At 37.4% G+C, this 72,089-nt stretch overlaps 4 protein-coding genes across 5 annotated transcripts; 1 reads left to right on the top strand and 3 right to left on the bottom strand.

Moving 5' to 3' along the window:
- Window positions 1–18,870: 18,870 nt before the first annotated feature.
- Window positions 18,871–23,202, top strand: LOC145000426 (phosphomevalonate kinase, peroxisomal-like). Of its 2 annotated transcripts, none has more exons than XM_078959653.1 (11): window positions 18,871–19,007; window positions 19,371–19,404; window positions 19,494–19,644; window positions 19,749–19,843; window positions 19,964–20,073; window positions 20,164–20,216; window positions 20,440–20,805; window positions 21,412–21,516; window positions 21,615–21,842; window positions 21,923–22,045; window positions 22,779–23,202. In XM_078959653.1, the coding sequence occupies exons 2-11, from the start codon at window positions 19,397–19,399 to the stop codon at window positions 23,043–23,045; spliced, it is 1,506 nt and encodes a 501-aa protein (XP_078815779.1). In that variant the 5' UTR covers window positions 18,871–19,007; window positions 19,371–19,396; the 3' UTR covers window positions 23,046–23,202. The 2 variants fall into 2 exon arrangements, with proteins under 2 accessions (XP_078815779.1, XP_078815780.1); XM_078959654.1 differs by having other exon boundaries at window positions 18,872–19,007; window positions 19,376–19,404.
- Window positions 23,203–23,447: 245 nt separating this feature from the next.
- On the bottom strand, window positions 23,448–25,531 carry LOC145001783 (Tetratricopeptide repeat (TPR)-like superfamily protein). The gene has a single exon (XM_078961129.1). It carries the CDS (start codon window positions 25,374–25,376, stop codon window positions 23,556–23,558), a length of 1,821 nt encoding a protein of 606 aa, XP_078817255.1. The 5' UTR covers window positions 25,377–25,531; the 3' UTR covers window positions 23,448–23,555.
- Window positions 25,532–32,179: 6,648 nt separating this feature from the next.
- On the bottom strand, window positions 32,180–33,917 carry LOC145001555 (diphthamide synthesis DPH2 family protein). Its single transcript, XM_078960926.1, has one exon. It carries the CDS (start codon window positions 33,764–33,766, stop codon window positions 32,414–32,416), a length of 1,353 nt encoding a protein of 450 aa, XP_078817052.1. The 5' UTR covers window positions 33,767–33,917; the 3' UTR covers window positions 32,180–32,413.
- A 5,025-nt stretch (window positions 33,918–38,942) lies between these two features.
- On the bottom strand, window positions 38,943–42,985 carry LOC145000926 (26S proteasome non-ATPase regulatory subunit 13 homolog A-like). The gene is made up of 6 exons (XM_078960228.1): window positions 42,683–42,985; window positions 41,546–41,992; window positions 41,352–41,432; window positions 40,324–40,520; window positions 40,136–40,235; window positions 38,943–39,269 (listed from the first exon to the last, which is right to left on the bottom strand). Exons 1-6 carry the CDS (start codon window positions 42,830–42,832, stop codon window positions 39,084–39,086), a joined length of 1,161 nt encoding a protein of 386 aa, XP_078816354.1. The 5' UTR covers window positions 42,833–42,985; the 3' UTR covers window positions 38,943–39,083.
- Between the last annotated feature and the right edge of the window lie 29,104 nt (window positions 42,986–72,089).

The raw sequence follows: 72,089 nt of genomic DNA, 5'->3' as shown, positions 1-72,089 counted from the left end.
AACTCAAGGGACTGGAACTGTAATTATAAGATAATTGCATTTGGGCTATGGATTACTTAATAAGATATAAGTTGGATGAATTCTATGGGGAAGCCCATTAGAAATCGTCCAAGGGATATACCAAAGGAGTCCATGGGCTGCTTAGGGCTTAAGCAGTCAGATTAGGGTTTCCTAGTTTAAAACCCTAATAGCCTACATGTATATATAGTACCCTTAAGCCCCAAAAACGTGGATAAGAGTTTCCTTAGGGTTTCCACAGCTTTTTTGGGTGCCTCCTCTCTTATCATTCTTCATCCTCTTGCTCTTGGTGTTTGTGAGCCATTAGAGGAGTGACACTTGTAACTCTAAGCTTTCTAAAGCCATTACAAGGAGGATTTGAGTTGTTATTACTATATAACAGCAAAAGGTATGTATTATAATCTTCTTGGTGAATTTTGAAAATAGCATGCCTCATTAGGGTTTTATTATGTGTTCATAATGTTGTGTAACTAATAGTGAAAACATAGATCCAACTCTAGGGTTGCATGCACACATAGGATTATTTGTATAAAATCCATCAAGTTTCATAGACCAAACTGACATAGTTCAGTTATCAGATAGAATCATAGAAATAGAGTAGAAAAACACAAAACTTCAGACTTTCTCACAAAGTGTGTAGCTGCCAATATTACTGGTATTAATGATGTAAAATGAATTCAGGAAAAGCGACCTAACAGTAGGTCTTACATCACATCATAAGGGAAAATGTTGTCAGCCTAGAGGCGTGATTAGAGTAACTTCAAAGTTAGGAACGTTTACAGACAAGTGCTCTACCGAGCATAGAAATAGAAAGGCTATTCCTTAAACAAAAGGGAAAGATAAGTAGATATCTTCTACTGGCGACGGGTACTCATTGAGCGAACCCTAAGATCAACCAGTTGGTGAACAACTTCCTGAAGGTGTCTTTCCTGAACCCTCTGATGTGCTCGGAGTTCCCTAACTTCGGCTCGGGATGCAGGTAGTTGTTGCTGTAGAGCCTCATTTGTCCTCCTATTCCTATTCATGGCTTCTTCCAGTTTGCGGATACGGACAATGTTAAGGATAGAGTTGGAATCAATTTCTACAACTCTGCCAATGGCTGCTTGACCATGTTCGGTGTTCCTGGCAATCCTACGGACCGTGATGGGCAAGAATCGGTCCGCTGATCCTCCTTCTCTTATGTTGTAGAAGCTTCGGTCTATGTTGAAAGGTACAAGCTGACCCTGCTCATCGCTCCATCGGTTCAAGGTTATTGCCCACATGGGGGTGGGACCTTGAAACGTCGGACGGGGATTAGGGTTTGGAGCTACTGGGGGCAGGTTGTTGACTTTTGGTTTGGAGTCGGAGCTATCCAAAAAGCCTTCAGCATGGTGATCATCCAAAGGGATCGGGTGATCATCTTCTGGATCCTCATCGAGCCATCCTCCATTACCTTGGTTCGGATAATACGGATCGCCGGGAAGGTGGAAGCCAACCATGCTATCTACGCGATAATGGGAAAGAAAGGTTAATATACGTACTAATCTAGGATACTTATAAGATGATCGTTATTAGTCGACCCAATACTTGCATAGTGCATACCAATTACATGTAACCGAAGCACGATAGACCTTCGAATAAGTGACCCTAACTCTAAATCCCCAATCAAACAAGAACATGAAATAAAGCAAACGTCACAGATTCTAAGTCTATAGCGCCCTAGTCACATGTAATTGTGGTGTATCCACTTAGCAACTATTGCCCTACAAATAACGACCCTTTTAGTTATCACATATGTAATTAGTAGAATGCAGAATACTCCTATAGTATTCTTGTTCTAACGTTCTTGTGGTAGTGTTGGTAAGTTTTTAGACTTGTTGCAACATCACAATCACTCTTAGGCACATGCTAGTCACTTCTAGGAAAATGTAGTTGATCAGGCTACATCCACCCAGATGTGACTATATGTCTCTAAGCCTAATTGTGTTGTTCAACAATCTTAATACTTTTGTTCTGTTCTAGTATGATACTGACCCTTTGTATTTATGAATGTATATATCTACTTAATTAAATATTTTAGTATTTAAAAGTATATATTCTTGGTTAGAGTGTTTTAGTCCCGAAGTGTTTATAGTTCGTGTATCTTTTATGGGTTGATATACTTGATTCACTATAAACAATGCTCTGATACCAATCTGTCACACCCCAAAACCAATAACGGTGGAATACGTTCTGGGGTGGAGGACGTCATGTACAATATCAAAATAATTGCATAATAGTAAAAACAAGGGACAACAACCATTGCATTAATATAGTAATTGTAAATACAAGCGTGTTCTGTACAGTTTGATAAACACCAAAAGTATAAACCAAAAATAAAAGATGGTCTTGTATTTGCTCCATCTTCTCAAAAGCTGCACCAGTACCTGTCTATTTTTGACCTGAGAATACAAGTTATTTTGAAAACGAGTATCAGCATAAAGCTGGTGAGTTCATAAGAATTTAGTATCGTTGCTTGTATAAAAGTGTTTACAATCATGTAATATAAAAGATGTGATTAATGTTTGAAATAGTAAAAATCCCTAGAAAATCCTATATTTTCCAGATTTGAGCATTTGTAAGTTTGATCCTTCGAATGTGTAAAAGTATTCCCATTGAAACTTTCAGTTATAAAAATAAGGTAATAGATTTCGTTCAAATAAAGTAGATAAGGAAAGATATTGTCGGCTGGTTGTAGTAGTGTAGCAAACTTCAATTAGTAATATATATTTATTTACTTCGAGAAGTTAGTTTAACCTTTAATTCTTAGTGTGTTAATTTGGATATAGATATGATCTCTCATGTAACCAAACTGAGTGATAATAGAGAGTCCGATGACCTTCCCGGTCATACGTAGGGTAGCGATGTTTTGTCACCCCTGGGCCTAGTCGGCTCAGACTGTAGTTAGCAGTAGCAGTCGGGATGTAATAATGTCTGTCCTGTATAGATCTATACATGTAGTGTTGCTTTCCTTCCGGGAAGCTCTAGTTACATAGTATTCGTGCAGTATAGTGCCGTATAGAGGGATAGTGCATCGCATTCTGGATTAATGTATTCTCTTGTATTATAGTTTAGTGAAATTTTAGTATAGTATATAGAGTGTTCTCTTTAACATGTATTAACTTGTAATAGTAGTAGTTATAGTGAGTATCATAGTAATAGAGGTAATGAGAGTAGTCTTAACTATACCTATTATAGTTAAATAAAGTGTAGGAGTGCACACCTTTGATTTACAATGGTATTGAATATATATGATATATAACTAAGAATTCAACGACAGTCGGACAGATAACAGTATACCCTAAGACCACAATCAAACAAGTATAGGAAGTAAGGCGAGCTATCCGTCCTAAGTCCTTCAAGTCTTACTTATATAAATATATTTGTGTAGATATAGTTTAAAAGAAAAGTAGTTTAAAAACAGTTTAATAACAATTTAACATAGAAAATGCGTTTCATAATTATTTAAAACAGTTTTGTTGATAAGTAGCTAAAAGTATAGAAAATCCTTTTTGATTGCAAGTTATAAATCACATGTGATTGATACTATACCCTGTTGTATTCAACTTGTATCCCCCCATAAAAATATTTAAAATCATTTGAAAGGTTAATTAAGGGGTATGAACTCACCTGTAGTGAGTGGATCGGGTGGAAGTGTCGGATGAGTGCTTGGTGTCAAGTGAAGACTTGAACACACTTTATGACCCTAGTAACATATGAAGACATATGTTTACATATAATTAGTGATTAAAACACTAATTAAACACGTAATGACATCCTAATGTGAAGAAAAACTCTTTGGTCAGGTGCTAGGAGGCTATTGGGTTGCAAGGAAGGAGTGTAAGGCCTCAATATGGAGTTTACTCCTCAAATACTCACCTTAGGTGAGTTTGTGGTTGAGGGAACAATTACCCCATGACTTTATGGCCATAAACTCATGGGAGGAGTGTATTTGTGTGCCTTAAAGTCTCTTGTATCACTAGGAAGGGTCCTAAGGTCAATTCCAAGGCCTGAGGGGTGTTTAGGGTTGAAAAGGGGTACTCCCTTGGAGTTTGCGGTCCTTGGACCACTCCTTGGGAGTTTACGGTCGTGAACCCCATGGTTTATGGCCATAAACCCTTGGAAACCCCTTATCCTTCATTTTTGAGCTCCCTAGCTCACTCATACAAGTTTCTAAGTTAAGGTCCAAGGCTAAATAGGGGGTTTAGGGCTCAATTTGCATTATTTGAGGGAGTTTACGGCCTAAGAGTGTTCCTGGGCTGTAAACCCTCTTTCAAGCCTCCAAAATTAATGTTTAATGTCTAAAACACTTCAAGGGTAAGTTCTAAGTTAGCCTCTAAGCCTAAGGAAGAGTTTTGGGGGCATTTTGGCACCCTTTTAGGGATTTACAGCCTAAGAGGGTTCTTGGGCCGTAAAATCCTTATTCTTGACCTTCTTGGATGATTTTCAAGCTATATAGACATGTTATGAGCTTTAGAACAATCTAGGGTAAGAGAACTTACAGTTTGGGAGCGAAAACTTGCGGATTTTTGGAAGAATCGGGCCTTGAAGCGAGAGAGTAGAGAGAGAGAGAGAGTGAGTGACTAGAGTGGTAAAAATCTTAAGTTGGTGACCACTCAACCCTTGTATAGGGTTTGAGTTTGTGGCCAGGTGAAAATCTACTCGATACCAACGTTAAACGGGGCATATGGTCGTACCCGATTAAATGGTCATAATTTGACTTGTTTATAACTAGAACTTTTTAAGGGAATTTTGAGGGTGTTTCACGTGTTTCTAATTTGTTCTGACCCTTATGAAGTCATAAAAAAAGTTCTAGTTTAATTTTCCTGATCCCAAATGTTAACGAAAAAGTTTAATAAGAACAAGTTCTATTAACGGAAACGGGTTTCAGTGACGGAATAAATTTCAGGTTGTCACAGATTTGACATCCCAAAAATTTCAACAAATTTAAACTTTTCAGAGAAAATCATTTATTAACAAAAGTGTTTACAAAAACATTGTTTCCAGAACATGATTTATTACCAGAGTCTCCCAAGATCGAATTTGGTGTAAAACCGAGGATGTGTACGGTCATGCCTTCACCTTGCCACAAATCATTTAAAGAACCTGAAACAATAAATAAAATTGTAAGCACAATGCTTAGTGAGTTCCCTTAAAGTACCAACACACAAGCAAATCACATATACAAATAACAACATGTACTTGGTCCATAACTAATAGACTGGGTTACCCATTATGATTCTAGCTTGAGTCTAGCTTGCCTAATGGGCCCACAGCTCTTATATGGCCTGCTCTTGATCCCACAACATAAGTTTGGCTTGCCCCTAGGGCCCACAACTTATGTTTGGCTTGCTCCAACCTAGTTAGTCATCATATTGGAATTCTAATGTTCAGCCCTCAGTACAAATCTGGCATACCAATCGGGTCCTTAACTCGTATCTGGAATGCTTCTGAGCCCTTAGTATGAGTCTGGCATGCCCCATCCAACCCTCAGCTCATATCTGCATTGCTCCAATACCCTGAAGCCCTTAGTACAAGTCTAGCATACCAACCAGGTCCTCAACTCGTATCTGATTTTAAAATTATATGTCACACCCCAAAACCGATAACAGCGGAATACGTTTTGGGGTGGAGGACGTCATGTACAGTATCATCACGATTGCATAATAGTAAAAACAAGAAACATACAACCATTTCATTTACATAGTGAGTTTAGCTACAAGTGTGTTTCGTAATGTTCAACAAACACCAAAAGTAATACAAAAATAAGAGATGGATCTTGTATGCTCCACCTTCTCCAAAATGTTGCACCTGTACCTGTCTATCTTTGACCTGAGGATACAAGTTATTTTGAAAACGAATATCAGCATAAAGCTGGTGAGTTCATAAGAGTTTAGTGTGAGTTTTTGTATCAAAAAGCATTAGAACCGATAGTGTGAAAAGTTGTAGTTCACAGTCATAAGTAGTAGTAAAACCTAGAAAATCTTATATTTTCCAGAAATACATTGTAAGTGAAAACCTTTAAGAAACATGTCATTTTTCTTCTTTGAAAACCATTTATCGTAAGAGTATAATAATGACTCTCCAATAAGTAATACAATATGGTATGTTATGCTTGAAGTCAATAATAGTGGTACCAACTTCCTTTAGTGCTAGATACTTGGTTACTTCGGGATATTAACTTAACCTTTAGTTTAGTATTTTAGTGCGGTTATAGTGTATTCCTTGTATGTTTCCGATAGTGTGAGCAATAGAGGACCCCATGACCTTCCCGGTCATACATAGTGTAGTGAAGTAGTGGCACCCCTAGGCCTGCACGGCTTGGACTGAAGTTAACAGTCGGGATGTTAAATTGTACTTTAGTTTAGTATTTTAGTGTGGATATAGTGTATTCCTTGTATGTTACCGAGAGTGTGAGCAATAGAGAACCCCATGACCTTCCCGGTCATACACAGTGTAGTGAAGTAGTGGCATCCCTGGGCCTGCAAGGATCAGACTGAAGTTAACAGTCGGGATGTTATAGTGTCTGCCCCGTATAGATCTATACATGTAGTGTTGTCTTCCGGTTGGAAAAACTCTGGGCATGGTGTGTAGCGAATAGAGTATCTCGTAGTGAGTTAGTGTGTTATCTTCTGTTTAGTGCCTTTTCTTGTATTATAGTGTAGTAGTCTTTTTGTATAGTTCGGAGTGTGTTCTCTTATTAGTGTATCGTCTCGTAGTAGTGTGTATTATAGTGTGTGGAGTAGTAGTTATAGCGAGTAGTAATGGTCTTAACTATACCTATTATAGTTAACTTAGTGTGTATAGTTCTTACCAAATTTAGTGGTATAAGCGCCCGATGAAATGAAAATGCTCGTATCCAAAACTAATATACATAATATATAACTAAGAAATCAATGACATTCGGATGGATAACAACTACCCTAATCCCACAATCAAACAAGAACAGGAAATAAGGCGAGCTATCGGTCCTAAGTCCTTCAAGCCTTACTTATATAAATATATTAGTGTGGTTACATTTTATAAGAAAATTTATTTAAGAAAAATTTTATCAAAAGGGAACATTTAAAAAGTTGTTTGTTTATTCAAAATAGTTTTGAAAACGTAAAATCCTTTTATAAGGCGTAGTGGTAAATCACATGTGATTCGAACTACGGATAGTAAATCGCATGTGATTAATTTCCATAAACATGTATAATTGACTTGTATCCCCCCCCCCCTAAAACATATAAAAACGATTGAAAGGTTCATTAAAGGGGTATGAACTCACCTGTAGTGAGTGGTTCTGATGACAAAGTTGGATTTAATGATAGGTGTCAAGTGGTGACTTGAGTACACACGCGAAGCCTAATTAGCATATAATGGCACATATATGGATATAATTAGTGTTATGAACAACTAATTGATGATTTTGGGACTATCATAGGGACTAGTAAACACTTATAATGAAGTGTTATAATCATATATGACTGTATGAGGGTTTATAAGTCTATACAAGAGGGTGTATGGCCAAAATACACACTATATGTGTGTGTGTGTGGCCAGGTGTGCGGCTTAGTGTGCTGCCGGCACTTGTGTGCGGCCCTATGTGCGGCCATGTGTGTGTGTGCGGCCGTACACTCCTCTTGTGAGTCCAAATGAAGTGTTTTCTCTTCACATTAAGGAGTTTTGAATGTGTGCTGCTCCCTCATGAAGGTGTGCGGTCGTTCACCTTCAAGGGTCCATGAATATGATGAACATGATGAGTTCTAAGGCTTGGGACTCAAGTGTTTACCTCTAATAAGCTTGAAGATGTACTAGATCACACATATGAGGTCTTCAAGGTGTTCTTGGTTCGAAATTTTAGAGAGAGAAAGTAGGGAGAGAGTAAGGAGTATCCAAATGAATGAATGAAGAAGGTACCCAGCTATATATATGTTTGAGTGTGAGGTTGTAGGGTGTGCGGTTGGGTGTGTGGCCGCACACATGGGTGTGTGGTCGTTCACACAAAAGTGTGGCTGCACACACCTCTTTTGGTGTGTTTAATTCGATTTCATGATGCAAAACACTTTCCAACACCTCCCAAGACCCATAACTAGACTATATTGTGTCCAAAACGCATTCGGAACCACAAGGTTTCCAAAGGGGTGATGAATTCAAGATTTAAAGACAATACGCGGACCAATTACATAGGATGAAAGTTTCGGGTTGTCACATTATCCCCCCGTTAGAGGGAATTTCGTCCCGAAATTTAGAATTTCGTCCCGAAATTTAGAATTTCTATAGAGAGTAGCTACAAAACTATTAGGTAAAAAGATGGGGATATTTGAGTTTCATTTGATCCTCGCGTTCGCAAGTGAATTTCGGCTCGTGCTTGGCGTTCCAGCGAACCTTCACAATAGGGATACGGCTTTGTTTCGTCTGCTTGACCTCACGGTCCATGACTTCTACGGGTTCTTCCACGAAATTGAGGCTCTCGTTGATCTCGATCTCGTCGAGTGGAATCACGGGAGTCTCGTCGAACAGGCATTTCTTCAAGTTTGAGACGTGGAAGGTAGGATGTATGTTACTTAGCTCGTGGGGTAAGTTAAGTTTGTAAGCTACGGGGCCGATTCTGGCGAGAATCTCGAAAGGCCCTATGTACCTTGGGTTCAGCTTTCCATGCTTTCCGAAGCGTATCGTGCCCTTCCAGGGCGAGACCTTCAAAAGAACTCGGTCTCCCACCCGGAATTCCAAGGGTTTTCTTCGTTTGTCGGCGTAGCTTTTCTGTCGATCCCTAGCGGCTTTTAATCGTTCACGAATCTGTACAATCTTCTCGGTCGTTTCTCGAATGATCTCCGGACCAGTGAGAGTGCTGTCAGGAACTCGTCCTTTAGCTAACTGAGTGTCACCCACCTCAGACCACCACAGAGGGGATCTGCACTTCCGGCCGTAGAGGGCTTCGAATGGAGCTGCCTTGATGCTCGTATGATAACTATTGTTGTAGGAAAACTCCACAAGAGGTAAGTGTGTATCCCACGATTTACCGAAGTCGATCACGCAAGCTCGCAGCATATCTTCTAGAGTTTGGATCGTCCTCTCACTTTGTCCGTCAGTTTGCGGATGGTAGGCTGTACTCATATCCAGCCTCGTCCCTAGCCCCTTTTGTAGTGATTGCCAAAACCTTGAGGTAAACCTACTATCTCTATCTGAGATAATAGATATAGGAACACCATGTAGCCGTACTATTTCCTTAATGTATGTTCTTGTGAGTTTCTCCATCTTGTCTGTTTCCTTGATGGGTAGGAAGTGTGCAGACTTGGTCAATCTGTCTACGATGACCCAAATGGTATCCAAGCCACCCGCTGTCTTGGGTAGTTTGGTTATAAAGTCCATTGTAAACCGCTCCCACTTCCATTCCGGTATCTCTGGTTGTTGGAGGAGTCCTGATGGCTTTTGATATTCGACCTTGACCTTCGCGCAAGTTAGGCACTTACTCACAAAGGTAGCGATCTCTGCTTTCATGTTAGGCCACCAGTATAGCTTTTTGAGATCCAAATACATCTTATCTGAACCTGGGTGGACGGAGTATCGAGTGTTGTGTGCTTCCTTCATGACCAGATTCCTGAAACCTCCATGGCGCGGAGTCCAGATTCGACCCATGAGATAGTAGGCTCCGTCACCCTTGACCTCCAAACTCTTATCCATTCCGCGTAGGGATTCTCCCGTCACGTTCTCAGGCTTCAAGGCCTCAAGCTGAGCCTCCTTGATCTGTGATGACAGATGCGAATGGATAGTCATTGTTAGCGATTTGGTTCTTCGACCAGAATGCTCTTTCCTACTCAGGGCGTCTGCTACCACGTTGGCTTTTCCCGGGTCATATCGAATTTCACAATCGTAATCGTTAAGTAGCTCGACCCATCGACGTTGTCTCATGTTGAGCTCCTTCTGGTTTAGTATGTGTTGGAGGCTCTTGTGATCAGTGTACACCACGCTCTTCGTCCCATACAAGTAGTGTCTCCAGATTTTTAGTGCGAAGACGACCGCTCCTAACTCGAGGTCGTGAGTAGTGTAGTTCACCTCATGCGTCTTTAGCTGTCTTGAGGCATAGGCGATGACCTTACCTCGTTGCATCAAGACACAACCGAGCCCCTGATTCGATGCATCGCAGTATACAACAAAATCTTCAACTCCTTCGGGCAGGGATAATACTGGTGCGGTGCATAAGGCTTATTTCAGGGTCTAAAATGCCTTCTCCTGTTTCTCTTCCCAGTCGAATGATACACCCTTCTGTGTCAGCATAGTGAGAGGCTTCGCAATCCGAGAGAAGTTTTGGATGAATCTGCGGTAGTAGCCAGCGAGGCCTAGAAATTGTCAAATTTCCGTAGGCGTCTTCGGTGCTGACCAGTTCTCAATAGCTTTAATTTTGGAGGGATCCACGTGGATTCCTTCTTCACTAACCACGTGACCTAAGAACTCAACTCTTCGGATCCAAAACTCGCACTTAGAGAACTTCACATATAACTTTTTGGATCGCAACGTTTCCAGGACTCGTCGTAAATGATCCCTGTGCTCTAGCTCGCTCCGAGAATAGACGAGTATATCATCAATAAAGACGATGACAAACTGATCTAAGTATGGACGACACACCCTGTTCATCAAGTCCATGAATACCGCAGGTGCGTTGGTCAGTCCAAAGGGCATCACCACGAATTCGTAGTGCCCGTAACGGGTTTGGAAGGCTGTTTTCAAAACATGTTCCTCAAGAACCCGTAACTGGTGATACCCGGACCTAAGATCAATCTTGGAGAAGTAACTCGCTCCTTGTAGTTGGTCGAATAGATCGTCGATACGAGGGAGAGGGTAGCGATTTTTGACCGTGAGTTTGTTGAGTTCTCTATAATCGATGCACATACAGAACGATTCGTCCTTCTTCTTCACGAATAAGGCCGGAGCTCCCCAAGGTGAGAAGCTTGGTCTTATAAAGCCCTTGCTAAGCAGTTCGTTAAGTTGACCGGATAGTTCTTGCATCTCGGCAGGCGCTAGACGATAGGGAGACTTTGCTACGGGAGTAGCTCCTGGAACTAGGTCGATTCTGAACTCAACCTGACGTTTGGGAGGTAAACCTGGAAGGTCCTCCGGGAAGACATCAGGGAAATCACATACGACGGGGATGTCCTTTGGGTTCTTTGATTTCTGGCTTGTGTCGACGACGTGAGCAAGGAAGGCGCGGTATTCCTTACGTAAGTATCTCTGAGCCTGAATGTTGGAGATGATACGAAGACTCATACCGGGTTTATCTCCATAAATCAATAGGGTTTCACGATTCGAAAGATTTAGGCGAATGGCTTTATCAAAGCATAAGATATCGGCACGATAGAGACTCAACCATTCCATACCAACAATGACATCGAAACTCTTGATGGAGACTGGTATGAGATCGATTGGAAATGAGTGATTGTCTAACGTGAGGGTACAACCTACGTAGATTTCGTTAGAGCTTTCGGTCTTCCCGTTAGCCATTTCTACGACGAATGTTTCTTTTAGTGGTTGAGGGGTTTGTTTGAGTAAGTGTTTAAAGGTTTGGTTTACGAAGCTTCTTTCTGCACCACTATCGAATAAGACACAGGCATAAGAGTTGTTGAGAAGAAACATACCCGTGACTACTGTGGGATCCGCCACCGCTTCATTGTAACTAATAGCGAGTAGTCTTCCGGTTCCCCCAGCATTTGCCACCTTCGGATAGTTTTTCTTGAAGTGACCAGCTTCCCCGCAGCCGTAACACGTCGGGGTCATTCCCGAACCGGGAACTTGCGAAATAGGTTTAGGATGGGCTTTGCAGAATCGCACCGTATGGCCCTTCCGACCACAATTAGAACACTGCAATTCACGGCAGGGGCCGTTATGGTGGTAAGGACACTTTGGACATTTGGGCAGATTCCCACTATAAGGCTTTGGCGGTGCAGGAGCTGCTGGAGTAGTGGCAGCATGGACCGCCACAATTTGCTGGTCCCTAGAGGAGGTTTGAGTCTTCTTGCCCTTCTTTTTATCCCGTCGCTTCCTCTTTCTATCAGAAGAATCGGGTGGTGCAGTGGTAGTTGTGGTTGTCGTTGCTGGAGTGGAAGAGATTTCATGGTTGATCAGACTCTGGGCCAATTCCTTGACGCTGTCGAAGGAGGTAGGGTGTGAGGCTAGAACATTTACTCGATACGGGGGCACTAAACCCCAGATGTACCGTTCAATCTTTTTGCTTTCGGACGGTATCATATTGGGACACATAGCCGCCAAGTCATTGAACCTAGCCGTATACGCTATTATGTCGGTACCTTTCATCTTGAGGTTCCAGAGTTCCTTCTCAAGTTTCTGGATTTTGCCCCTAGGGCAGTACTCCTTTCTCATGAGGTCCTTTAGGGTGTCCCAGCCCGTGGCATTGGCTGTAACCAAGGAGAGTGCACTGACATGGCCGTTCCACCATGTCAAGGCCCTGTTGGTGAGGGTGGCAGTTGCGAACTTGATTTTGCTCTCTTCAGGGCAAGAGCACATTTCAAAGACAGATTCGGTTCTTTCGAACCATTGGGACAGTGCCAGAATTCCTCCGGTACCATCGAAGAAGGTAGGTTTACAGTTCATGAAGTCCTTATAAGTGCATCCCTGCACTCTTTGATGGACTTCGCCAAATCTAGAGTTGCCACCGCTCGCATCACCGAAGTTCACTTGAGCCATGGCTATTGTCACAACTGCAGTCACAGCCGTTTGGAACAGCACTGGATCGAACTGCGGGGGAGGAGGTGGTGGAGGAGGGGTTTGAGTTGCTGGTCTTCCTCCGTTTGAACGCCTTCGTGGAGGCATCTTTCACTGGGAGACCATAGGAATGATAGCAATAGTAAGAGTCTATTGTGAGTATGAATAGAGTGTTTCATGGATTGAATCACATAATTCAATATCAGCATGAGATTCATAGCAATAGATTAGTTAACTGCCTATACACTGGTATTAATGATGTAACACAAGTTCATGAAAACCGACCTAACAGTAGGTCTCACATCAAACCATAGAGAAAATGTTGGCAGTTTAGAGGTCTAGTTAGAGTACTTTTAAGCTAGGAATGTTTACAGACGAGAGATCTACGGAACATAGAGAGGAAAGGCTAGTCCTTTAAACAAAAGAGTGGGGTACTAGACGTCTTCTACTGGCGACGGTTACTTGTTGGGCGAACCCTCAAATCCGCTAGCTGACTCATAACTTCTTGAAGGTGTAGATCATGAATCCTTTGATGTGCTTGGAGTTCCCTAACTTCGGCTCGAGATGCAGCTAGCTGATGCTGCAGAGCCTTGTTATTCCTCCTTGTCTTGTCCACAGTTTCTTCGAGTTGGCGGATGCGAACCGTGTTGAGGTTCGAGTTGGCATCCACTTCCACAACTCGACCAATAGCAGCTTGACCCTGCTCGACATTCCTGGCAATCCTTCGGATCATGATGGGTAGAACCCGATCCGCTGATCCTCCTTCGTTTATGTTGTAGAAGCTTCGATCTCCATTGTAAGGCAAGGGCTGGCCCTGCTCCTCGCTCCATCGGTGCAAGGATATGGCCCACATAGGAGTGGAACCCTGAAATGCCGGACGGGGGTTAGGGTTCGGAACTCCGGGAGGTAGGTTATTAACTTCTGGCTCGGAGTCAGAGTTATCCGAAAAGCCTTCTGCTCGGTGGTCATCCAGAGGGATTGGGTGATTGTCCTCCGACTCTTCACTGAGCCATCCTTCATTGCCCTGGTTTGGGTAGTACGGGTCGCCTGGAAGGTGGAAGCCAGCCATGATATCTATGCGAGAAAAGGGGAAAAGAAGATTAATAGGCGCCCTAACCTAAATTACTTATAAGATGATCGTCATGAGTTAGAACAATACTTGCATAATGCATACTAATTACATGCGACTAGGGCAGGATAGTCCGTCGAATAAGTGACCCTAACTCTAAATCCACAACCAAACAAGGAACAGGAAGTAAAGCAAAGATCACAGATTCTAAGTCTATAACGCCCTAGTCACATGTAACCAGAAAGTATCCATTTAGCAACTATTGCTCTATCAGTAACGACCCTTTTTAGTTCTCACACATGTATGTTTTAGAGGTACAGAATACTCCTATAGTATTCCTATGCTAACGTTATTGTGGTAGTGTTGGTAAGTTTTAGACTTGTTGCAACACCACAACCAAGCTTAGGCACATGCTAGTCACTCCCAGGAAAACATAGTTGATCAGGCTACATCCCCTAAATGTGACCATATGTCTCTAAGTCCAATTATGCTATCCAACAATCTTAATACTTTTGCTCTGTTCTAGTGCGATACTGACTTCTGTATTTTGTAGTGGTGTGTGTATATATATACTTAGTTAAATCTTTTAGATACTTAACATTATATATTCTTGGTCAGAGTGTTTTAGTCCCGAAGTGTTTATAGTTCGTATATCTTTTATAGGTTGATATACTTGATTCACTATAAACAATGCTCTGATACCAATCTGTCACACCCCAAAACCGATAACGGCGAAATACGTTTCGGGGTGGAGGACGTCATGTACAGTATCATCACGATTGCATAATAGTAAAAACAAGAAACATACAACCATTTCATTTACATAGTGAGTTTAGCTACAAGTGTGTTCGTAATGTTCAACAAACACCAAAAGTAATACAAAAATAAGAAATGGATCTTGTATGCTCCACCTTCTCCAAATGGCTGCACCTGTACCTGTCTATCTTTGACCTGAGGATACAAGTTATTTTGAAAACGAATATCAGCATAAAGCTGGTGAGTTCATAGGAGTTTAGTGTGAGTTCTTGTATCAAAAAGCATTAGAACCGATAGTGTGAAGAGTTGTAGTTCACAGTCATAAGTAGTAGTAAAACCTAGAAAATCCTATATTTTCCAGAAATACATTGTAAGTGAAAACCTTTAAGAAACATGTCATTTTTCTTCTTTGAAAACCATTTATCGTAAGAGTATAATAGTGACTCTCCAATAAGTAATACAATATGGTAAGTTATGCCTGAAGTCAATAATAGTGGTACTAACTTCCTTTAGTGCTAGATACTTGGTTACTTCGGGATATTAACTTAACCTTTAGTTTAGTATTTTAGTGCGGTTATATTGTATTCCTTGTGTGTTTCCGATAGTGTGAGCAATAGAGGACCCCATGACCTTCCCGATCATACATAGTGTAGTGAAGTAGTGGCATCCCTGGGCCTGCACGGCTCGGACTGAAGTTAACAGTCGGGATGTTAAATTGTACTTTAGTTTAGTATTTTAGTGTGGATATAGTGTATTCCTTGTATGTTACCGATAATGTGAGCAATAGAGAACCCCATGACCTTCCCGGCCATACACAGTGTAGTGAAGTAGTGGCATCCCTGGGCCTGCACGGCTCGGACTGAAGTTAACAGTCGGGATGTTATAGTGTCTGCCCCGTATAGGTCTATACATGTAGTGTCGTCTTCCGGTCGGAAAAACTCTGGGCATGGTGTGTAGCGAATAGAGTATCTCGTAGTGAGTTAGTGTGTTATCTTCTGTTTAGTGCCTTTTCTTGTATTATAGTGTAGTAGTCTTTTTGTATAGTTCGGAGTGTGTTCTCTTATTAGTGTATCGTCTCGTAGTAGTGTGTATTATAGTGTGTGGAGTAGTAGTTATAGCGAGTAGTAATGGTCTTAACTATACCTATTATAGTTAACTTAGTGTGTATAGTTCTTACCAAATTTAGTGGTATAAGCGCCCGATGAAATGAAAATGCTCGTATCCAAAACTAATATACATAATATATAACTAAGAAATCAATGACATTCGGATGGATAACAACTACCCTAATCCCACAATCAAACAAGAACAGGAAATAAGGCGAGCTATCGGTCCTAAGTCCTTCAAGCCTTACTTATATAAATATATTAGTGTGGTTACATTTTATAAGAAAATTTATTTAAGAAAAATTTTATCAAAAGGGAACATTTAAAAAGTTGTTTGTTTATTCAAAATAGTTTTGAAAACGTAAAATCCTTTTATAAGGCGTAGTGGTAAATCACATGTGATTCGAACTACGGATAGTAAATCGCATGTGATTAATTTCCATAAACATGTATAATTGACTTGTATCCCCCCCCCCTAAAACATATAAAAACGATTGAAAGGTTCATTAAAGGGGTATGAACTCACCTGTAGTGAGTGGTTCTGATGACAAAGTTGGATTTAATGCTAGGTGTCAAGTGGTGACTTGAGTACACACGCGAAGCCTAATTAGCATATAATGGCACATATATGGATATAATTAGTGTTATGAACAACTAATTGATGATTTTGGGACTATCATAGGGACTAGTAAACACTTATAATGAAGTGTTATAATCATATATGACTGTATGAGGGTTTATAAGTCTATACAAGAGGGTGTATGGCCAAAATACACACTATATGTGTGTGTGCGGCCAGGTGTGCGGCCTAGTGTGATGCCGGCACTTGTGTGCGGCCATGTGTGTGTGTGTGCGGCCATGTGTGTGTGTGTGCGGCTGCACACAAGTGTGTGCGGCCGTACACTCCTCTTGTGAGTCCAAATGAAGTGTTTTCTCTTCACATTAAGGAGTTTTGAATGTGTGCTGCTCCCTCATGAAGGTGTGCAGCCGTTCACCTTCAAGGATCCATGAATATGATGAACATTATGAGTTCTAAGGCTTGGGACTCAAGTGTTTACCTCTAATAAGCTTGAAGATGTACTAGATCACAAATATGAGGTCTTCAAGGTGTTCTTGGTTCGAGATTTTAGAGAGAGAAAGTAGGGAGAGAGTAAGGAGTATCCAAATGAATGAATGAAGAAGGTACCCAACTATATATGTGTTTGAGTGTGAGGCTGGAGGGTGTGCGGTTGGGTGTGCGGCCGCACACATGGGTGTGTGGTCGTTCACACAAAAGTGTGGCTGCACACACCTCTTTTGGTGTGTTTAATTCGATTTCATGATGCAAAACACTTTCCAACACCTCCCAAGACCCATAACTAGACTATATTGTGTCCAAAACGCATTCGGAACCACAAGATTTCCAAAGGGGTGATGAATTCAAGATTTAAAGACAATACGCGGACCAATTACATAGGATGAAAGTTTCGGGTTGTCACATTATATACAAAAGAGAAGAGTTGTTTTAAATTTTATAAACTCAAGTTTTATAAAATATAAACTTTGTCTCTTGAGTAAAAGACAAAAGGGTTTCAACTAATCCATAAAGTTGTACACAATTTATTAATTCATACAATATGAATTATGTAATATTACTTGCTAATGAAAATTATTATTTTCATGAAATAAATAATTTCCAATTTAGTTTTAATAGTTTTATTGAATATTTATTAAAATCAATTTCTAATAAATAATCAATTATATGAAGTTGTTAATGTGACCCATTAATATCATATGTTAATTAGCAATATCACTTAAATATAATTCTTGAGCATACTAGACCTTTCATGGTGTTACTCTGGTTCTCAGTAGTGTGCGGTGTTACCCTCATTAGGATTCTACTTGTTGTTGCTTTGATTTTCTTTTTGACCTGGTCCGATATGATGGAGAGATGGAGATAACATCATTTGTTGACCTTCTTGTTATGTTTTTGATACTAATGGCAAAAAGGTCTAGAGTCTTTTCTCTTTGATTTTCTTTTTGACCTAGAAGTACTTAATGAAATCTAATCAGAACAGAACAAGCAACTCTGATATGTAATGGCAAAAAGGTCTAGAGTCTTCCTACAAAGAAACTTGTTCCAGATGATATTGTGGAGCTTCATGTAGTTTGTGAATGGCAAAAAGGTATCGAGTCTCGAAAATGGTTTTTTGATTACTTTGAATATTTTTGATTTGGTTGTACAATTTCTCGAAGAACATACAAGTTAGCAGAAGCAAATTCCCTTGCTCTAGCTCCGTCTTCTTCACCATCCGAAGCTTCGACTGCTAGCAGACCTCTAAGTTTGCCATTTTTTCATTACGACCTTCATTCGATAGGGTTGAATCATTGCTATAGTTGTCGCCTTGTAATGTGGAGTCTTCTAAATATTTGTTCGTGAATGGAGCTTTGACAATTGCACTTCCATTTGTGGCTAAGAACGAATCTATAAATGTAAACCCACTGAGAACACATAAGAATGATGAGTCGTAGGTTGAGATTCCAAGAAAAGGCGATTAGTTGCAGGCCTCCATTTATTTTTTTTAATTATTAATAATATAAACAAACTTAAAAGGAAATTAAAAAAGAAATATATAAGGGTAAATATGTCTTTTTACATCACATTTGCTTAACTAATCCAATACCTTTTAAATATTATGGATGATTCCGAATTAATTATTGAAAATAAAGATGGAAATCGTTTGATTTGGTCAGAGACGATATGGTTAGGGATGTTTTGTTTGACATATTTTAGCGTATCGGGGTTTCTGCTAATAAAGAGACACCTATTAATTTCTTGACTGACCCGACAGAAGGAAGGTCAACCCTTAGACCGGCTGACATTTTGATTTTTGGATGGGTCGGAGGGAAACACGTATGTGTGAACCTTATAGGGGTATCCCCTCTCGTGGGTTTGAGGGCTTCACGGCGGGACAGACTACTTTAAAAGCTACTACAGCAAAGTTATCAAACATGAGAAATCGTGCATGAAAAATCAATACGTGTTTATACCATTTGTATTTGATACGTTTGGTTTCGTCGTGCCAGATGCGGTAGAGCTTTTTAATAAAATACAACGGATCATACATAACAATGTTAAAGATCTATCAGATAAGATGAAGTTTTAAAAAGAATTAGCAACTGTTCTCGAATTAATTAAAAAAAAAAAAGTTATAGAGTACACGAAGCCCAAACACAGGGTAAACCCATTTGGATCATTCGCCTCCTAAAGACCGCCATAGCAGACTTCTTCCCCACCTTCGAAGCTTCAACAGTGACTACCTATACTGTCTCATCTCCTTACTCTCCAACTGCTTTTCTAGGTAAATACTCCATCTCTTCTCTGTGCAATCTCGGATCACTTACTCTCATCAGTAGCAATCACAAGATTTACGAAGTTTGTGATCGCTTTTGAAACAATTTGAAGATCCAGAATAGTTCACACAGCTTCTAAGTTCTAATCACTTCTGGATGGAAAATCGATACAGATTTTGACCTTATTAAAAGAAAAAAAAAACCCCACTCGCCTGAACTAATTGAGAACAAGTCCTCCATGTCGGTTTTGCATTGGAAAATTTCTGGATTTAATAAACACATGAAAATTCCGTAATCCTATTTCTTCCCATTGTAGTGTGCAATTGCATCTGTGATTTCAATTTATCTGACTAAACTCTCATTTGTAACAGCTCAGATTGAGAACATTCAAGACGTAATGGCAGTGTAAGTCTCGTATCTCTACTTGAAATTGTTAACTTCAGCAATTGTAATCCGAATCCATATTTGACCAAATTTCCACTTCTTTTTCTCAGAATTGCATCTGCTCCAGGGAAAGTTCTGATCACAGGAGGTTACCTGGTTTTGGAGAGGCCAAATGCCGGAATTGTACTAAGTACAAATGCTCGTTTTTATGCAATTGTAAAGCCAATTTATGATGAACTAATGCCAAACAGTTGCCTTTGGGTGTGTATTTCCCCCTTGAACTCTAAGATCCTACATTCAACTTTCACATTACTTCTATAATCCCACTCAATCTAACAAAACAATGATGATTTTTCATCTTTCAGTCATGGACGGATTTGAAGTTAACTTCTCCTCAAATGGGCAGAGAAGCTATCTACAAAATGTCACTAAAGCATTTTACTCTTCAATGCACTTCCAGGCATGTATCTTATCCATCAAATACCTTAATTGGAGTATAATTTAAGAATATATATATATATATTAGGAATCTTTGTGGATCGATATGCATCATCATCAAGTTTTGGTATGTATTTCTCAGTGAATCAAGGAACCCTTTTGTGGAATATGCAGTGCAATATGCTGTAGCAGCAGCATATGCAACATTTGATAATGACAAGAAGGATGCACTTCAAAAACTGCTTCTGAAAGGTAATTTTTGATGCTCTAGTTATTTCATATTGAGTGGTGTTTTTTTTTTTTTGAGTATTTATGTGTAACATGCTATTATTATATGTACAGGTTTTGATATCACAATTTTAGGTGGCAATGACTTTTATTCCTATCGCAATGAGGTGCTCTTCCTTTTATACAATATGTAAACCATCCATGATGATGGAATGGAATTACTCATTCCATTCCATTCCTATTCTTTTGTCATTCCATTACATCCAACCAAAATATCTCTACAAATCTGATCAGCTAATATCTTTTAACATTGTAATTGTATTACCAATTGAAGATCTAACATTTTTTTTTCTGTAAAAGTAAAATATTGTTTTGTGACTTAATATACAGATTGAAGCACGTGGGCTTCCACTAACCCCGGAATCACTGGCATCTCTACCACCTTTTTCTTCAATTACTTTGAATTCTTCAAGTGGAGAAAGTTGTAAGCCTGAAGTTGCAAAAACTGGGTTGGGATCTTCTGCAGCCATGACCACAGCAGTGGTTGCTGCTTTACTTAATTACCTTGGAGTTGTTAATCTTTCATCTTCTAGTGGGGCCCAATATCAAGAAAATCTTGATGTGGTGCATATTATAGCCCAAATGGCTCACTGTATTGCTCAAGGAAAAGTTGGGAGTGGATTTGATGTTAGTTCAGCTGTTTATGGAAGCCATCGTTATGTAAGATTTTCACCACAAGTTATCTCTTCTGCTCAGGTTCTCTCTCTCTCTCTCTCTCTCTATATATATATATATATATATATATATATATATATATATATATATATATATATATATATATCTTTCTCTTTCTCTATTTCTCTCTTCTTAAGAAAGTGTTTGGGATGATGGAATTGGAGAAGGCTTGGAATGTGTTTGTGTTGCATTATGGAATGAAATGGACGATTGGAGGAATGTGATTCTATTCCATTTTGTTAATTTTCATTCATTAACTAGAAGTAGTGTTTTTTATTCATTCTAGTATGGAATGGGATGAAAAAAGATACAATATAATTATAACCTGTTGTCATTTATGTAATTTATAATGATACAAAAAAATATGATGATTTTAGTTGGATTACTATTTTATTTGAAGAAAAACTATGAAATATATTTTTATTTGTGCAATAATGAATGTTATTTACTCATTTATGTAATTTACAATATAATCTATTGTCTCATTTGAGAAATTACAATATAAATATAACCTGTTCTTGTTTGTATAATAATGAATGGCACAAAAATTCTCATGACTGTAATTAAGTTACATTTTTTTTTTTGAAAATAACTGAAAATAATATTCATTATCTTTTTGAGTTTCAGAATGTAATCAGAGCCCTACCACTAGAAGAAGTTGTGTCTGATGTCTTAAAGGGAAAGTGGGATCATGAAAAGACCAAATTCTCCTTGCCACCATTAATGAATCTGGTAAATAACTTAAGCTATTTCATGATTACATATCTACATCTATATATTTTTAACTTTTTTTAAAAGTCAAAACAATAAAATTTTAACCATTTGTACAGTTACTAGGTGAGCCAGGAACTGGAGGATCATCAACTCCATCAATGGTTGGTGCTGTAAAAAAATGGCAGAAAGCTGATCCTCAAAACTCATCAAATACATGGAAACAATTGTCAGAAGCAAATACAACACTTGAAGCACAATTAAATCTTTTAAGCAAATTCGCAGAAGAATATTGGGAAATTTATAAAGGTGTTATTTACAACTGCAGCATGTATCAATCAGAAAAGGTACTTCATATTTCGTAAATTTTTGTAATTGTCTTTTTTTTTTTTTTTTTAAATAAATTTGATCTCATAATGTTTTATAGTGGAGAGAGCAAGCAAGTGAAACGATAAGTCAAGAAATTGTGAAAACATTATTTGGAGCTCGGGATGCCATGCTTAACATCAGGTTTCACATGAGGGAGATGGGGAAGGCTGCAGGAATACCTGTAAATTCTCATTTTTATATTTTAAATTTTAACGAATTTTATTTAATATAAAATATAAATATACCATGTTACTTCATGTACTTTTTCATCCGACAACAGAACAGAACAGGTTGTACTGCATTTAACATGCATCGGACTGACGCTGAGATTGATGTCAGTGGGATAAAAAATTATTGCAATTTTTTTTGTCTCGTTTTAATAAGTGAAACAAGGAGGGATGTAGACTCGCTCTCGATCTCGTTCGTGAAAAAGACGTAAATGCCCTCATCATCCTCATTATCAAAAATAGCCTTGGAAAGCATGTCCAATCCTATCCTGTTTAACAAACGCATCCGAAGGCTGCGTTTCTTAAATGTGAATACGACAAGACTTGGCTGGACAAGCTTTTTAGGGCTATTTTTGATAATGAGGGCATTTATGTCTTTTGCACAAACGAGAGATCGCGAGCGAGTCTACATCCCTCCTTGTTTCACTTATTAAAACGAGACAAAAAAAAATTGCAATAATTTTTTGTCCCACTGACATCAATCTCAGCGTCAGTCCAATGCATGTCAAACGCAGTACAACCTGATCTGTCCTAATACAAACACTCCTTTCTATTCTCAAATTTTTAATCTCTTGCTTTCCGATTTCGTTAGTACATATAAGCTCGTCGAATTAACCTGACTTAGTCGAAGAAAAACTAAGTGGCACACGAGATAGATTAATCACAAGAGTGATTTTGGTTTTACAGATAGAACCGGAATCACAAACTCAACTTTTGGACGCGACAATGAACATGCCCGGAGTTTTGTTGGCGGGAGTTCCTGGAGCCGGAGGTTTCGATGCGGTATTTGCAGTTACATTAGGAGATTCCGGTCAAAATATATCTAAAGCATGGAGCTCACACAATGTTTTAGCCTTGCTTGTAAGAGAAGACCCTCGTGGTGTTTCTTTAGAAAATGCTGATCCTCGAACCAATCAAATCACATCCGGTATTTCTTCTATTAGTATCGTGTGATATTGTATTTTTAATTTCATGATTACCATATTTAGATGGAATACATGATCACATTGTTTTCGGAGTATTATAGGAATAAAGTTGGTGTTTATTGTTGTATTTTTCTTTGAATGTTGTAATACATAAATTAAATTGATGAGTTACGAAATTTGTAGCATTCGACTTTCGTATTTTCCTATTACAACAGTGTACTAAAAATAAACCTAATAATAGCAATGTCATCCAAATACTAAACAATTTTCACTAAGTCTAATGTCTAAACAAAAAAGAAAAGAAAAAAAAAATCAGAAGTACAATGCTATGATTGGTTAGATTTTTCAAAGTATTATTAAGAAAAAACTTTGAAACTGCAATACAACAATTGGGTATTTTTTTCAAAGTACAATGCTTTAATAGAAAAAAGATTGAAAGTATAACCCTATAATAGAAAGAAATAAAAATATGATGCTTACAATACACAAAAATAAAGCAAGGTATGTTGCTATTTCTTGTATTTACCTCTAAATTAGCTTACCAATAATCTTTACAAGAACATACCCCATTTTCAAAACAATGAAACCTATTCCTATCCCTAACAACAATTCTTCTTTCATAGATCAATGAAATCATTTTCGTATAAACGTGACAATCCTTACACATTCTCATGTTTCTAACAATCCTAATTGATGAACTTTTTGATGTATGAATCAACCCAAAAGCAATTGCCAACTTTTGACTATGTCTACTCAATCTTTCCCTCTTTTCATCTTCATCAACATCAAGAAAAATTTCTGATAAATCTGGTAAATACCCTTCAAATCTCAACTGCCATTGCATTTGGTAAAGCATATCACTTACCCCTTCACATTTAGCCCACAATGTATCATTTGAAACAAACTTATAAACCTTTCTTTTTACCTCAACAAAGCTAAAACCATGAGTTTTTACCAATGGATTTACCAATGCCCTTCGAGTCAAACTCACAAGCTCCCATCTTTGACTTTTTGCGTATATATTCGATAACATAGCATACACACCATTCGTTTGTTGTGGATTCAATTCTAGTAGCTTTTTTGCAACCTTTTCTCCCAATTCAAGATCTTTATGAACCCAACAAGCTCCAAGAAGACTATACCAAACCACCTCATTTGCTTCCATTGGCATTTTCTTTATGAATTCGAAAGCTTCCGTCACTTTTCCCATTTTACCCATGGCATCCACTAAACACCCGTAGTGTTCAATTGTCGGCTCTATCTTGTCTTCTTTCATCTTCTCAAAAAGGGTAAAACCGTCTTTTAAAAGTCCCGCGTGACTACACGCTGTCAAGACACTAATGTAAACAACCCCATCGGGTTCGAATCCTTTTTCGCGCATTTCCGAAAATACCGTCAAAGCTTCGATGCCATAACCATGAAATGCCAACCCCGAAATCATGACACTATAAGACCATTCGTTCTTCACCTTCATTCTTTCAAATATGGACAACCCGGTTTCCAAAGATCCACATTTTAAGTACAAATCTAGTAAAGTAGTCTCGATAATCACATTTAATCCACTTAAGTTTCTTATCAAAAACCCATGTGTAGATCTTCCTAAATCTAAGGCATTTAGATTAATACAAGAAGATAAAACACTAACTAAAACACTCTCTTCACCTCTCCAATCTTTTCGACTACTTAACTCCCTAAACATATCAAGACACTCACCCCACATTTCCTTACTCACGTGGGCCCCGATAATTGCACTCCAAGTAGCCGAACTTTTATCCAAATCATCCATTTGGTTAAAAAGGGTACACGATTTCGTTATTTCGCGACACTTTCCGTACATATTTATCAAACTGTTTTGCACGAAGATATCATCTTGAAGTCCAATCTTGAAAACATGCCCATGAAGTTGCATTCCTTCTTCAAGTCTTTGTAGATAAGAACACCCTTTGAGAAGGGATGGGTATGTGAAGTTGTTTGGATGAATACCCATTTCAAGCATTCGATTATAAAAGATGATAGCTTCATCAAGATTTGTATCTTTAATGTGGCCTCTTATCATGGTGTTGAATTGAAACGAATTTGGGAAGTCGATTTGGTGGAAGATTGAGCATGCATAATCCATGCTGCCGAAGTGAGAAAGGGCAGAAATGGAAATAAGATTGGATGCGCAGAAGGAGCTTGAAAGTAAGCCGAGTTTGAGGATTAGAGAATGAGATTGCTTTAAGTCTTCCATGCTCTTGCTTTTTTTGAGAAGAAAGATGCATTCTTGTTCTCTTGAAGTGAAATCGATCGGTTTTTGGTGATGGTGATGTTCTTGTGGGTGTGGTAAGAATAAATTTTGGTGGATTGATGTCCCAACCATTAATGGGTGTTGTGTGTGTGTGTTTTTGTGTAGTGTGAGTAGAGAAAGAAAGATTTGCTAGTTGTTGATGGGTATTTTCTAGTTTTTCTTAGAGAGAGAGAATCTGATCCTTAAGTTATGGAGAGAAAGTTTGAGCCAAAGAAAGTATGCAGGGGGCAGTATCATGTAGATAATGGATATCGATAGGATAATGCTTTTGAAGTGGGGTCTATATGGATAGAGCTCATTTTGTTGTTTTTATAAATGTTATGAAGCTATTTTGGAGATAGTGTGATAGAGCGAGAAAGAGAGTTTATACCTAAAGCGAAAAACTATTTTTTTTTTTTGTTTTTGTTTTTATTATTTGTTGTAAATAATTGATGAATGATATAAATAATGGGAAAATGATTTAGGAGGCTAACTATCTTGTTTTAACTGTTTAAATTACATCAATATTACCGGCTAATACATTTTTTAACCGGTAACTCAAAGGGAAAATGATTTAGGAGGGTAACTACCTCTTATCCGTGTTCACATATTGGCAACTTCTTATTTTTTTGTACATAAGAACGCAACATCCCAAAAATCATGACCAAAAAATTATTTTTTAATTTAATACTAAAACCATAATTGCCAGACCATTAATTTAATACTCCGGCATCTGGCCCCGCCCGGCATCAGGCCCCGCCTGGCATCGAGTCCTGCTCGGTATATAGATTTGTCTCTCTTAGGCTCGCTAAACACATACAATCATATAACATGTTAACACATAAAGAAACATACTCTGCTAATAATGAGATACAGAACTTCGTCCGTACTCAGCTAGTTCTAGTCAGGGTTTCAGCAGTGCAAGGTGAGTCTCCTCACTGTGTGAATGTGTCTAAGGCCACAATGCCAGCCCATGTAGTCTATGAGTAGGAAGACCCGGGGGTTAGCCCTAGTATGTTATTCCAGACCAAGGTTCGATGGCGGGCGGGTGCCCGAGGAATGTTTGCATATTAGATTATACTTGTATGTGTGATACTTGTATGTGCCTGGTGGGGAGGTGAGTGTGGGCCAGGTCCCGTATCTCATCACAAGCTGAGTACGGATGATGTTCCGTAGCTCATTATTAGCAGAGTATTTTTCTTAGGATAGGGATACAGTAGAGTATGTTTATTTATGTGTTAGCATGTTATATGATTGTATGTGTTTAGCGGGCAGGGCCCGGAGACAGACGGGGCCTAAGAGAGACAGATCTGTATACCGAGCGGGACTCGATGCCAGGCGGGGCCTGATGCCGGCGGGGCCCAATGTCGGAGTATTAAATTAATGGTTTGACGATTATGGTTTTAGTATTAAATTAAAAACGAAATTTTTGATCATGATTTTTGAGATGTTACACAGTTAAAACAAGTTAGTTGCTTTCTTATGTACAAAAAATAAGAAGTTGCCAATATGTGAACATGGATAAAAGGTAGTTACCCTCCTAAGTCATTTTCCCTTTGAGTTACCGGTTAAAACAGACATTAGCCGGTAATATTGGTGTAATTTAAACAGTTAAAACAAGTTAGTTGTTTTATTATGTACAAAAAAGAAGAAATTGCCAATATGTGAACACGGATAAGAGGTAGTTACCCTCCTAAGTCATTTTCCATAAATAATTGGTATATTTGTAAATGTCAATATTTATAGCTAGTTACGTGTCAATACGTATAGTTAATTACGTAGACATGTGAAAAGTAAGATTTGTACAATAAATATCCATCTATATTGTAAAGAATGGGACACACCAATTTGAATACACTTTACAAGTAACTAAATTCTATCCAAAACTTTCTTTCTTATTTCTTATAATTTAGTTTAGTATTGTTAATCTTGTTTAAATTATATTAAATAATTTATAACACGTTATCAGCCCGAAAAGCTTTAATCCAGGTTATTAAACAAGTGGAAATCACATCTATCTTAACAATATATGTATTACTTAGTAAAAATATTATTATTTATAAAAACCACCATCATATTAAATAAAAAATACTAATAAATTGAAAAAACTTATTCATTATGGACTACTAACGATTTTTACTTCGTATACTAACATTTTTTATGCATTCTAATTTTTATGCATACTAACATTTACATTATGCAACTAATTTTTATTTATGCATATTAATATTTAAAAAATGCAACTAATTTTTATTTATATATAAACTAACGTTTATCTATACATGTCAATGTTTATTTATATTTTAGAAACTCTTCATAATTTTATTTAAACATTTACTAATATTTATTTATGTTTCTAGTTAGTAAAATTACACCAAGTAAAGTTATGTATTAGTTATAAGTCTTATTAAATGATTTATAAAATACATATACATATACATAATATATATACAAAATGGATATATATATATATATATATATATATATATATATATATATATATATATATATATATATATATATATATATATATATATATATATATATATATAACTGATGGACCCAAGATAAAAATGGTCATTTGATCCAAATTCAAAGTACATTACTTACATTCCCAAACAATTTCATATATTAATTATAGGTACTTATAAATATACACTCATTATTATATTTGCAAATTTATAATTAAAGATTATGTTTTTCTTATTATACAGCTTATTTTAATTTTTCAACCGTATATTAAAAGATTTATACAATTACAGACTAAATGTCTAACTATATTTTAGAGTAAATTAAACGAATGGTTCCTATGGTTTGGGGTAACTTGCACGTTTGGTTCCTAACTTATTTTTTTAACTCGGAAGGTCCCTACTGTTTGCTTTTGTTACACGATTGGTCCTTACAATTTGTTTTTGTTACACACTTGATCCTTATCTTACTTAAAAAGACTATTATTTAAATAGAGAAAAATGGTGAGGTAGGTAAGGTAAGGTGAAGGTGGTGGGGTTGGGGTGTGTTTATTTAAATAAATTAAAAAATAATGACAAAATAGTTTTTTTAGGTAAGACAGGGACCAAGCGCGTAACAAAAACAAACAGTAGAGACCTTCCAAGTTAAAAAATTAAGTTATGGACCAAACGTGCAAATTACCCTAAACCATAGGTACCATTCGTGTAATTTACTCTATATTTTAAAAATAATTGCTTGAAAAATATTATTAAGTTTATGTTGTTATAATATTGTTTTCTTTTGTAGCCGTGTGAAGGGTTATTATGCCCAATAATGGTCCAATTTTAATTTATAGTCATCTTGCAATTGATTCTAGGTGATCATGGTTCATTTCGTTTTTTAAAATAAAATCGAACTTAATATCAAGAATCAATATGAGGCCATGGTTTGTTTTTATTTATAACAACATATATATATATATATATATATATATATATATATATATATATATATATATATATATATATATATATATATATATATATATATATATATATATATATATATATATATATATATATATAGTTTTGTTTATTTCCATTCATTTGTTAATGTCGTAGAATCCGTATGGTATCTCCAAACTTAGTTACAATCAAGGTTCCAAATGGCATTTGTAGGACGAATGATTGAAAGAGTCCTATCACTCGCTCCCTCCCTCCCTCCAATCTATTCTTTCCTTCCTCTCTTTTTCTCTCAAGGCCTAAAATTCTGGCAAAGTGGTTATCACAATTGATTCATGATTCGCTCAACGATATTGTTGTGATATTTCATCAATAGCAAAAGAGTTGAGAACACAAAATGGCCATGGCAATGGCGATGATGTTAGTGCAAGATCCAAGATGATATGCATGTATATATACGAATTCATGAATAATCAACAATACTGATCTTGGAAACCACATATCTATTGATCATGCGTTCAAAGCCATGCCTTTACATTCAACCCAAGAACTTAATGAGCAGTTGCATGCTTTGATCCTCATCTTGGCCCCATTAAAGAAATCTTGTCCTACCCCCTTCATTCCTATGACAATCCTTCTAACCTTATGTCGTGGAGATCCCAAGGTAGAAGTGTATTTTATCTTGCATCGATGAACCATTGACTTCTTCCATCTTTTCTTGGGGTTATGTTCTCTTCATATGTTTCTTAATCTCAATGGATTTTACATCTTTAAGATTTTGATATCTCCTCAATCTCTCCATGTTTCGTTGATTCTTGCCTTGTGTTCTTGTTCGAAACATATTACAACACCTAGATATGATATACCTTGGGGATCCTGTACATTGCTCGAGGGGCTTGGTATTTGTTAAAGTGGTGTCGCGTTTCAAGCAACAAAATGAAACGTGTTGGTTTCACATAAAAGAAATCTCCTTCAAGTTTGATGATCGAATCTACACGTATGGAGTTCAACATCAACCCGGAGGAAGAAGTAAGGTAGGCGACATTCAATAGGTCCTATATATATGGGCCGGTTTTTATCTTTTACATGTGGTTGTGGGTCCCATTTATGTAAAGAAAATGGGACCCACAAAATAAAGATTGGAAGAAGAAATGTAGTCTAAATGTATATTACACTCGATCCACCATATGATGATGATTATCCAGAAGGGATTAACTCCAATCATACCCACCTTACGATTCCTTGTTCTTGTTCTAACAAATAGTAGTCGAGCCTAGATGATGCTACGGGATTTAATGTTTATCAACTGTTCTCTCATGATTTATTTGAACTTGATTGATTAATGTAAAAAAAGTATATAATGATGTGCATTTATATTGTCTACGTTATTTGGTGTTACCAAGGTCAACCCTAATGTAGACCATTTACTCTTGTAATATTTTGGTTTTACATAGAATTTTATTAATATATTTGAATGACTTGCTTGAAATTCAAATTTTCAAATAAATAAATTAATTTGGACATTTAAACCAGCTTAAAACTGAAGTGTCCAGAGCCGAGGATTTTATATAAGAAGGCTTACATCGTAATAAGAAAAATTATGTGTCGAGTTTGCATCTTACATTATTGGACGATGAAATAGAATCTTGTCACATTAAATATGTTGTTTTGTACCAAATCAAACGAACATTGATAATGCTAATTTTAGTTTATTCTTTTAATCTCCAAGAAATGATTGAAATGAATCCAATGACCTAGTTTGAAGCTAGAAAAAATAGAATTTGTTACGAAGAAAACGGTAAACCTATATAGATTTTTAGAAAAATAAATGACTAAACTTGCTTGAAAAACAATAAGACCTCAATATTAGGCCATTAAATGAGGGATACAAATAAAGAATAACATCAATTAAGGCCATCCACAATTGTCTTAAAATTGACCTTATCTTCACCCACACCCACTTTAGAATATAGTGGATCATCAAACAAGTTGCTAAACTATATGCTGCTACAATCAAAAATGTGTCTAATAATTAAGTGTGGTGAAAATACAAATAGAAGGAAATATTGATTATAAAAAACATTTATGGTGGCAAATAACATAACCGTGAAAATACTTGGCCAAGAGACCCAAGAAACCAAAAAAAAAAAAAAAAAAAAAAAAGTAGTTTTGGGTTTACACATGTGGGCTTGGGTTGGTTTTGTTCGGTTTTCAAACCATTGGGTCGATTCGGTTTTAATGGGTTGGTTTTTAATATGCGAATCGAATTCAAACCAAATTTTTCAATTTTGAAAAATCGTATAGCAAAATCGATAGTTTTGGTTCCATTTCGGTTTTATTGAATTTTGTCAGTTTTTTATTTTCAGTTTCGGTTTTGTTCAGTCCTAATAGAAAGAAATGCTTCAAGTTTGTGTAATTTGTTTGCTGAGATTTTTGAAATGATAGGAGAAAAAGAATGTGGTTCAAATTGTTAATGACAATGCTACTAATTACAAACTTGTTGGTTATAAGTTATGTGAAAGATATACTTCCATTACTTGGTTTCCATGTGCAACATATTGTCTTAATCTAGTATTAAAATATGTTTTAGAATTTGAATATGTAAAATTTTTGTAGCAAGACATATTGTCTTAATCTTAATCTTGTATTAAAAAGTGTTTTAGAATTTGAATATGTAAAATTTTTTGTTACTCTTGCACGTAGGGTTCTTATTTTTATCTGTAATCATAAGTGGCCCTTGAATTGGTTATGAAATAGACTTTGATGGACGGACAGAAATCATTTGTCTAGGTGCTACCACTTCTGGTTTCGCGTTCATTGCATTGAAAAGTTTGTAAGATCATAAAGCCGATTTATAAGCACTTGTCATATTTAACGAGTTTAAGATGTTGAAATTGGAAAATGCGGTTAAATGTAAACAAATTGTTTTGAATATTTTTTGGAAAATTGTTTGGTTATGATGAAAGTGGTGACTCATTTGTTAAGGCTTTTTGTGCTTATGTGATGCAGATGAAAAACTACATTGGATTATATTTGACAATAAAGTTTGTAACTCTATTTTTAACATATTTATCCTTATCTTCTTCTCATTCCATTGCTATCAAATTAGAGCTTTTTAAGCTTTTTGACAATATACTTTTATATATTTGTATTTTTCTTATAGTGAAATGGTACTTTAAAGTTATTAATTTTGTTATTTTCATTACAGTTTAGAATTATCTTTTTTAATTGTAATTTCCACATGTTTAAACCTAGTTGTATCTCTCCTCCACATCAGCTTCTCTCTCATCTATCTTTCATATTTCCCAAACCAACAAGAAAACCCTATATTTCTCAACCAACTTAATTTTTAATTTTAAAATAAACATAAACTAATAAAAATCACTGATTTGGTTTGACCTTAATGCGTTAGTATTCAACTATTATTCATCTTAAAAGCTATATTTTGTTTTGCTATCATTCCCCAAATTCTATCTAACATCAATATTCAAAAGCTTGGTAGCAACTCCCGATCAAAAAACAAGAACATTCGGTAGATATGGAACAAATATCAAAAGACTACACTGAATCAAAGATATAGAAACAATTAACAAAGGACCCACCTCAAAAAATTGCAGATAGTTGAAGGGGATTCACTTCAAGAATCTCTTGTGTGTATTAAGCTTCCTCAGCTTTTACTGTTCATTTATGTGAATGAATTCAAGAAACTCTGATAACTTATCATTTCAAAACACTATTTCTTCTTAAAGGCCGAGTTGGTTTCTTCTGATAACATGAGTTCCACTCTCCTCCATCCTGAGAATAATAATCCATCGGATAATCACTGCCATTGTTGTTCCCACAACAAGCTTCATTCTTTTCACAGCAATTTGAGTTAGAACTATCTATAACAACAGCTTTTCTCTCCCACCAACCAGGGTAATCACCAAGTGCAATCTCAGCTTCAAATGAGGTCAACAATGGCTTCACAAACGCATCCCCCCAATCAATTGATAACCTAGGGCATGCAATCTGGATCCAAGCATCAACTGAATCACCAAACAAAGAAATTCTAGCGGGAGATAGCTCTGACATCAATACAATCGTCCATGAAAAACCCTTTTCTCTCATCTTCTTCTCTAACCTATCGAGTATTCTAGGGTTCCCTTGTCTTCCTAAAGTACCCAACACAATCCCCCAGTTTTTAGCCTCTCGAGCTTTTAATATGGCGTTCATTCTGCACTCTTTCATCCCCTTGTGATCGTACTCTTCTAAGAACAAGGATCCGATGTAAGGATCGTAGCGAAAAGCCTTGATTTTAGGGTTTGCGATCATGAATGCTTCTAAATGAAACCTCCCATCAGCTACAAACACCAGAACTACGTCACTTTCGTTTTTGAATTGACTCATTGGAATAGTCGGAGCAGTGCAACCGAGAACTTCACCGGCTGATAGCGGCTTCGATTGAGGAATCAAAACCTTAAACCCTGCGTTTTCCAATTCAAGTTTAGCAGATCGAATCGCGGTTGCAAACTGAATCGTACCGGCGAGGATAAGCTGCTTCGTAGCGATTGACGGATCAAAATTTAGCTTCACGGTGTTGATTAGCCGCTCAACGTCGATTTTGATATCGACGAAGACGTAGAGGCAGGGGATGACGGTGTTATCTACAGGAACAAGGCAGCTATGGCCGTAATGGATGAGTAGATCGGCGTCGAGAGCTGCCGCGGAAAGGTCGTCGACGCAGCAAGCACCGTAAGTAACGTCACCAAGGACGAAGCACCGTTCGACGTCGGCGAAGGCGGTGATGATGTCGGAGATGACTAAGGAGTACATGAGGAGACCTTCAGGGAACTGAAGAGCGACGCGTTTAGCACCGGTGGAGCGGATACGCCAGACGGATTTGTGGATTTCGAAGCTGTAGTTGGAGGGGAGGAGAGCTATGGCGGCGTTGAGAGCCGGGTCGTTGATGATGGAGTCAGGGATTTGGTTCTTTATGAAACGTTTTGGTTGACGCGGAGGTGGCTTTCGGACTTCTTCATGATTGGTGGTGGTGGTAGAAGGTTGCGGCAGAAGTTGGAGGTCGGCTTCCATCTCCGGTGAAACAATAGGCGCCTGTATGTGGTGGTTGTTGGAGGTTTAAGGGGCAAAAAACTCTTTTTTCGTTTGGTCTAAATTAGGTTTTAATGCTACACGTTCTATGGTAGGCAAATTGTTACACACAATAAAGCCACGAGTTTTGTACTTTTAGGGTAGGGATTTTAATTATAACTTAACCAACAATTTGATATAGATTTTAAAAGGGTTGTTACTTGTCGATGTCAACATAGTTTTACGGTATGCTTTTAAATGACCACTCAATAAAATTTTGAATCCTTAGACCATTAAACTTGAATTTTACCCGTCAAAAATATCTTTTTTTTTTTTTAATTATCAGATTTCCCGATTATATTGATGATGTGTACATTGACTTTGATAGTTAAAGGTTCCATAGCCACTTGAACCAAACATTGCAGAGAAATTGAGAATATGTACATGAAAAATGAAAAATGGTTGTTTCTTTCAACACCGGAATGACTAACCTTGGAATAACAAAACGATTCTTTATTCGAGAAATGGATTGAAGCATCAAATACATGTTGAAGCTGTTTGAAGAAGAAGGAGACTCATTCGCTAAGAAAGTTGAAATCCATTGCCAAAAGAAACCAAACTCATGTCGAAGACTTCTACATAATGTTCACCAGACCTACACCGAAGCCAAAGAAGAGTTAAGGAGGAGTCAACCACCGAACCTACGATCGCAAAACCCAGGTAACTTGGATGTGTTTTCCAAACCCCCTTCCGCTATCACGTCTCCTGATTATGATTATACAAATTATCTCATCGCTTATCAGAGATTCCAAACTTTTATTATTTTGGAAACAAAGGATATGACACTTCAACATTAGATTGCGAGTCATATTCAAATGGAACTTGAATAAAATCAATCAAACTCTAAAATCGCATATTATGCTGAAGAATTACATATCGACAAGGAAAAGATCAACTCATTAGAAGAAGAGATTGATAAATTGAGGACCAAACTCCAAAAATACGAATCGATGGAACCCTTTTCGGATGAAATTCAGATTTTGGGTCTATTTTTCTCTCTCTAACATGGGGATGGAAGGAGAAGAGGCTCAAATTAATCAACTTCTAATGGACCTACTTGCTTATATATTCGTTTTCATCGCTTGATTCAAAGATTTGGCTCGGTATGTTTCATGAATTAAGATCCTATTGTATTTGTAACACCTATTTTTGGTTCATTTATGCTTTTGGTCCAATTAAAGACGTAAAATCATGGATTTTAGGGTGATCACGACATAGGGAAGGAGGCCTCATGATGTGACCATCAAGGCATAAACGCGCATCCATTCTTGTAGGCTACAACATGACGAGCAAGTAGTCATGATGTGGCGGCCACCTGAGGGTTAACCCTAATTTTCCATGATGTACGCCCTATTTAAGGGAAGTGGGGGCTAGGGTTTGCCCACCCTCAGCCTCCATTACCTCCTTCTCTGCCCTAAACGAACCTAGCCTTTATTATTGATCTTGATAACTCTTTTGGTGGTTTTTAGCTCCTTATTGAAGAAGAAGGTTTATTTGGTGCATTGTTTCATCAAGCCTCCTTCTCACCATCTTGTGTTGTTTCTAGACCGTTGTAAGTCCTCAAGTTTTTGTCTTTCGCATTTAAGCATGCTAGATCTAGGTTTTACTCACTTTTCTCCATGAATAGGTTGAGTTGAATGCATGGAATCCATAAAGTTGGCAATTTTATGGATCTTTAAGGTCCTTTGATAAACATAAGTCTCAGATGTGAAGTTTGGTGGTGGATTATACTCCATGCATGAATTTTGGTCTCATTTTCCCTTTATTTTGAACTAGTTAGTGTTCAAGACATGCTATATATATTTGTATGTTATCTATATTTGTATTTTAGCTATAATTTTATAAAATATTAAATTATATCAAAATTTATAAAAATTTTATGTACAAATCAAAGACCAATATTGATATATCTATAAAAAATATATATAAAAAATTTCTAAATTTTAAAATAAATATGTTACTTGCATTTTTATAGAATAAAAAAATTTGTAGATTCTATTTAAAATAGAATAAACATAATCACAAATTATATTTATATAGCAAAAGGTTGGGTTGGTTTTAGTTGCTAATATGTGTGAAATTTTTGGTTTTAATGGGTTGTATGGATGGATGAGAGAGAAAATAATATTTCAATAGATAGTTTGGTTGGATTTGATTGCTGATGGCGATGGGAGTAGTCTTAAAGAAAACTTGTAAATTTTAGGTCAAGAATTCATGAATAAACTCAACTCGCAAGCTCAATATATTTTTCATGAGGTTTAAAAAATCTCAAAATTGGCTGAGCTAAATATAATTTTAAAATATAAACAAAATAAGGTGCATCACTAAAATGTAGTGTATGACTTTTAAACACTATGGTAAGTTGCTAACACTATGACTCTCTTCTCCAGGAAGAAAATGAGAGAAAAATGAAGGAAACAGGTGTTCTTGATTTTTTATTTTTAGGGAGGGAGAAAGAAGAAAATGAAGGGAACACATGCAACATATTATCCAAACAAACAGGAAAGGAAACGCCCATTAACTGTTAACATCATTTGTTGTATATGTTTTAATAGAAATCCCATATCATCATCTTACATTTTGAATATCGGATGTATTCACAACAATCCCATTAGTTCTCCGGGCAAAAAAAACATTAGGCATTTCATCTTCTAAAACCAAAAGTTTTGATGTTATTTGACGTACAATAATTCTATATGCCTATTATGTATCTGCGCCCCCTGGGAGCGATAAACCTTTTGTACCTTATTAACCAAAGAGATACGAGTTTGCACTATAGTTAGTTCAGCACCAATCAAGAATGCCCAAGGGATTCCAAGAATTCTTGTTATAGATTTGTTCCAACCCTCAATCCTCTTTTCGAGATTCATTGATATTGAATCAATTGAATGCACTTCTAACACCTGTTCCACTTTTGGAAGACCTTGCGTTATATCTCCAGATCTTGATTTTTCATATATAAATGTAACTAATGTATCGCCTTCGTAAATGATTTCCCCATAATGTCCATGAACAATTGCTCCTCGAGTAGCCAAATAAGGTTTAGCTGATCATATTACCACAGAGTCAACTTGAACAATTAGAACTTGACCCGATCTTAAATGCGATCCTTTTTTTTTTTGCTATACATACATTTTCACAAAGAAACTGCCCAAGACTAATGATTGGAGATGTTTCTTCACAATAATTGTAATGGAGAAAATACCAATTCAAATGGAATGGATTCAAAATGATGTTACTGCATAAATAGGGATTATGAATTTGACCATTTTCATCCAATGAATAATATTTAAGTATTTGAAAAATCTATTTGAAATTGTCAAGTTGCAAATAGTTAGTTACCAAGATCTGATTATGGGTTATTAAATAGGAAAATAAATCTAAATTATAAATTGGAAAACATGTTACTAACGGGCCCAACGAATTCCTAATTGGAATTAGGGGGTTCTTTTTTATTTATTCTTTTATCACATTAGGAGATTTTACATCATTGAATGAGCCTATTCGAAAACAATTGGATGATGACAAAATTATCAAAGATTAAGATTCCTTATTTCGATTCAACAACGTATGGATAGTTCCTTGATTTGGATTAAGGAATTCTTTAATCCTTGACTTGGAATAGGAATAAATGGAAGGAAATGGATTGACATTAGAGCGATCTGATCCATTCTCATAGATCAATCCTGAACCTGACAGATCGTTTCTTTTTTCGGTATAAGAAATAAGTGACTTAGCTAAGTTGATTCTTAGAAAATATCTAAGCAAACCATTTGTCCTTATTTCAACAAAGGAAGCACAGGCCTTTTCGATTTTTTTGTCTTGGTCCCAATTCAACACTAAAGAAGTCCGAACTAATTGAATATTTGTGTCCCAAATTTCAAGAATTGGGTCGTAATAAAGGATATAATTGACAACTCGAAGTTGTAGATTATCACTTTCCTGCAAGAGATCCGACAGGAAAAGTCTTCCTAAATTTATACCATCCGTTTTTCTATATGGGACTGCAGGTTGAACAAAAACAAAATACTTTTTTTCATACTAGAAAGTTTCATTCGTTGGATATAGAGCCAATTTTTCAATTTTTTGTATTCTTTGGAATTTGGTTTTCCCCCTCCTAGCGGTATCAATCGGAATGCCTTATTTGTCTTTCCAGGATAATGGATATATCCATAAAAGATTATCAGTTTCATTTTTTCTGCTTTTTTCTTCACTCGGACCAATCTGCCTACCACTTCTAATAGGCCACGAACTAGACCAGAATCATTCTCAACGAGTCCATAAGGAGTGATCCCATTTTTTTTCATCGGGTCCGGGTAGAGACCAAAGATCTTGAGTGACCGATCCGACAGAACAACTCAAAAGATAAAGAAGTATCGTTAATTTCTTTATGCTCGTTCCAAGTTCGAAGTACCAGTTGTACAAATAATAATCCACTTCGTTACATGATTTCTTTTACATATAGATAGATATAGGACCAATGGGACAATTATTTAAAAATACATTTTGTGCTACAGTCCTTCCTATCTTATAGAAAAGGATCCCATGATCCTGGACCGATCTTACCTGGGATCGCAAATCCCAAATTTATCTATGAAGAGCGGATCTAATTGCATTAGATATCTATAATTGATTTATTATGTGTAATACTAATCGATAGGGCTTCATTGGTAAGTGCTATAAGATCTCGTGCATTGGAATCCATGGTTATGGACCCGAATCCATTAGTATTGAACATTTTCTTTTCCAAATGAAATCCCCTAGTATATGAAAGAGTGTAAAAGTGTTTTTGTTGTTTTATGATTAAAAAAAATGCAATTCCTAATTTGTAGAATATTTTTTTGTTATAGAAGATGATGAACGTAATTTGATCACTAACGTAAAGTTTAAAAAGCTTATGGAATATGGAATTTCGTTTCAGAAACCTATTGGATCATTCTTCTAAATCTTTTTATGTTATTTTATATTTCTCATCTATCTATCTTATCAACTAATTTTTACCAATCATAATTTTTTATCAGCTATTTTTTTCAACTACCTCATGAACTAGTTTCTACCCTAAATTAATTACCAGTTAATCTGTCAAACATAAACATAGCTTCAATCAAAATGCGTTACATAAAAATAAAACCCTATTTTCAAAAGTCTTTAGATGAAAATGAATAGACAAACATCTTACATAAAAGTTGAACACTAATTACTTGATAATTTTTTTTAGCGTTTTAAGAAATTGTTACAAAAAAAGAAAAAAAAAAAAAAATTAGGATGCAACTAAATCGGGTGTTTCTGCTTCCACGGATATCAAAGCAGTGTGTACTTTCCCAACCCAATTGTCCAACCGATCACGCAAAGACTTAATCTGAGCCACCCCCAAAACTCGCGGTTGCACCCACGACACATAAACCGTCCCATCAACTTGATCAATTATCCCCTCAATTAAATGCACCTACAATACAATCATAGTAAATGACTATTTTACCCTTCTTCTTCTATGGAATTCAAGCAAAACAAGAATTGTAAATCCTCACAAAACTACATTTAAACCATTGTAAAGTGCATCATAATAATATTACACAAAAATTGCAAAAGTGGTCCCTGTGGTTGTCAAAATTATGTGGTTTTAGTCCAAAAATGTTTGGTGGTCCAATTTTGGATACCTTGTACATTAACTATTTTAAATTGACAGTTTTACCCTCAGGGACCATTTTTGCATCTATCTTTTTTAATTTTATGGGAAAAATGCAGAAAAGTCTCATTATTTTGGAAATTTTGTTGATAAAGTCCTAAAAAAATTTAGATTATTTAATATTTTGCCCAAATTAACGAAAAAGTACCTATTTTTATCTTAATAGGAAATGACAGATTATCATGTAAAATTTAACAATCGGGACTTTTCTGTTCAAAAAAAAGAATTCAGGACTTTATCAAAAGATTTCCCAAAATAACTGGACTTTTCTGCATATTTCCCTAATTTTATTCAATAATTATACATTAATTCTTTTATTGGATTATTATAATATTATTTTTAATAAAAAAGAATTAATCCAATAAAAAAAAGAATTAATGTATAATAATCGATTAAAAATTAAAAAGAAGAGACGCAGAACCGGTCCCCGAGGGTAAATTTGTCATTTTAATGTTTTTGGACCAAAAAAACACACAAGGTATCCAAAACTGGACCATCAAACATTTTTGGACCAAAACCACATAATTTTGACAACCACAGGGACCGTTTTTGTAATTTTGTCATAGTAATATTAAAAATTAAAGATAACAGAAAAAAAAAATAATAAATAAATAAATAAAACTTACGGATAAACTTTTCATGAGAAGGTATTCAACATCTTCAACCGTGAGTTTTGTCCGCTCTGCAATCACACTCAATGGAATTGTCCTGTCTTCAGAGGGCCGACTGCAAACAAAGAAAACATATTAATTAAGGCATTTTTTTATTAATAAAAAGAAATTGGAAAAATAATAATAATAATAATAATAATAACCTGAAGATAATTTCCATCAAACAGAGAATGTTGATCTTTTCTAGAAGCTTCTTCTCGTTTTCCAGTAAAGCAGGCTGAGCATTCAGTGAAGCTGAATGAACACGGCATAGTTCTTGATAGCGAACTAAATCTCCTGAATTGAATGCTTCTAGAATGTGGTAAAGCCATTCCACTTTTGTCCCTAGCAGACTTTTTATCTGCAATGTTCCATTTATACCACAACAAAAGGGTAAAATCGTCATTTGTCTCTGTTTGTTCTTTTCATTTCATACCATCCAAAAAAGAAACACTTTTTTATTCGTATATATTCAGCACTTTCCATATAGGTTGGTTCTTTTTGACTTGATGCATAAAAGACAAAAGGGTAAAATGGTCATTTACTCTCTCATTCATACATGCCAAAAAAGAAACAGTTTTTAGTCGTATACTCGTATAGCACTTTTCATTTATCCATTCAGAACTTTCCATATAGGTTGGTTCTTTTTGACTTGATGCATAAAAGACTAAAGGGTAAAATGGTCATTTACTCCCATTCAGACACTTCTTTTCATATTACAATCCAAAAAAGAAACAGTTTTTAGTCGTATAGATTGGTTCTTTTCGACTTAATGCATAAAAACGACCAAATATATAAAGTCAGAGAAACAACACTTTCTCCATTGAACCCTATCTTTTTACAAATTCGCCCTTCTCATTTTTTTTCCTTCCATTTCCCCAAGTGTGACATCAGTTTCTCAGAAATTTTTTCAAGATTATTTGTGTTTATTCTTGAGTTTTGACTTAGTTTAAATATCTACAATGTTGTAATGGGAAGAAATGTAAGCACATTAATGTTTATTACATTTCAACCTTTAAGAAATTACAATATCATATGATAGCTTTTTGGGTATAGCAAGAATACAAAATTTTAACATGGGGTAATATAATAAATAAGAATACTTCACAAAATAGATATGGTTTTTGAGGAAAATCAAGTGAGATCAGATGTAAATATCTTCACATAGAGAAAGATGATGAAATATACTTACAACTGGATGTGCAAGTAGTTCTCCAAAGTTGTAAATGTTGTCTCCCAACAATGCAGATAGTGATAGATCAAATGCAAGATCCTAAAAACACAAAAATGTAAAGAGCTTTCCACTTAATTGTCTAAGTAAGGTCTTTTCAATATGATAAGACTTGTATTTCTATGAACATAAATGAAAATAAAATCAAAACATACCAATTTAAACGAATCAGATAGAGCCTCAACAGAAGTGTATGCCAAATAAAGTAGAGAATTCTTGTAAAACTCAGCAAATTCCTGGCGAGATTTATGGTATTGAGATGACACCCAATAGTAGTTTGCATACACAGAAGGGTCAATATCAGTCATGCTATCAAGTGTACTCTTCCCATCTTCTAGAAGATTCTTGCACTCCTTTTGATCTCCTTTTTCAAGATTAAAGATGGCTATCTGCATCGTTATGTAAAGGATTGGCTCCTCTATACGCATCTCTTTTGTAGCTCTGAGCTTTTCAATCACTCCTTCCAGATAGCTTATGGCAGCTTCTTTCTCTGAATATTGCCTAGAGACTATAACAGCAAAATGTGCAAGTTTAAGAAGGTTGATCTTTGTCTCAAAATCAGTGATGAAGTGGTGGTATAGTTGTATGAGAGCATCACCAGCCTGAGATGTAAAAAGGAAAGGTGTTTCATGAGCATAAATGTGAAATATAAATAACTTTTTTGTGTACTTTTGAGTCTTTGAGCAACTGCAAAAAGATGATGCTGTTTAGTTGTATGGAATCTAGAACTAATTAGAAGTTTAGAACTCATTAACATGATAGTATGATACCACTGTGTAGAAGTAACAGCAATATAAGGCTTAACTTTCAAGTACTTATCTCTTTTATTGGCTTTGATTAGACCTATTAATTATATTCTTTACATAATCTCACCCTCTATTGTTAATTTGGAATGATTTAATTAGGAATCATGCATTTGTATCGTTTGATTGCAACACAGATTTAATTCGAAACTTCTTCTGTTAGAAGTTTATTTCCAAAGTATGATCAGGTTATCAACTTCACATCTAAACTCGTACAATTCATACAATTCATACAATTCACACAATTCATAGCAAGTATACTAGTATAGTGCCAAAAAATTAGAATACTGGACACCAAAATTTATGAGTCTATAGAGACAAAAACAAACCGGCAACCTGGATCTCCAACCTACTTTTTCGTCAATTCTCCAAAATCGAAAAAAAATAAATCAAATTTAAACCCCGAGTATCAGAAAACAAAGAGTCGAGAAGCTCCATTTGAAAAAATCAAACTAGCATGAATATAGGGACAAGATAGGGAGAAATGACCTGGAAAACAGCGAGAGCAACGAATTGTTCAAGCTTGAGAGTGAGTTGGTGCCATAGCTTCCTTTGATACAGATCGGCAAGCGTATTATACCAATCGGAGAGCTCTGGATGAGTAGTACGAAGAGAATCTAGGTACTGAAGAGCTGTCATGGCTGAATAATGTCCAAACTGTTGTTCGAGAGAGGATTGGGAAGAAGAAGAATGGGGTTGCTTGGGGATTTGTATATAAAACCCTTGTTGATGTCTTCGACTCGTCGGAGTTTTCTTTTCCCCAAAGAAACGAATGATTGTGATTTGTGAATGAATCTGATACATTTTAAGTATTTGATTTAAACCCGACCCACTTACTACAAAACGGGTCTCCTTTTTTAATTTTAATTATTTTCATTTTCTAATTTCAAGAAAGAAAATTTTTGATATATTAAATTTAAAGAAATTAAGGCCTCGTTTGATAGACATCTTTCTGGTTAGAGAACAGCATGGTGCGGTTTGATGCGGTTTTAGGGTCAAATCGAACTGCAAACCGCAAGGTCTGTTTTTGAAATCTAGAAACCGTTGGGTGCGGTTTTTCAATGGTTCGGTTTTACGCTTTTTGAGTGTGGTTTCAGTTTGTACCGGTTCGGTGTTGGTTTTAAACCGAGTCAAACATATGGTGCAGATTTTTATGTTCACCGGTATGATTTTTTAACTGTGGTGTTCATGTGAAGATTTATGATTGTATAACATGTCATTTCGTTTCCTCAGATTCAGAAGCTGTAATTTTGAGTATTTTATGTTGTTTACTTGATCACTTCATTTGCAACTCATATTCTCAAGCTCATTTTTTTTATTCAATTTGTGCTTAGAAGTTATAAGCTTGCAAGTAAAAGCCCACTTAGTGTTTACATTTTACACATAATCATTAACTTACAAACACGAAGTGACAAACTTACATATTAAACCTAATACCTAATTACTAATTATCGTCAAGTTCAATATATAATATATGTATAAATTAGAATTTATTAGTTTTTTAAATAATATGTATAACTGTATAATATAAATTAGTGATTTATTTTATTGCTAATAAGCTTGCGATGCGGTTCGGTTTTGGTGGTCCAGTTTTTAGATAAAAACCGCACCTCACCAATAAATTCAGTTTTTCAAAAAAAAATCCACACTATCGGTTTTTGTGTCGGTTTCGGTTTTTCGGTTGCGGTTTATTGCAGTTTTTCTTTTATCGGTTCGGTTTTTGCTCACCCCTATTTCTGACTGAATGGACCGGAAAGATTGTTTGATATGCACAAAAAAACAGGTTTTTCTCGATAAGATATGTCTTTCCCAAAAATCTCTAAAACCATATATTTCTGGCTGAAAAAGATGGAAAGACAATTGTACCCAAAACTTTGAATCTTTCTTTCTTGGATTATTAATTTATTTTTAAATAATTATTTTTTATTTTTTATTAGATTATTATATATTAATAAATATTATGTTTAATATATAATATTTATGTATTAATTAATATTATTTTATTTAATTACTAATTTCTTTTAAATAACTCTTTTTTATTTCCTTTTTATGGATTAATTCTTTTTATTGGATTATTATATATTAATAAATATTATTTATAACTATAATATATATATATATATATACCAATAAAAGGGGGTATGGCGGTTTTTTCCGGGTTTACCGTTAAACCATAAAAACAATATGAACAAAAATTAAAATGAAAAAGAGTAAACTTACAGGGAAGGGAAGCAACCAGAGTCGTATGTGCAGCAGCAGCTTTTTTTTTTTTTTTTATTTATTTATTTATGTGTAAGGGATATAATATTAAGTGCTTCAAAGAACTAGGAACTTAAGAGATAGGCTAAGAGAATCGGAAAGAGAGTGTTTAGAGAGACATGAGGGAAATAACAACAGAATTTTTTTTTATTTGTATGAGAATTCGATGATCTTTACAATCGATTACAAGCCTTTTTATAGGAAAAGATTGCGTACTATTTACACTTAAATAATTACACTTAAATAATTAACAGACAGACTATGACATAAAGTAGGAAAAGACCACACACCGAATAAAGTAAAAGCACATTTCTAAGAGTCGGAAATAATTCTATAACGACAAATTATAATTTCATAAATGGCCCTTGAACTTGATATGACTTGTCTTTGTTCTCAAATGGCCCCTAAATTTATTCAAACTTATCACTTTGTATCCCTTGTTGTAAAAACATCATTCGCTAAAAATCTCGATGAGTACTATCAATAGAAACCGGTGATCCTGGTTCTGTGTCAACTTGTTCTTCACTGTTTATAATATCTTCTAGTCTTAATAGTGTATCTCATTCGCCGCTGAATGGCAAGAGCATATGCCAGTTTTGATGAGACCAAATTTGTAAGTAGTGTCCTTCTGCTAAGAGTTTATAATTTTCCCAACAAAAGCTTGCAGGTAGTATAGGTGTTTTTTGAGCTGTGCATATATCTTCGTTCGAAAGATTCTGTAGAGTCCCAAAATTTATTTCTTGTTTGCATGATAACTTTTTAAGATAGCCATGTTGTACTGTTCTTTGGGTGATGAAGATTCTTTTTCTAGCAGGTCTGTAAGTATGTTCATCTGCTGCTGGAAAAGAAGAAAAAATTTTGCACCCAATAATTGGACTGATGCTGTGAGAGGCGATGTTTCCGGCTGTTAAAATAAAATTTTCTCCTAATTTATTAAGAAGACTTTCTGTGCTGCTATTGAGGCAGAATTCTAAGTAATCTATCATTCCATTGTGATAAAAATTAATTATCTGTTCTTCTGGCATATCTGTAGTCTTTAGGTTTATTTGTAACAGGAGTATGGGAGTATCTTCTCCTTCCTCATTCAATCTTTGGATTACTGTAACTCCTTTATAATTGATTTCTTGAAAAGCAATCTGTACAATCTTTTGCTGTAATTTATATAGAATTGCTGGAAATTCTATACAAATTTTTTGAGATACCATTTGCTCAAATTCTTTGAACTGATCAAGTACTGGCCTCAACGTTTGTCTCCAAGGGAGATCTAAAATACGAGCTTTAAAGCATTCATAATTTCTGTATATTGCTGTTTTTAATTTCTCATCTTTTTTCTCATTCCTTTATATAAGCTGTATATTTTTTGCTTCAAGAATTTTTATTTTTTGTCTCAAAATATTGTTTTCAATCTGGCTTTGTATCTGCTGTGTATCTTTTCCAGATTGGATAAGTTGTTGTTGTAACTTTGCAATAATTTCCTCCTGAGCTTTGATCATTTGCTCTGGACTAGTTTTTGCTATTTCTGAAAATGTTTTCACCTGTTCGGGTTCTATGAAAAAACTGTTTAACCCAAAATGTTCCCGAGCAATATTCATAGCTTCTTGGAAACTATGACATCCCTTGTAAAGGGGATTTTGACACTGTATATATTTTATAACTGTTGCCCAATTATTAAAAATCCCAACTTTAGTGCCCCTTATGACAACATAATGTGTAAACTTCTTTATTTGTTTTTCAGGAGTCAATGGTGATTGTTTATGAAAGTAAAAACTTAAGGCATTGAGAATTTGAACTTTAAATGATGAAGCCTGTGGAACTGTCTGAATATGCCATAAGTTGTCTAGCAAACATTGTTGGTCTTCTGTCAAGTTCACCCCGATCATGGGCCTAAACTTTTTACGTTCATCGAAGCAAATTGGTAAAGTACAATTACCAAATGCTATAACGGCTTCTCTGTTCTGTGTATATTGTGTATTTTTTGAAGGACCTGTCCAATAATGTGAATGTTGAATGTTTGACGATTGTGGTTTAGATCCTTGCAAAAGGTTATTATTATTATGTGTAATACTCGCTATTTCTATATAAGGAATCGAGTTCTGTTGTATGGGTTTATGCAGATATTCTGTTTTTATTGCTGAATCCAACAATTTTTCTGTTGATGTTGTGTTTCTATCTTCTTCTGAGGAAATACTCATAGAAGAGGAACTCCTTTTTTGCTGTGTAGGCTGTATTAATTTGCTCTTTCCTTTGTTTCGACTATCCACCTGCAAAAAATAATTTGTTAATATTTCGGGATAGCATGTCAGCTATTCCATTATTTTCTCCTTTTATGTGCTCAAAATTTATCTTATATCCACTTCCTTGTATCGTATTTTGTAAATTAATCCATCGTGTCCTATTTATTTTCTTACTTTGATCATTTTTAATAAAACGAACTATAGCTTCACAATCTGTTCTAACTGTAAATTCTTTATGTAAAAATATTTTAAATTTTTCTAAAGCATTTATTAAGGCTTGTATTTCGTAGTCTATAGAAGTCCAATTCATTCCTGTCTTATTAAAGCTTCCACTAGCATATGAGCATATTTTTTCTGTATCTTTTGGACTATATTTATCGGATTTGCAAAGGAGAACGGCTCCCCATCCTTCTTTGCATCCATCAACTTCTATTATTATGTAATCAGTGACTAATGGTAATTCTAATGATTTAATATTTTTAACTGCTTCTTTAATTACTTTAACTAATTTAATGTCTTCTTGGTTAAAATGTCTTTGTCCATTTTTTGTTGTTTTACTATATAATGGTCCCACTAATTTTGAAAGATTAGGAATAAATTTTCGCGCATAATTAACCAATCCTAAAAAAGCTTGTATCTGTTTTAGATTTTCAAACTTTTCTGGGAATTCTAAAAATTTTGTCGATATATGACTTTGTAATTCAATTTTTCCATTTCCTATTTCTAAACCAAGAAACGATATTTTTCTTTTAAACAATTCCATTTTTCTTTTAGAAATAACAATACCATTCCTTTTTATTTCTTCAAATATTTTCTGTAAATGCTTCTCATGTTCCTGTACTGTTTCACTGGCAACCAAAATATCATCAATATATACTAAACAAAAATCATATTTTAGAAAAATACTGTCCATAAACCTTTGAAATATAGATGGGGCATTTTTAAGCCCAAAACATAAAACATTCCATTCATATTGTCCTTCAGAACATGTAAATGTTGTCCATGATTTAAAGTTTTCATCAAGCTGTAATTGATTGTATCCAGATTTTAAATCAAACTTGCTAAAAACTTTTTTCTTTTGTATCAAGTTTATTAAAGAGTCTTTATTAGGTATATTGTAATAAAAAGGAATGGTATTGTTATTTCTAAAAGAAAAATGGAATTGTTTAAAAGAAAAATATCGTTTCTTGGTTTAGAAATAGGAAATGGAAAAATTGAATTACAAAGTCATATATCGACAAAAATTTTAGAATTCCCAGAAAAGTTTGAAAATCTAAAACAGATACAAGCTTTTTTAGGATTGGTTAATTATGCGCGAAAATTTATTCCTAATCTTTCAAAATTAGTGGGACCATTATATAGTAAAACAACAAAAAATGGACAAAGACATTTTAACCAAGAAGACATTAAATTAGTTAAAGTAATTAAAGAAGCAGTTAAAAATATTAAATCATTAGAATTACCATTAGTCACTGATTACATAATAATAGAAGTTGATGGATGCAAAGAAGGATGGGGAGCCGTTCTCCTTTGCAAATCCGATAAATATAGTCCAAAAGATACAGAAAAAATATGCTCATATGCTAGTGGAAGCTTTAATAAGACAGGAATGAATTGGACTTCTATAGACTACGAAATACAAGCCTTAATAAATGCTTTAGAAAAATTTAAAATATTTTTACATAAAGAATTTACAGTTAGAACAGATTGTGAAGCTATAGTTCGTTTTATTAAAAATGATCAAAGTAAGAAAATAAATAGGACACGATGGATTAATTTACAAAATACGATACAAGGAAGTGGATATAAGATAAATTTTGAGCACATAAAAGGAGAAAATAATGGAATAGCTGACATGCTATCCCGAAATATTAACAAATTATTTTTTGCAGGTGGATAGTCGAAACAAAGGAAAGAGCAAATTAATACAGCCTACACAGCAAAAAAGGAGTTCCTCTTCTATGAGTATTTCCTCAGAAGAAGATAGAAACACAACATCAACAGAAAAATTGTTGGATTCAGCAATAAAAACAGAATATCTGCATAAACCCATACAACAGAACTCGATTCCTTATATAGAAATAGCGAGTATTACACATAATAATAATAACCTTTTGCAAGGATCTAAACCACAATCGTCAAACATTCAACATTCACATTATTGGACAGGTCCTTCAAAAAATACACAATATACACAGAACAGAGAAGCCGTTATAGCATTTGGTAATTGTACTTTACCAATTTGCTTCGATGAACGTAAAAAGTTTAGGCCCATGATCGGGGTGAACTTGACAGAAGACCAACAATGTTTGCTAGACAACTTATGGCATATTCAGACAGTTCCACAGGCTTCATCATTTAAAGTTCAAATTCTCAATGCCTTAAGTTTTTACTTTCATAAACAATCACCATTGACTCCTGAAAAACAAATAAAGAAGTTTACACATTATGTTGTCATAAGGGGCACTAAAGTTGGGATTTTTAATAATTGGGCAACAGTTATAAAATATATACAGTGTCAAAATCCCCTTTACAAGGGATGTCATAGTTTCCAAGAAGCTATGAATATTGCTCGGGAACATTTTGGGTTAAACAGTTTTTTCATAGAACCCGAACAGGTGAAAACATTTTCAGAAATAGCAAAAACTAGTCCAGAGCAAATGATCAAAGCTCAGGAGGAAATTATTGCAAAGTTACAACAACAACTTATCCAATCTGGAAAAGATACACATCAGATACAAAGCCAGATTGAAAACAATAGTTTGAGACAAAAAATAAAAATTCTTGAAGCAAAAAATATACAGCTTATACAAAGGAATGAGAAAAAAGATGAGAAATTAAAAACAGCAATATACAGAAATTATGAATGCTTTAAAGCTCGTATTTTAGATCTCCCTTGGAGACAAACGTTGAGGCCAGTACTTGATCAGTTCAAAGAATTTGAGCAAATGGTATCTCAAAAAATTTGTATAGAATTTCCAGCAATTCTATATAAATTACAGCAAAAGATTGTACAGATTGCTTTTCAAGAAATCAATTATAAAGGAGTTACAGTAATCCAAAGATTGAATGAGGAAGGAGAAGATACTCCCATACTCCTGTTACAAATAAACCTAAAGACTACAGATATGCCAGAAGAACAGATAATTAATTTTTATCACAATGGAATGATAGATTACTTAGAATTCTGCCTCAATAGCAGCACAGAAAGTCTTCTTAATAAATTAGGAGAAAAATTTATTTTAACAGCCGGAAACATCGCCTCTCACAGCATCAGTCCAATTATTGGGTGCAAAATTTTTTCTTCTTTTCCAGCAGCAGATGAACATACTTACAGACCTGCTAGAAAAAGAATCTTCATCACCCAAAGAACAGTACAACATGGCTATCTTAAAAAGTTATCATGCAAACAAGAAATAAATTTTGGGACTCTACAGAATCTTTCGAACGAAGATATATGCACAGCTCAAAAAACACCTATACTACCTGCAAGCTTTTGTTGGGAAAATTATAAACTCTTAGCAGAAGGACACTACTTACAAATTTGGTCTCATCAAAACTGGCATATGCTCTTGCCATTCAGCGGCGAAGGAGATACACTATTAAGACTAGAAGATATTATAAACAGTGAAGAACAGGTTGACACAGAACCAGGATCACCGGTTTCTATTGATAGTACTCATCGAGATTTTTAGCGAATGATGTTTTTACAACAAGGGATACAAAGTGATAAGTTTGAATAAATTTAGGGGCCATTTGAGAACAAAGACAAGTCATATCAAGTTCAAGGGCCATTTATGAAATTATAATTTGTCGTTATAGAATTATTTCCGACTCTTAGAAATGTGCTTTTACTTTATTCGGTGTGTGGTCTTTTCCTACTTTATGTCATAGTCTGTCTGTTAATTATTTAAGTGTAATTATTTAAGTGTAAATAGTACGCAATCTTTTCCTATAAAAAGGCTTGTAATCGATTGTAAAGATCATCGAATTCTCATACAAATAAAAAAAAATTCTGTTGTTATTTCCCTCATGTCTCTCTAAACACTCTCTTTCCGATTCTCTTAGCCTATCTCTTAAGTTCCTAGTTCTTTGAAGCACTTAATATTATATCCCTTACACATAAAAAAAAAAAAAAAGCTGCTGCTGCACATACGACTCTGGTTGCTTCCCTTCCCTGTAAGTTTACTCTTTTTCATTTTAATTATATATATATATATATATATATATATATATATATATATATATATATATATATATATATAATAAATATTAGTGTATTGGATTATTAATTTCTTTTAGGTGATTTTTTAAATTTATTTTTATTGGATTAATCAATTTTATAGATAGCACCACCATCATCCTAATATATTTTAAATGATTATTGTGTAATTTTAATTTTGTAGGATAACTTATATGTTTTTATACTTATTTAACAACTTCATCTATCATAATATAGAAAAGCAGGGTAATATTGTCATTTTTCATCATTTAGCTCAGTCAATCAGATGTATAATCAAATAACACTGTTTATTTTCTAGTCAGAGAACTTTCTCATACAACACTTTCCTAGAAAGCACTTTTCCAGACAGAATGTAACATCCCAAAATCATGACAAAAATTCCAATTTTAAATCATTAAATAAATCATAATTAATAAAATCATATTATTAAAACATAAACCGTAGTATCTTAAAAAATTGTAATCAGTATATCCATAACAAAAGACATGTTAAATATATCAAAGTAACATCCCAGACTACACATCATGATGTGTGCAATACAATAATCCCGAGCCCTTTCCCTTGCTACAAGAAGTACCTGACACCAAAACTAAAAATTGTAAGCACAAAGCTTAGTGAGTATCCCCAAACTACCACATATCATACATATAACATGCAACTAGGAGATACGGGCCTCACCCACACTCAAGGAAATACGGGGATCACCCACACTCGGCTAACGGTCCCCGCCCTCTGAAATACAGGGCCCACCAACATTTAGTGAGATACGGGCCCCACCCACACTCATCTATCTAGGAGATACGGGCCTTACCCACACTCGACTACTAGGAGATACAGGCCTCACCCACACTCGACTACTATAACACCCAGTTTGTTTAATAAATAAATAAACAAGTTAATGAATGAATAATACCCCTAAAATCAATAATAATTTAGCAAGGTGTTGGTTTTGAGGAGTTAACTGTCAATTTTAGAAGTTGTGGGTTAAAAGTGTAAGTTCTGGGATTTATTTTGTAAAGATTTTTAGAAGATAGGGGGTGTTTGATATCATTTGTACCTAATATGAAAGGATTTATGGAAGCAGTGGATAAAGAGTAAATTCTAGACCTAAATTGAAAAGGATTTGTAAAGGGAGGGGCTGCTTAGTAAAATTCAGACTTAATTTGTAAAGGATTTTAGGAGGTAGGGTGAAACATCCCAAAAATTTAGTCTAAAAATTTAATTTTTAAATCATTAATAAAACCATAAATCATTCATCACCGTAAACAAAATCAAGAACCGTGTATCCCAAATCATCATGTCAAATAATGTATCCAAATCAAATGAGAAAATATCAGAGTCTAAAACGATACTAGGCTGAAACTGTGGTGTGTGTCATGAGATTATCTCAATCCCTTCCCCTTTCTAGTGGAAGTACCTGAAACTAAAACTGAAAATTATAAGCACGAAGCTTAGTGAGCTCCCCCAAACTACCACACATACCATACAATGGGCCTTGCTCGCTACATCGGGACCCACCCGGCATCGGACTGAAATCTGGTATACATATAAACACATCAATAATGTAAATAAACATAAACATATAACATAAGCATAACTTGGGTCTAGCCCACTGCATCGGGCCCCGCCTGACATCAGCTTGCCCGGCATCCGACCGCATTGGGCATCGGGCCCCGCCAGACATCGGGCTTGCCTCGGCATCAGATCAAAGTTTGGCATACATATAACATATCATATAGCTGTTGCATTAGGTGTCTAAGCCCATAACTATAATTGGTATGTACTTGAATTGATAGTAGCAACGTCCTTTTGTGTTGCCTTCAAACCTGGAAATTGAATATGATTATTGTTAGAGAGAGAATAATGATTTATAAATTTATTACTTGGTTAATAAATTAATTTATTAATGTATTATGGATATAATATATTAATTAGAAATCATATTGTTTAATTAATATTGAATCGGAAATTAATTTGGAATTAATTTTAGGATTAAAGGAATTAATTGAAACTGCAGGGAGTAAAGGTGAAAATGTTCAAAAGTTGAGCATTGAGCATTCTAGAACCTCCCTTAGAGGGATGGAACGAAATCTAGAGTGTCCTATGGTTTCCTTGGGCTCTAAGGGTGCCTTGGAAGCCTTAGGGAGGAAGTTGAGGGATTAGGGTTATCTAAGATACACCTGCCTTATCCTAAACCTTCCTTATAACATATATAAACCCCTATAGGGTTGGATTTCGTGGAACGGCACTCCAAGAGAGGCTAGGGCCGAATTTTCCACTTCTCTTCTATTTCCATAGTAATCTTTGGTTACTAGGTTTGTTTGTGAGCCATTAGAGGCGCGATACTTGTGGCGCTTGCTACCAAAGTTCAAGATCTTCAAGGATTTGATTATTATTATAATATAACAATAAAGTTATGTATCCTAAACCTAATTATATGTTAATTTCAAAAATTACATGTGCCTCCTAGCGTTTCTAGTTTTTGTGTTCAATGCTTGTATGTCTAATAGTGAAAACATAGATCCTCAAATTAGGGTTGCATGAACACATAAGATTGTTTGTTTTGTATAAAACCCATCAGTTGTATTAGAGTGTATGGTTTTTGTTTTTAATTAGATTTGGTATAATTGATTGAACTAGACAAAATTAGGGTTTATAGCTATTAAACCCTAAGGCCTTTACATTTTCGCAAATTAGGGTTTAAGAACCCTGTTTTTCAAAAATCCCTAAGGGTTTTCAAACCCTTTCCTTTGGCCATCTTGGAGTCGAAATCTAGGGTTTCTGATAGCTTCATTTTATTTACTTTTTTTTATAGTTTTTTAGCACATTCCATCTTATTTTAGTCAATCTTCATGCATATTTTCTCTTTTTGTCATTTTTCTCCTTCACCAGGTGCTTTCTAGTATTTTTGAGCTTATTTGCAGGATCTACTGAAGACTATTTTTTATTGGAGGTTTGGAAGGAGTGCGGGACTATTGGAGGCTTGCAATTTGTTCATGGACTTGAAGTGGTGCAATTGGGCTTGGTGTCAATATAAGCAAGAAGCGCGTCAGACTTAAATTTCGGGCGAGACGATGAGAATTCGAGTTATAGAATATTAAAGGAGCATTGGAGCATCTTTGAAGAGTTTGGAAGACATAATTGGGCTATCAAGAACTTGCATAAACGAGTTGGACCATAGATGAGAAGAGTAATGTAGAAGTGCCAATTAAATGGGCCAAAAAGCCCATTCAACAGAATCCATGTCGTCCGCATGGATTTACAAATGGTCCGCGTGGATCGCATTGTGAAGAACTCGAATCTTAGCCTTTTGCCTCTATATGGGGAAAGTTGGTGGAATACTTTTGGGCAACTTTTGGATCCGATTTTTGACCACTTTTACTAAAGTTTTAAGAGGATTTTTCATTATGAGAACTTGAAGAACACATTCCACTTTTTCTCTCTAAGAAGCTTTGGGAAGATTTGAAGAATATTTGGAAGATTAGTGTAATTTCCTTTCATCTTGCATCTAAGACAATGTTTGGTATCTCTAATCCCTCTTGTTTTTGTTTAATCTTAGCCATGCTTGGCTAGATTTTCATTTGGTTGACTTGGATGTAATTGCTTGAATGTTTTGGTTATTTTGAAGAACTCCATGAACTTATGTTGAATATTTATGATTATATTTTCTATGGAAACTTCCTTCATGTTTATATATCTCTAGTCATGAATATTGATATATGAATGTTATCTTTGTTGGTTAAATTCTTGACTAAGTAATGGGTCTTCAATTTAACAAGCAACAATTAGTTTTGAAACGACCCAAAAACACGACCCCAAAATTTTCGTTTTTCAATATAATCTAAACCGTAATATAAGTATCATAACATAAAACATCGCGATGTATCCCCAAAACATAATAAAATATTGTACGGAAAACTGTATCATACAACATCAATCCAAAACATCAAAAGACATCCCCAGGATAAAAGCTATGCTGCGGTGTGTGCGATGCTGTCACCCCAAGCTCTTCCCTCTGCATGCGGAAGTACCTGAAACCAAAACTGAAACTGTAAGCACGAAGCTTAGTGAGCTCCCCCAAACTACCACATACCATACAATAACACATAAACACATATTGGGCCTTGCCCACTGCATCGGGCCGAAGCCCGGAAACTGCATCGGACCGAAGTCCGGAACTGACTGGGACCTTGTCCCCTGCGTCGGACCGAAGTCCGGAACTAACTGCATCGGACCGAAGTTCGGAACTGACTGGGACCTTGTCCCCTGCACCGGACTGAAGTCCGGAACTAACTGCATCGGACCGAAGTCCGGAACTGACTGCATCGGACCGAAGCCCGGAACTGACTGGGACCTTGTCCCCTGCATCGGACCGAAGTCCGGAACTAACTGCATCGGACCGAAGTCCGGAACTGTCTGACTGAACATGGCATAGCATAACACATCAACTAGCATAACACATATACGACATGCTACATCGGGCCGTGGCCCGGAACACATAGTACTTAACACATAAAACATAGCACACAAATCCTGTTCGAACCACGAAGGCATCGAACATACCAACTATTGCATCGGACCTAAATCCGGAAACTACTGCTAACTGAACGGGCCGGCATTGTGGCCTTAGACCCGTTCCTACTGGAAGGAAACTCACCTCGTAAGCTGGCTGCTGAGTGTGTGGCTCGGAAAGCTAACGGCGGCTGCTCCTGAATCTCCTCGGCTACAAGTCCATAAACACACTCAATCAAATACTGAACACTGCGCTTGGGGTAAAATGACTCTTTTACCCTTGGTTAAAGTCAACTCTCTTTTGGGCTGACTCGCCGAGTTGGGCCACCCAACTCGCCGAGTCCCACTCTTACTTTTCACTCTTACTCACTGCTACTCGTCGAGTCTGGCATCGACTCGACGAGTACCCTCTTGATCCAAGAACTCAGACAATCTTCATCCGACTCGCCGAGTCGTATGAACAGACTCGACGAGTTGTTCTTGATCCCAAGAAGATTGCCTTGGACTCACCGAGTTGTATGAACAAACTCGTCGAGTCCCTCCATCACTGAGTCTACTCTCAACTCGCTGAGTCCACTTCCTGACTCACCTCGCCCACTCGACACTGATAAAACTGAAGGACTCGGGACTTGCAACCCGACTCGTCGAGTCGTTCTTCCGACTCGCCGAGTCGCCGCCATGCAACTGATTTTTACTTGATTTTGTTTGAATCCAATGCATACAATTGATAGATCTGAGTCCAATAAGCTGTTTTACCACGTAAAGTTTCCAACTTTACGTGCACAACCTCATGAATAAGGTAAATAAGGCTAAAAGATGCATAAAATGGGTAGATCTATGGTTATCATGCAATATAACTCCAAAAAGACAGTAGATCTGGGCTCTACAACACCCCAACATTCAGATCCATAGATATATCGACTTAATAAGACGTTCATGCAAGTGTAAGGCTTGAAACAAGCACCAACTAGCTCTTAGGAGAGCCCTAATGGAAGTTTAAAGCATATAATAAGATGGAACTCCGAAAATACCTCAATAGACTCTGATTTGGCCTTGGATCTTTGCACTACAACCCTTCTCCTTGCTTCTTTCTTCTTCTCCTTCTTCACACCTTCACAAAGAGGGCACCAAAACACATATAAGCTCTTCAATGGAGGTTTGGGGCTCTATCACTGCGTTCTCAGGGTGAGGGAGGCGAGAATGGGGGCTATAAGGTGGTATAAATAGTGGGCAACCTGGGGATTTTAGGGTTTCACCCAGACAGATGGACTCGCCGAGTCGGGGATATGGACTCGTCGAGTCCCCGGCTCACGCGTGCCCTCAGACGCGACCCTACTCGTCGAGTCAGGCTAGAACTCGCAGAGTCCCTCTTGAAAAACTCACTATAATTACCAATAAATCAACATACCGGGAACGGGTCGTTACAATTCTCCCCCACTTGTCTCAGACTTCGTCCTCGAAGTCTGCTACGGCTGGATCTGCAAATAACTCCGGGTAGTGCGCTCTCATCTCCTCCTCAGCCTCCCATGTCCATTCAGACCCCTTCCGGTGCTGCCACTGCACCTTTACTAGCTGAATTACCTTGTTCCTCAAGGTCTTGGTCTTCCGTTCCAGAATCGCGACCGGCTTCTCGATATAATTTAGGCCGCTATCAACCTGAATGTCCTCTAAGGGAACGACTGCTGTCTCATCCACCAAACACTTCCTCAACTGCGACACGTGGAAGGTGTTGTGTATCAGACTAAGCTCCTCAGGAAGATCTAACCGATAAGCAACCCGACCCACCCGGGCCAAAACCCTGAAGGGACCAATAAATCTGGGGCCCAATTTGCCCCTCTTCCGGAACCTGATGACACCTTTCCAAGGTGAGACTTTCAGAAGAACCATATCTCCCACTTGGAACTCCAAGTCCGAACGCCTCCTGTCGGCGTAGCTCTTCTGCCGACTCTGCGCAGTCTGCAGCCTACTACGGACCTGCTGGATCAATTTCGTCGTCTTGAGCACCACTTCGGTGCTCCCTATGACTCGCTGACCGACCTCGCCCCAACAAATCGGGGTCCTGCACTTCCTGCCGTATAACATCTCAAAAGGAGGTCGATCAATGCTCACATGATAACTGTTGTTATACGAGAATTCCGCTAACGGAAGATACGTATCCCAACTGCCCCCAAAATCTAGAACATATGCCCTAAGCATGTCCTCGAGAGTCTGAATCGTCCTCTCGCTCTGCCCGTCAGTCTGAGGATGAAAAGCGGTGCTGAAATGGAGACGAGTACCCATCTCGTCGTGGAATCGCTTCCAGAATCTGGACGTGAAACGAACATCTCGGTCCGACACCACCGATACCGGCACTCCATGACGTGCCACAATCTCTCGCACATAGATATCGGCTAACTTTTCCACCGATATACTCTCCTGAATCGGAATAAAATGGGCACTCTTTGTCAACCGATCCACCACTACCCATATCGAGTCCACCCCGCGTGCGGTCCTGGGGAGTTTGGTGACAAAATCCATGGTGATATCCTCCCATTTCCACACGGGAATGTCTAACGGCTGCATCTTGCCGTGAGGTCTCTGGTGCTCCGCCTTGACCTTCCGATAGGTCAAACATCTCTCTACATACCAAGCGACATCTCGCTTCATGCAGGGCCACCAATAATCAGATCGAAGATCTCGATACATCTTCGTCGCTCCTGGGTGGATTGAAAACCGAGACTTATGAGCCTCGTCCATCAATACTTGCCGTACCCCACCCCAGTACGGTACCCATATCCTACCATGAAGTGTCAACAAACCCCGACTGTCGTAATCAAATGAAGCTACTCGGCCCACTATCCTCTCACACTTCTGCCTCTCCTCTTTGAGGCCCTCCATCTGAGCCTCCTTGATCCGCTCCAACAACGGAGTGATCACTGTCATCCTCATACACAGATCTCTGATAGGGGCTGTCGACACCTTGCGGCTCAGGGCGTCGGCCACCACATTGGCCTTCCCTGGATGATAAAGGATCTCACAGTCATAGTCCTTCAGCACGTCTAACCATCTCCTCTGTCTCATGTTCAAACTCGGCTGATCCATAAGATATCGCAAACTCTTGTGATCCGTGTAAATAGTACAGCGGACCCCATAAAGGTAATGTCTCCAAATCTTGAGGGCAAACACAACTGCCCCCAGCTCCAAATCGTGGGTAGGATAATTAGCCTCGTGAGGCTTCAACTGTCTCGAGGCATAAGCTACCACATGGCCTCGCTGCATCAATACTGCTCCCATACCTGTGATCGAAGCATCACAATAGACTACGAAATCCTCTACTCCTTCTGGCAAGGTAAGGATCGTAGCCTCGCACAATCTCTGCCTGAGAGTCTCGAACGCCGCCTGCTGCTCAGGCCCCCAACGAAAAACCACCAACTTCTTGGTTAGTCGGGTGAGCGGCACTGCTATCTTGGAGAAGTCCTAAATAAATCTCCGATAATACCCTGCCAACCCCAGGAAGCTCCGAATCTCAGATGGAGACCTCGGGACCTACCACTGCATCATGGCCTCAATCTTGGCCGGATCTACCAAAATACCCTTCTGGTTGACGAGATGACCAAGAAACTGCACCTCGCGCAACCAGAACTCACACTTGGAGAACTTTGCGAAAAGTCTCTCCCTCCTCAAAGTCTCCAACACCTCCCGCAGGTGCTCCTCGTGCTGCCCCTGTGTCTTGGAATACACCAAGATGTCATCTATAAACACTATCACCGACCGATCCAGCATCGATCTGCACACGCGGTTCATGAGATCCATGAACGCGGCTGGGGCATTGGTGAGCCCAAATGGCATCACCACGAACTCATAATGACCATACCGGGTCCTGAAAGTAGTCTTCTGTACATCCTCATCTCTAACCCTCATCTGATGATAACCGGAGCGTAGATCGATCTTGGAGAACCAAGACGCTCCCTGAAGCTGATCAAACAAGTCATCTATCCTCGGAAGTGGGTAACGGTTCTTCACCGTTACTTTGTTCAACTCCCGATAATCAATGCACATACGATGCGACCCATCCTTCTTCCTCACAAATAAGATCGGCGCTCCCCAAGGCGAACTGCTCGGCCGAATGAAACCCTTGTCTAACAGCTCCTGAAGCTGTGTAGACAACTCCTGCATCTCAGGGGGAGCAAGTCGATACGGTGCTTTGGCTATCGGAGCCGCACCAGGAACTAGGTCGATCCTGAACTCAACCTGCCTCTCTGGAGGTATCCCCGGCAAATCCTCGGGAAACACATCCGGGTAGTCACGAACAACAGGAACATCATCAATCGCCGTCTTGCCCTTCTCCCGGGCATCCAAGACGTAAGCTATAAAACCGGCGCAACCCTGCTGAACATAGCGCCTCGCACTCGCGGCGGAACAAAAGATCGGTCCTCGCTGGGGCCTCTCGCCCTGAATCACTATCTCTCCCCCACTGGGAGTGCGAACCCTCACTAGCTGTAGCTCACAATCAATCATCGCCCCATTGGGGCTCAACCAATCCATGCCCACAATAACTTTATTCCCACGCAGGGGAATAGGAACCAGGTCCACTGAAAACTGCTCATCAAATATCTGAAGGGAACACCCTCTATGTACTCTGCCGACCCTCACGGTCCTATCATCTGCTATCTCAACCTCTAGCGGACAATCCAGCTCCTCGGGAGCTCTGCTAAGTCTCTTGCTAAGCGCAAGCGATACAAATGATCGGGTAGCCCCCGAATCGAACAATACCAAAGCAGGGATGCCGTTCATCGAGAACGACCCTAAATAAAACATATCATCAAGTAATATACAAACGATATAATAACAAAAGATGAAGGAAAGGTTCATACCCGTCACCACATCAGGAGTCGCTCGCGCCTCCTCTGCTGTCATCTGAAATGCCCTGCTCTTCGCCACTGGCGCATCAGCTCGGCCCTGCCGGCCATCCGTAATCCTCAAGGTGGCAGGGGCAGGTGCAACCACCTTCCCTGCTGCAGCTAAACTGGGATACTGGGACCTTTTGTGTCCCCTCTGATTGCACTGAAAGCAAATCAGATCTGATGTTGTAACCGTAGTAGCAGGGGCCGTACAATCCCTACTCAAATGCCCAGTCCGACCGCACTTGTAGCAGCCGGAACTCCCTGCCTTGCACGCCCCCTCGTGCAACCTCCCACACTTGCCACACCGACCGTGGCTCTGCTGACCCCTGGACTTGTGATCTGAAACCTTGGGCTTTCAAAATTCTTTTTGTAAAACATTTTTATTTTACTAAAATCTTTTATTTCCCTTAGTTTGAGTTCAGATACACCCGGAAGTGTATCCGAATCCCTCAAACCAGGGCTCTGATACCAACTTGAAACGACCCAAAAACACGACCCAAAAATTTTCGTTTTTCAATATAATCTAAACCGTAATATAAGTATCATAACATAAAACATACGCGATGTATCCCCAAAACATAATAAAATATTGTACGGAAAACTGTATCATACAACATCAATCCAAAACATCAAAAGACATCCCCAGGATAAAAGCTATGCTGCGGTGTGTGCGATGCTGTCACCCCAAGCTCTTCCCTCTGCATGCGGAAGTACCTGAAACCAAAACTGAAACTGTAAGCACGAAGCTTAGTGAGCTCCCCCAAACTACCACATACCATACAATAACACATAAACACATATTGGGCCTTGCCCACTGCATCGGGCCGAAGCCCGGAAACTGCATCGGACCGAAGTCCGGAACTGACTGGGACCTTGTCCCCTGCGTCGGACCGAAGTCCGGAACTAACTGCATCGGACCGAAGTTCGGAACTGACTGGGACCTTGTCCCCTGCACCGGACTGAAGTCCGGAACTAACTGCATCGGACCGAAGTCCGGAACTGACTGCATCGGACCGAAGCCCGGAACTGACTGGGACCTTGTCCCCTGCATCGGACCGAAGTCCGGAACTAACTGCATCGGACCGAAGTCCGGAACTGTCTGACTGAACATGGCATAGCATAACACATCAACTAGCATAACACATATACGACATGCTACATCGGGCCGTGGCCCGGAACACATAGTACTTAACACATAAAACATAGCACACAAATCCTGTTCGAACCACGAAGGCATCGAACATACCAACTACTGCATCGGACCTAAATCCGGAAACTACTGCTAACTGAATGGGCCGGCATTGTGGCCTTAGACCCGTTCCTACTGGAAGGAAACTCACCTCGTAAGCTGGCTGCTGAGTGTGTGGCTCGGAAAGCTAACGGCGGCTGCTCCTGAATCTCCTCGGCTACAAGTCCATAAACACACTCAATCAAATGCTGAACACTGCGCTTGGGGTAAAATGACTCTTTTACCCTTGGTCAAAGTCAACTCTCTTTTGGGCTGACTCGCCGAGTTGGGCCACCCAACTCGCCGAGTCCCACTCTTACTTTTCACTCTTACTCACTGCTACTCGTTGAGTCTGGCATCGACTCGACGAGTACCCTCTTGATCCAAGAACTCAGACAATCTTCATCCGACTCGCCGAGTCGTATGAACAGACTCGACGAGTTGTTCTTGATCCCAAGAAGATTGCCTTGGACTCGCCGAGTTGTATGAACAAACTCGTCGAGTCCCTCCATCACTGAGTCTACTCTCAACTCGCTGAGTCCACTTCCTGACTCACCTCGCCCACTCGACACTGATAAAACTGAAGGACTCGGGACTCGCGACCCGACTCGTCGAGTCGTTCTTCCGACTCGCCGAGTCGCCGCCATGCAACTGATTTTTACTTGATTTTGTTTGAATCCAATGCATACAATTGATAGATCTGAGTCCAATAAGCTGTTTTCCCACGTAAAGTTTCCAACTTTACGTGCACAACCTCATGAATAAGGGAAATAAGGCTAAAAGATGCATAAAATGGGTAGATCTATGGTTATCATGCAATATAACTCCAAAAAGACAGTAGATCTGGGCTCTACAACACCCCAACATTCAGATCCATAGATATATCGACTTAATAAGACGTTCATGCAAGTGTAAGGCTTGAAACAAGCACCAACTAGCTCTTAGGAGAGCCCTAATGGAAGTTTAAAGCATATAATAAGATGGAACTCCGAAAATACCTCAATAGACTCTGATTTGGCCTTGGATCTTTGCACTACAACCCTTCTCCTTGCTTCTTTCTTCTTCTCCTTCTTCACACCTTCACAAAGAGGGCACCAAAACACATATAAGCTCTTCAATGGAGGTTTGGGGCTCTATCACTGCGTTCTCAGGGTGAGGGAGGCGAGAATGGGGGCTATAAGGTGGTATAAATAGTGGGAAACCCGGGGATTTTAGGGTTTCACCCAGACAGATGGACTCGCCGAGTCGGGGATATGGACTCGTCGAGTCCCCGGCTCACGCATGCCCTCAGACGCGACCCTACTCGGCGAGTCAGGCTAGAACTCGCCGAGTTCCCTCTTGAAAAACTCACTATAATTACCAATAAATCAACATACCGGGAACGGGTCGTTACAAGTTTAAATGTTTGTTTTCATTACATTTAGACTAAGAAAATATTTTCTCCATAGTGGTAATAAAAGCAATACTCTTTGGATTTGGTGACTCTTAAAACCTAATGCTAATTGATTTTCACGAAATTACATGCTTCATTAGTTTTGTGACATTGATTTAGGAAATGTGCGATGAGCTTTTCTAGTCATTTTAATTCAAAAGAAGAGTTAGCAAGTTATGCTTATAAATTACTATAGCCAAATTAGATTATAAACACAAGTATTGCACTTTGGTATTCTCATGATTATTTAACCAAATGTTCAAGTAATGAAAGTCTAAAGTCAACCATCTTTATCTTATTGATTTTGCATAAAACTTTTCTTTTGTTGAATTGTGTTTTTAAATGTTAATGTAATTCTAGTTTTATTTTAAACATCTTAAAAGATCAAAATCCCCCAATTTTATTTTATTTTAGTTTTACAAGTGTTTGTACACCAAGATTACCATAGAAGTAACAAATTGAGCCAATCTTTGTGGATACGATCCCTTTACCACTATACACTATTTTAGTGTGTAATTTTCAGGGTATTAATTTTGTTGGCCTCAACAACCACCAAATTTTGGCACCGTTGCCGGGGATTGGTTTATATTTAATCAGTTTGTTTCTCTATGCCTAGATCTCATTGTGCAGGTACTCTAGTTTAAAACTCAAAAATTGATTAAAAAAAAGTATGGTTTGGAAATGAACAATCCTTGCATTAAAGACCAACTTTCTAAGCTAGCTCAATTAGTTATGATGATTGGAAGTGACCAAAGTTTGCAACCCAGAACTCTTCCTTGCTATAATTGTGCCCAAAATGGACATCATTATGATATGTTTCCATATTTACAAGGAGAATGGGAAGAAGTACAAGAAAATGGAAGCTACTATTGGTCAAACCAATGGAGTTATGTTCAAACTCAACATGATCAATGGTGGGACTACAACCAAACTTGGGAATACAAACAATACCAAATCCCATACGAAGCTTGGAGAAATGACCAATACCAATCAACTCCACAATTCCAACATACACATCCTCCACCTCCTCAACAACCTGAACTGCCAAGCATGTCCTTAGAAGAGATTGTGAAGAGCATTGCCACTTCTACCCAAAATTTACAGGAAACAACGCAAGATAGCCTCAAAAGATTGGAGCAACAAATAACACAACTCGCTCAAACAACAAGTATGATGGAAGCTCAAGACAAACTACCATCTGAAGAGATCCAATGGCATAGCACATGTACCATTCCTTTGAAAGATGAGAAATGTTTTGATGGCCCAAGAGTTTCATATGGAGAAGTGGAAGAAGTAGAAGTGGAAGAGGTTATCAAGGAGGAAGAAGAAATTGAGAAACATGTCAATGCAACTATAGAGGATGTGTTGGGGATTACCAAAAGAAAGTTTGAACCACCCACTATCATTGAGAAACTAACTCTAGTGATAGACCAACCACAAGAGCGGAAAACGCTAAATTTGTCAGACTTTTCAAAGGATACGTATCCCGAGAAAGAAAACGCCCAACCAGTCATCTACTTAACCACCATGTCAAAGGGGGGGAGAGTTGGTCACCTTACTAAACAAGTACAAGAAAGAATATGGTTGGATGATTTTTATTATCAAAGGTCTAAGTCCGATATGGTTCTCCCGTAAAATTAAAGTCAAATACAAGAAAAGAGTCATAATGGAGGTGTGGGAATTCAAAAATGTCGACACGGGGAAAATCTTCAAAGTCAATGGGCATCGTTTGAAACCTTTCTATGAAGGTTTTAATGCAAATGTCCTAGATGTCATCCATTTGGATGTCCAAGTATACTGAAATTAAGAGGGAAGTACGTCTCGCCAAAGACGTTAAAGAAGAGCATTTTTGGAAAACATTGTGTTTTCATCTTTTCTAATTCCGAATAAATGTCTTAGATAAATCCTTTTTGCATTTCACATTTCTTCTTCTTCCTTCTTGCAGTAAAAAAGTGTTAGATTTTAAGCCCCGATATTCGTTTTGGTCAAAGGGTGAAATTAAGAAGTTGCAGCAGGACACACGCGGTCCGCGTGTACTCGGGGATGAGTCCACGTTAATAAACAAATGGTCCGCATGTGGTCCCCAAAATTGTCCACGTCCAACTTCAAATTTTGGGGTTTACAGAACATTTTACGCGGTCCGAGTATACTCGAGGGGTCGTCCGCGTGTTTATACAAATGGTTCGCGTCTACCCGATGCCTTGTTCGCGTGTACTACAAATGGTCCGCGTGTACTCGAGAAATTGTCCGCATGGATTCGTTGACCAACTTTGACTTCCATTATCTTTTGACCAAATAACTTAAGTGACATGCAACCCTTCTCCTTCATTAGCATGCCGGTTGTTTCCCTCTTTCTATGCATTCTGTCTCCCTCAAGATACCATTAATCCATACCCATATCCTCCTCCCGATCCCCCGCTTTAGGTACTTTCGCCTCGCTCTGAGCATTAAGGACAATGCTTATTTCTAAGCTTGGGGTGGGGTATTCCTTTTTCTTTTTAATTTATCATGCATTTTAATTAGGTTGCATACCATTTTAGTATAAATTGCATTCATTTTTTTTATATAAAACCCCAAAAAGATTTTATTTTCTTCTTTTTCATCTTTTATTTTTGCATAGCATTTAGCTTAGGGCATTAGCATTCATGCATTTTTGTTTTCTGTTTATTCTCACCTCTCTTGGATGCCATGGAACATGTTCACAGTTATTGTATCATTATTGGTCCAGGACCTTGTTTCTATCTCACCCATCGAATCGATACCACTAGCTGCAGTTTGGGATTTCATACTTGGGATCAAATGCTGGTAGCTTAAAGGTGTAACGCCCGTAGATCCGTGCTAGTCAATTTAGAGGCAATAGGGGTCGAAAATGACTTTTCAACAAAATATTATTTAGAATAAATAATCTTAACCAAGTTTTAGAATATGTCACAAGGTTTCCGTACATATAAAGAACGCCGAAATCCGAGTTATAACGAAGAAGTTATGGCCCGTCGAAGTTTTACGGCAAAACCGGCACGGCACCGGGAAGCGTAAATAGTGAATTTATGATAGAGAGATATTTAGCCTTAGCAATCTAAACAAAAGTTGTAGAAAATGTTAAACTAAGAGCGTCGATAAAAAGAACGCCCAAATCTGACTTCGTATGAGGAAGTTATGATTTTTCTAAGATTCGGCTTAGCAGTGCACGGCCCGAAACGCGAATTTTAGTTCGAGTGGTTTTTGGCTTACACGACCTAAATGAGAGTTGAAGATTTCATTAATAGGAACTCAACGATAAAAATATGGACGAAAACGGATTCCGTATGAAGGAGTTACGAATTCTTCGCGGTCATTTAGCAGTCTAAACGCCTCCTACTGTTAAATTTGAGATCGGTCGAGAATTAGCCGATGGAGTCTAAATGAAAGTTGTAGATATTGATTTGACCTACACGTTGAAAAAAAGAACGTCAAAAACGGAGCTCGTATGCGAGAGTTATGATTTTTCTAAGTTTGAAGGTTGATACGCGATAGGGGGTGACGTGGCACCACTAGAATTGGACACGTGGCACCACCAGAAGGCTGCCACATGCACCAACTCGGCAAGTAGGTCCCCCCTACTCGGCGAGTAGGCAATTCAGCACCCCTATAACTAGAGGTGCCGGGTTCCCTCATTCTTCACACCTTCCTAAACTATTCTTTCTCTCTCTAGACTCTCTCTCTAGCCCCCTACCCCCCCCCTAAAAGCCTAGGTAAACCCCTAGCACCCGAAGGAAGCCCCAAGGCTCCCGGAGTCCCGAGAAAAAGGGTCTTTCGGCTCGGAAATGCTGCTCCAGCGAAGCTCGGTTTTCGAGAAAAACCCGCTGTAAGTGAGCTATGCCTACGCTATCTTTAGTATAGCTTATGTTTTAATATAGTAACATTATTAGGAACTTATAATAAGTATTTGGGCTATTATTATGAGTTATATTGAGTGTTATTTAACGCTTATATAATAATAATAATAGTCAGACTATTAGTTTGTCGCGGTTATCGTTAGACTAAACCCTAGTGGTATTGATACTAGGTTTTATCGAAGGAAATTGTGTTGAGAGTATCGAAGCGCTGTCCGAGTGTTGAGTCACCACCTATCAAGTGAGTGCATGGTCCCTTTCATCTTACACATAGATATGAAGTATTTATTATATAATTTACATGTTGTGAGTGCATGGTCCCTTTCATCTTACACATAGATATGAAGTATTTATTATATAATTTACGTGTTGTGAGTGCATGGTCCCTTTCATCTTACACATAGATATGAAGTATTTATTATATAATTTACGTGTTGTGAGTGCATGGTCCCTTTCATCTTACACATAGATATGAAGTATTTATTATATAATTTACGTGTTGTGAGTGCATAGTCCCTTTCATCTTACACATAGATATGAAGTATTTTATATAAACTACGTGCTATGTGTGCATATTATCTGAATACTTGTTGTCTATGCTGGATGAACGTTTTATACATGTTTTAAAGGATTTAAACTGTATACGTATTTTATATATACGAATATGTTGGGTATGATGATGGGTAGATGAATGATGAGAGATAGAAGATGACGTGAGTATACATTGGCAGCTATAGACTTAGTGCCTATGGGACAAACACCTGTAGCTATGGACTTAGTACCTGTTAGACGTTGGTAGCTATGGATTTAGTACCTGTTGGGAACTGGTAGCTATGGACTTAGTACCTATTAGTTAGACACTGGTAGCTATGGATTTAGTACCTGTAGGAATTGGTAGCTATGGACTTAGTACCTGCTGAGAACTGGTAGCTATGGATTTAGTACCCGATGAATAGACTATAGCAGCTATGGAATTAGTGCTTTATGAACGAACATCGGCAGATATGGATTTAGTGCCAGTCCTATAACACTGGAAGTAAGGGACTTTGGAATAAACGAATGCAGGATAGATGACTCTTAGGAGTAAAGAATATAACGGGGATGGGTAATTGGGTTAATTATTTGATGATTGAACATAACAATTATATTATTGTGGGTTGAAAACCCTATGTACTCACCAGGTTTCCCAACCTGACCCACTCAGTTTATTTACATCACAGGTGGCGATATGAAGTGACATTACACTGAGAGATTTAAAGAGATGTAGATCACTAGTGTAAATAATTGTAAGTTCTGTTTATGCTTATGTTTCTGTATTAACGATGACATCCCAAACGTTTTAAGATGAATAAAACTACGTTTCTTCGAAAATGTTTTAATAACGTATTTATCGTGTTTTTCTGGGAACAAATTCCGCAACCTTTTTATAAAATGAAGTACTCTGATTTTTATAAAGCATAAACAAAATCGGTCTTTTCTGGCCGTGATTTTGGGGATGTCACAGTTGGTATCAGAGCATTAGTTTAAGCGAACTAGGAATATGGATTTATTTCTAGACTTAAACTTAGAATGCTAAGTAATGATTGTGAGGAGTGTGTCAAATAGATTTAGGTAATACACCTGAATAGACACAAGCACTAGCTTATTTAGGGAAAATTCCTAACATGCTTTTATGTGCTAAATGATTTATGATATGCATTATATGATCGGATCTATGGTCTGTTGCCGACTGGATCTGGAAATTTTATGTGCTCAGGTTTCTAAACGTTTAATTACGATATTAGAACTGGCATGTAACTTTTTGGAGTAATAAGGAGGAATATGTGTCTAATTCTTCCTCTATCTATATTCTCATCTCGATACACCAAACGCTCGCTTTGGAGAATAGAATGTCATGATAAGGACTCATAGAGAATTGAGTAAGTGGAGGAAATGAAAAGGCTTACGATAGTGAATGACACCTATCGGAAGATATCATAAGAGTGGTATTTTGCCTTTAGAATATGTCATGCTGTACGTTTAGAGGAGTAAAGTACGTCCGAAGTACACCTTCGATTGGCAGGATGATGGAATGATTGGCGTAATTCATGAAGTTGACCCATCGTATGGTATTTCCACCGATCTGAAGCAGAATTGATGATTGAAGATACGCATAGAAGAAGTCCTAGTAGAGTCTAGGGAAAATTTTGTGATTGTTTGGACACATTTTTATGTGTTAAAAAAAATTGTTTTGTGATAATAACTTGGGAAAACTGCGAGACAATACTTGGGACGAGTATGAGTAGGTGTGAAAGGTAGTAGATGCATATACTACCGGAAGCACAGGACTCACGCTTGGATCAGGGAAAGTCACAAGGTTACCAAGAAACTAGTAATTGATTTCGATTTATTCAAGTGTGTTGCTACCATTGTTTCGGTAATGACTAAGATGATTGTTGATATTCCGACCCTAGTGGTCATATCAAATTGAGTCTGACTACGATGAGTATGTTACGCGGTTCAGAGAACCAAGTTTGATGTAGCGTCCGACTTAAACCAAACGATTGAAATCAAAGCGATCAATAGAAGTATCGTGCTCGTTGTTAAAAGAAGATGGTTGCAAGAGATGCTACCTTTTTAGATGTGACTAGAACATGAAGGAATGTATAGACTGTTCTGGAATTTGACTCTAAGAGACCTGAGTCTGAGCATTGCAACATACGATGAGAGGTTATTAGAATATGACACATCGGTCCATTGTATTAATAAAAGAACTTATCTTAAGTTCGTATCCAGTGAGGATCGAGATTGTGACTTGAAGGTCATAATTTGGAGTCTAACGTGAGATAGAGAGCGTATGCAAGATCGAGCACCGCCTGTAGTCAAGGAGTCTAAGAGTTAGATACACGTTCGAAGAAACATCGAAGTTATGACTTAGGATGAATAGATAACAAATGGAGTCATCATGTGAGCCCTGTTTCATTGATGATTCCAGGATGTAATCATCCTAAGGGGGAGATAATTGTAACGCCCGTAGATCCGGGCTAGTCAATTTAGAGGCAATAGGGGTCGAAAATGAATTTTCAACAAAAGATTATTTAGAATAAATAATCTTAATCAAGTTGTAGAATATGTGACAAGGTTTCCGTACATATAAAGAACGCCGAAATCCGAGTTATAACGAAGAAGTTATGGCCCGTCGAAGTTTTACGGCAAAACCGACACGGCACCGAGAAGCGTAAATAGTGAATTTATGATAGAGCAATATTTAGCCTTAGCAATCTAAACAAAAGTTGTAGAAAATGTTAAACTAAGAGCGTCGATAAAAAGAACGCCCAAATCTGACTTCGTATGAGGAAGTTATGATTTTTCTAAGATTCGGCTTAGCAGTGCACGGCCCGAAACGCGAATTTTAGTTCGAGTGGTTTTTGGCTTACACGACCTAAATGAGAGTTGAAGATTTCATTAATAGGAACTCAACGATAAAAATATGGACGAAAACGGATTCCGTATGAAGGAGTTACGAATTCTTCGCGGTCATTTAGCAGTCTAAACGCCTCCTACTGTTAAATTTGAGATCGGTCGAGAATTAGCCGATGGAGTCTAAATGAAAGTTGTAGATATTGATTTTACCTACACGTTGAAAAAAAGAACGTCAAAAACGGAGCTCGTATGCGAGAGTTATGATTTTTCTAAGTTTGAAGGTTGATACGCGATAGGGGGTGACGTGGCACCACTAGAATTGGACACGTGGCACCACCAGAAGGCTGCCACATGCACCAACTCGGCGAGTAGGTCCCCCCTACTCGGCGAGTAGGCAATTCAGCACCCCTATAAATAGAGGTGCCGGGTTCCCTCATTCTTCACACCTTCCTAAACTATTCTTTCTCTCTCTAGACTCTCTCTCTAGCCCCCTACCCCCCCTAAAAGCCTAGGTAAACCCCTAGCACCCGAAGGAAGCCCCAAGGCTCCCGGAGTCCCGAGAAAAAGGGTCTTTCGGCTCGGAAATGCTGCTCCAGCGAAGCTCGGTTTTCGAGAAAAACCCGCTGTAAGTGAGCTATGCCTACGCTATCTTTAGTATAGCTTATGTTTTAATATAGTAACATTATTAGGAACTTATAATAAGTATTTGGGCTATTATTATGAGTTATATTGAGTGTTATTTAACGCTTATATAATAATAATAATAGTCAGACTATTAGTTTGTCGCGGTTATCGTTAGACTAAACCCTAGTGGTATTGATACTAGGTTTTATCGAAGGAAATTGTGTTGAGAGTATCGAAGCGCTGTCCGAGTGTTGAGTCACCACCTATCAAGTGAGTGCATGGTCCCTTTCATCTTACACATAGATATGAAGTATTTATTATATAATTTACATGTTGTGAGTGCATGGTCCCTTTCATCTTACACATAGATATGAAGTATTTATTATATAATTTACGTGTTGTGAGTGCATGGTCCCTTTCATCTTACACATAGATATGAAGTATTTATTATATAATTTACGTGTTGTGAGTGCATGGTCCCTTTCATCTTACACATAGATATGAAGTATTTATTATATAATTTACGTGTTGTGAGTGCATAGTCCCTTTCATCTTACACATAGATATGAAGTATTTTATATAAACTACGTGCTATGTGTGCATATTATCTGAATACTTGTTGTCTATGCTGGATGAACGTTTTATACATGTTTTAAAGGATTTAAACTGTATACGTATTTTATATATACGAATATGTTGGGTATGATGATGGGTAGATGAATGATGAGAGATAGAAGATGACGTGAGTATACATTGGCAGCTATAGACTTAGTGCCTATGGGACAAACACCTGTAGCTATGGACTTAGTACCTGTTAGACGTTGGTAGCTATGGATTTAGTACCTGTTGGGAATTGGTAGCTATGGACTTAGTACCTATTAGTTAGACACTGGTAGCTATGGATTTAGTACCTGTAGGAATTGGTAGCTATGGACTTAGTACCTGCTGAGAACTGGTAGCTATGGATTTAGTACCCGATGAATAGACTATAGCAGCTATGGAATTAGTGCTTTATGAACGAACATCGGCAGATATGGATTTAGTGCCAGTCCTATAACACTGGAAGTAAGGGACTTTGGAATAAACGAATGCAGGATAGATGACTCTTAGGAGTAAAGAATATAACGGGGATGGGTAATTGGGTTAATTATTTGATGATTGAACATAACAATTATATTATTGTGGGTTGAAAACCCTATGTACTCAC

The sequence above is a fragment of the Lactuca saligna genome, chromosome 6, assembly GCF_052625555.1.
Source record: "Lactuca saligna cultivar CGN05327 chromosome 6, ASM5262555v1, whole genome shotgun sequence".
Lineage (NCBI taxonomy): Eukaryota > Viridiplantae > Streptophyta > Magnoliopsida > Asterales > Asteraceae > Lactuca > Lactuca saligna.
This window is presented reverse-complemented; position numbering and strand designations above follow the sequence as displayed.

Excerpts from the sequence above, each read along its gene's own strand:
- LOC145000426 (XM_078959653.1), top strand. Across the intron at positions 20,074-20,163 it reads TCAAAAACTGCTTCTGAAAG|GTTTTGATATCACAATTTTA; the intron begins GTAATTTTTGAT and ends TTATATGTACAG. Across the intron at positions 21,517-21,614 it reads TGCCACCATTAATGAATCTG|TTACTAGGTGAGCCAGGAAC; the intron begins GTAAATAACTTA and ends CCATTTGTACAG.
- LOC145001783 (XM_078961129.1), bottom strand. The coding sequence starts at position 25,376 with ATGGTTGGGACATCAATCCACCAAAATTTATTCTTACCACACCCACAA.
- LOC145001555 (XM_078960926.1), bottom strand. The coding sequence starts at position 33,766 with ATGGAAGCCGACCTCCAACTTCTGCCGCAACCTTCTACCACCACCACC.
- LOC145000926 (XM_078960228.1), bottom strand. The coding sequence starts at position 42,832 with ATGACAGCTCTTCAGTACCTAGATTCTCTTCGTACTACTCATCCAGAG. Across the intron at positions 41,433-41,545 it reads TATCTGATTCGTTTAAATTG|GATCTTGCATTTGATCTATC; the intron begins GTATGTTTTGAT and ends TTGTGTTTTTAG. Across the intron at positions 39,270-40,135 it reads TTCTCATGAAAAGTTTATCC|GTGCATTTAATTGAGGGGAT; the intron begins GTAAGTTTTATT and ends ATTGTATTGTAG.